The 72,089-nt window shown below is 37.8% G+C and overlaps 1 protein-coding gene across 3 annotated transcripts; it reads left to right on the top strand.

Moving 5' to 3' along the window:
- The first annotated feature begins 15,364 nt into the window (after window positions 1-15,364).
- On the top strand, window positions 15,365-63,825 carry LOC149846817 (uncharacterized). 3 transcript variants are annotated; one of them, XM_089998158.1, is made up of 16 exons: window positions 15,365-15,493; window positions 20,810-21,247; window positions 21,397-21,622; window positions 21,737-21,988; window positions 22,122-22,237; window positions 22,602-22,697; window positions 22,779-22,866; window positions 23,035-23,258; window positions 42,075-42,259; window positions 42,469-42,668; window positions 50,774-51,106; window positions 51,649-51,750; window positions 54,295-54,592; window positions 62,939-63,087; window positions 63,151-63,435; window positions 63,541-63,825. In XM_089998158.1, the coding sequence occupies exons 2-16, from the start codon at window positions 20,946-20,948 to the stop codon at window positions 63,715-63,717; spliced, it is 3,033 nt and encodes a 1,010-aa protein (XP_089854284.1). In that variant the 5' UTR covers window positions 15,365-15,493; window positions 20,810-20,945; the 3' UTR covers window positions 63,718-63,825. The 3 variants fall into 3 exon arrangements, with proteins under 3 accessions (XP_089854284.1, XP_089854285.1, XP_089854286.1); XM_089998159.1 differs by lacking the exon at window positions 22,602-22,697 and having other exon boundaries at window positions 15,396-15,493; XM_089998160.1 differs by lacking the exons at window positions 15,365-15,493; window positions 20,810-21,247 and having other exon boundaries at window positions 21,397-21,654.
- The last annotated feature ends 8,264 nt before the right edge of the window (window positions 63,826-72,089 follow it).

The raw sequence follows: 72,089 nt of genomic DNA, 5'->3' as shown, positions 1-72,089 counted from the left end.
TCTCTTAGGATGACACCTAGGAGGGGGTAAGTCACTCCCTTCCTCCTCCACATGGGTGACAACTAGGAGGGAAAGGGGTGAGTCACCTCCTTCCCCCTCCAGAACTCAACACACAAGGGGTTTGCCCCCTCCCCTTCTTGGCCTATAAATACACCTCTGGGGGTGTTCTTTCCCATCTCACGTCCCTCTCTCTTCTCTCTTCTCTCTCCTCTCTCTAGCCCAATACAACTCCCTCTATCATAAATTTTTAACCCATACCTTGTTATTTCTCTGGTTTGTTTTGCTATAAACCATTATAATCCCTACCCATTGACGATTTTTGTTTGCTTAAGTGAGTACTGGCCAATCAAAATTGACTTTTGAAGCTTCGGTAGCAGAGGTTCTACCCAATTAAAGAGAAGTTTTGATAGTACACCACGAAAGCACTGTCAACATTTCAGTAGAATTAGGTATGTACTCGTAAAACTCATTTGAAACCTTGTATGGATTTATAGGATCTCCTATCTCTCTTCTGAACGCTTAAGATTTTTTTTATGGACTTAAATGTGGTGATTATGCCAAATTTTTTGTCCATTTACACTTCTATATAAGGGAGGTTCTATCAAAATTTTTAAAATAACTTTTAAATTTTTTAGAATAGGCACTGTCTAAATTTTTATAATAATTTTTTTACCATGATCTGAGATAGCATAAGTAATACCCAGGATGCAAGACAAAGTGAGTAGTTCGGTCTTATTTGAATCTGAAGGACTCAATTTGATTTAAAATGAACTATTACTATTTTTAGAGAATTTTAACTGTATGTCATCTATTTAAGGATTTAATTTTAGAATGTAATTTGATATATTGTAGAATATGTGAAATAAAATCATAGGCTTTGAGGTTTTGGCACTATTTTTCATTAAATAATTGAAAATATCTAGTACTCTTATTAACATGGATTACGGGTTCAGAGCTCTAATTTAATTAAATAATTCTATAAGACTTGTATGTAATATGTATGCTAAGATCAAGATATGTACGTAAGATTGTGGTTGAGCTATGAGTGGTAACCTAGGACTCTTGAATTGTTTGGAGATACATTCATGATTGAATGTATGCTTCGTATTGATAATTCATGCTATTTATGTTTAATTACAAGCATAGTAAATATTGTAACTACATGTTGATATATTTTTAATAGCATGAAATGCTTTTATGGGTATCGACCCAAAAATACAACTATTGTGAATTTTTTATCAGGTCGGATTTAATTCATTTTTTTGTTCACATAGTAAAAGAGTCAAAAGAATCATGTTTATGTAGGCATACCATGTAATATTTAATTAAGTTTATATAGATTTTAAGAACTTTTGTTGTTTTACATACAAATATAATGTATGTAATATAGATTTAACCTAAAAAAGTTATTTATATGTTTAAGAATGATGGGTCATGATAATGATGGACATCATAACTCAAGGAGACAAGGTATTCTTGAGTTACTTCTATTCCTAGATATATAATATTTTATTGTCTCTATGGTATTGACAACACAAATTATAAGGGATATGGCAAAAACTGTGCAAGTAATGACACCTCAACCTCCCCCAATTATTATCGTGGCAAGGGAATGAGAGATGTACATGTTGGGTGATCCGCTAGTACAATCTTCTGTTACTAGGAAGAGACGACAACCAAAGCCCGATAGTCGAGAGGCTTGCTAGTTTGGTAACCACGGTGAACAAACTATACAAGGGGGAGTGAATATTGACTAGACGTCGACTAAGAGTAAAATATCATAAAAAGAATGGACCAAATATCTGATGCACTCAGAGGTAGAGTTTGTATGATAAATGTAAGGAGACATCATATGTCTTGTTCAAATTGCAGAGCTGCCATGAACATGCCTAGCCAGATGAATATAGATTCAACTGACAGAGAGGTTTCAACTATAGCCATGGAGGTGCAGCCTAATAGAGGTAGGAAAGCAACCTAAAAAGAAAGTTATAATTGAGGGAGAAAAGTGACTGATAGAGTGAGCAAGCAAAGCGAGTGAGCGGTACTGATTAAACTCAATAGGAGGTTGTCATTCATGTGCCAAAGTGAGATAGTATGGGTGACACCCCTTACTATCTCACCAATACAATACCTTTTAAAAATGGCCTCAATCTCGTATCAACGAATTCTGAAAGAACTACTTGAAAAGGAGGAAGCCCAACACGAAGTAGGAATCGACAACATGAGCTGCAACCACAAGTCAAAATATTAACCATGCCAGTGGTAGTGGTTCAGGACCGGCACAGAAGTAGGCAACCCTATGGAGCTTGTCAGATGACAATGAGGACCTCATCTACATTCCGGCTATGACTACCTACCAACCTTATCATGGTTGGATCAAATAGTTAAATTTATGTCTTGTAAATATCTTTTTGTATAATGTTTTGCTAGTTTCTTGATGCACCGTGTGGCTATATAAATAAGATGAATTATGAATGAGTGTATGCTATGTTTGGCAACATGAGAATTTATGTCAATTATTTGAATTCAGGAAAATGCCAAAACTATCTAAATCATGGGCGAAGCAGGGGGATTTTATAATGAAAGCACTCTATATATTGATGAAGAATATGCAAACCCAACAAGCACAACTTTAGAATCTATCATACGAAAAGTTTTTAAAGTTAGATCATCTTGCCTTTACTGAGAAGGCTGATTCAGAAGTAGCGGAGTCTTGGATCCGTGAGATAGAGTGTATATTCACTATCCTCAATGTACTTGAGGACAAAAAGACATTGTACAGATCCTACCGACTCATGGGTGATGCGAGAAAGTGGTGGGAGACCACTTTTGAAGCACAATTTGAGAGCACATTGAATATTCTCTGGGATGAATTCAAAAAGTTTTACAAGGCCTATTTCCCTATCTTTGCTAAGGATAAAATGATGTAGAAATTTCTATACCTCTTCCAAGGAAATATGACATTGGTAGATTAAACTACCAAATTTTGGCATTTGAAAAGATATTGTCCAAATGTCTTTACCACCGAACATGCTCATGCACAAAAGTACATTCAAGGCTTAAAAGAGGGACTCCAGAGTCAAGTTCTTATGAGGAGGTTGCAGACACGTAATGATATCATTAAAGCAACTACCACCGTAGACGAGAATTTATGCAAAACTAGGGAGGCTTGAATGCATTCCGAGTTGTCTGAATCAAGGAAGGACAAAAAGAGGTCTTTTTTAAGGAATAAGGAAAAGGCACCTCTAGTTAAGAGGTCACGTCTATTTTATGGAGGGCCACCACAAAGTTTGCCTACAATAAAGATTTGCTCGAAATAGAGGTGGGCAATGGGCCGGGCAGCCCGCAGGCCAGCCCAACCCACCCGCCATGGGTCGAGCTTGGGCCAATATAATTGGCTCTGGATCAGCCCGAACCGGGCCTCTGGCTCGACACGGTCCATTCTGCTTTTATATATATTATATATATAACATAATATATTATATAATAGGCTCGACCGACCTGATTAGGGCCATGGGCTAATGGGCAGGCCGTGGGATAGGGTTTTCCCAACAAGCCAACCCATCATTGATGGGTCACACCATTGACCAGGCCAACCTGATCAACAACCCCGTCTACCCGATCCATTAGTGGGTCAGGTCGATGCTCACCCCCAGTCTAAAATGTTAGAAAAGTCACTTAGGACATCCTTGTCCTCGTGACTTTAATACTTACAATTATTGCAAGGAAGTGAGATATTTTATCATAAATTGCCTAAGGTTGGCAGTACAATCCCAACCACGACACCAATAGGAAAAGTACATGATGCGACCTCCACTGCAACAATACTTACCTTTGTCTCCACAACAACGACAACAACCCCAATCAAACCTACCACAGAGGTGGAATATTGGCCAAGGAAGTAGGTCTGAGCCACAAGGTCATCAAAGGTATAATTTCTATAGTTGATCACTCTGCTTGAGTGCTTCTCATTCTTTTGTATCATTGAATTTTGCAAAACTCTTTAGTCTTCCAACAAGTGAGTTAAATATAGGTCTTGAAGTAGTTAATCCTCTGAGAACGAGGAAGGTTTGTGTCAAATACCTTCATAATAAAGAGATGTCTATTAATGAACCCAAATTTTCAGCTAATCTTATTTTGTTAGAAATGACATACTATAATGACATACAGGGAATGGATTGGCTGCACGGGCACTTTGCCAATCTAAAGTGTCACAGAAGAAGGGTCTTGTTTAAATGATCTAATTGTCTGACTATTGAGTTCAGTTTTGTATACCATTTTGAAAAATAGTAAATGATCTTTGCACTAAAGGCATATAAATTCAATTTTCCTAACTAATGTTACATTTTAAAATGGTTATGAAATAAACATTAAAGATTTGAAAATCATACAGGAATTCAAGGATGTCTTTCTTGAAGAATTATCAAGTCTACCACCTATGAGGGAGATAGATTTTTTTATTGATTTAATGTTTAGAACCACCCCCAATTTCGAAAGCACCATATCGAATGTCTTCAGCTGAATTGGTAAAGCTAAAGAAGCAACTACAGGAGCTAATGAATATTAGACCCAATGTGTTACCATGGGATGCACTAGTCCTGTTCGTAAAGAAGAAAGATGGTTTGATGCGATTATGTGTTAACTACCACATGTTGAACCAAGTAACGGTAAAAAACAAGTATCATTTACCTAAAATTAAGGACTTGTTTGATCAACTAAGGTTAGCAAAGGTGTTTTCGAAGATTGGCTTAAGATCAGACTATCATCAGATATGCATCAAGGTTGATGATGCTCAGAAGACAACCTTTATGATCAGATGTGGCCATTATGAGTTCCTGGTAATGCAATTTGGACTCATAAATGTACCAACAACCTTCTTAGATCTAATGAATCACATTTTTAAAAACTTCTTGGATTAGTTTATTATAGTTTTTATTGATGGCATACTAATCGATTCTGAAAATGAGGAACAATACAAAATCTATCTTTGGACTGTGCTAGAAACACTAAGAGAACATCAATTATATCTCAAGTTCCTGAAGTGTGAATTTTGGTTAGATCATGTCATGTTTCTAGGACACGTTATCTCAGGCAATAGTGTAAAAGTCGATCCAGACAAAGTTGAAGCAGCATTATCATAGGAGCACTATTATCAAAATTCATAATTTCTTGGGATTAGTCAAGTATTACCGCTGGTTCATCCAAGATTTTTTAAGAATAATAACTCCAATAACTAAATTGTTCAGAAAGGGAGTCAAGTTCATCTGGACTCCTCAGTGCGAGGAAGGCTTCCAGGAGCTAAAAAGGAAGTTGACCACTACACCAGTGTTAGCATTACTGTCTGGATTAGGAGCTTTTGTCATCTATAGTGATGCCTCCGGTGTTGGGCTAGGTTGTGAATTGATGCATCATAGAAAAGCCATCACCTATGCCTCTAGATAATTGAAAATTTATGAGCAAAATTATCGTACCCACAACTTGGAGCTAGCAAATGTGGTATTTGCTCTTATGATTTGGCATAATTACCTTTATGGTGAGAAGTTTGAGGTATTTTTTGAACATAAAAGCTTCAATTATGTATTTTCTCATAAAGATTTAAATTTGAGAAAGAAAAGATGATTGAAATTTTTGAAGGATTATGATTTGTCCATCACATATCATCCAGGAAAAGCAAACATTGTTGCATATGCTTTGAGCAGAAAAACTTTAGCCTCCTGTTTAATTGGTCACATTGGAAATTTTTAGAGGATTTTATAGCATGGCAACCATTCTTGGAGGAATCAGGGAGAATTCAACGTGCAAGCCTAAGTGCACAACCTGAAATTTTTGATAAAATCACCTACTGCATAAATCAGACCCAAAATTTAAAAAATTTATGATCACCACCCAATAACATGAGTCCTAATTTATTTGTGATGAGGATGGGACTATTAAATTTATGGGTAGGTGGTGAATTTTGAATGATCAAGTCTTGTGAAAGAAGCTATTAGCAACGGCTCACAAATCCAAGTACTCTATCCATATAGGAAGTACCAAGATGCTCAAGGATCGACAACAAACTTTTTGGTGGAATGAAATGAATCAGGACATCGTGGAATTCATATGAAGATGTCTTACCTACAAAAAAGTAAAAATAAAAGATCAGAAATCAGGTGGTTTGTTGTAACCTTTGAAGATTTCAGAGTGAAAGTGGGATGACATTACCATCAATTTTATAGTCAGGTTACTTCAAACCCACAGACAATATGATTCAATTTAGGTAATCGTAGACCATCTCACTAGGTTGACGCACTTTTTGTCCATCAAAATAAATCAAACTCTGAAAAACCTCACAAATTTGTATGTCAAAGAGATTGTTTGACTACATGGAGTACCATTATCCATCATATCTTATCGTGATCTATGATTTACATAACGATTATAACAACAATTGCAGAAGGTTTTGGGAACAAAGTTACAATATAGCACAACCTTCCATTCACAAACTCATGGACAATTAGAAAGGACCATCCAAACCCTCAAAGATATGCTAAGGGCTTTTACCTTGGATTGGTCTAGCGAAAAAGATCGACATATACAACTGACAGAGTTTGCGCATAATAATAGTTACCATGCCAACATTGGGATGGAAGAACTTGTCGATTGTCAACATGTTGGAGTGACATTGGAAATAGAACTCTTGAATCTCCAATAGCTATGCAAATGAAAGATGTCATGAACTAAAATTCGATGTTGGAGACCATGTATTTATAAAAATATCACCAACCCGAAGCATTTTTAGATTTGGTAAGAAGGATAAACTTAGCCCTAGATACATTGGTCTTTTTGAGATACTTGAGAAGATAGGCGCAGTAGCATATCGAGTAGCTCTACCATTACAATATGCGCATGTACATAATGTACTTTAAATATTGATGCTAAGAAAGTATATCATAGATCTCTCATGTTATTCCGCATGAGAACTTAGAGGGGTATGATGACTTGACAATGGAAGAGCAACTAGTGCAAATAATAGATCACAGAGAAAAAATACTAAGAAACAAGACAGTCTCACTAATCAAGGTTCAATGGTAGTACCATGACATCAAAGAGTGTACCTGGGAACCGGAAATATAGATGCAAGAAAAATATCCCCATCTATTCGATTGAGTGCAGTGTTGTGAAAAGCGTTGAGGCGTAGCGAGGCGCTCCACCAAAATCTGAGGCAAGGCATATGCCTCGAGGCGTAAAGCGTAAGCCTCAAAGTTTTTTTTAAAACTTAAAAAAACTATAAAAATATCTAAAATTATAAATAAATAAAAAAATCTTTATTGATGAAGCAACAACCAACAGGAAATAAAAAATCTCAAATAAATACTGAAAAAAATATGAGAAAAACAAACGAATTATTCTGCGCATGAACTGCAGCATAGAATATCAGTAAGCATCCTTGTGGACAAAAAACAAACAAATTATTCTTTTCTAAAAAGAATCAAAACTGCCCTAGAACTTAACACATAGATCACTTTCTGTCAATGTGCTTAATACAAAATTCAAAATTGTCATTAGGCTTAATACATCTATATCCTGCTATAGAACTTAACATAAATAAATTTTTGTCAATATCCTTAATACAAAAATTCATCAAAACCAAAAACATGCGAAGTAGGGATTTCTACATAATTATTCTTTTTGTCAAACACACATATCAGATTATTAAGCCTATAAATTTTTTTTTAATGCTAGAAAGGCATATAAAATAGACTTGGAATCTATGTCACATGGGTGCGAGTGCGGGTGCGACACGGATGCAACGCAATTTCAAAAATTTCAGACACGGGGACACGACTATATATATATATATAATAATATATCCAGTGTGTGCATATATATGGATATTGTCCTCTAAAGTTTGGCACCAGCATGAGTGTTTTTACAAACTTTGCAAATTGTACTTTTGCCCTTGCAGAAAGGGGGGTCCGGGGGCTCCCCCGGTGCGAATCCCGCTGCGCGGTCAGCGGGAGGGGGTTCAGGGGGGCAGCGCCCTCAGGATTTTTTTTAGTGGGGGCTTATGTTTGAAATCTAAAAAATTTATCAAACCTTCGCATATTCCTTGTGTATTGATGCACACCATTGGAATAGTCAACTATCAAGAGTGAGTTAAAGTCACTCTCCACACCAACAGTTCAAAGTTTGTGGGGGGTGAATACTCGAGCAACCTCTTCAATCTCCCTCCAAAAAAGTTCTTTACGAGCACTTATGCATTGTTCATAGACTGCCGTTAAGATGAATGACAAGGGATCACCATTCAGGAAAAGAATAAAAATTGCGAAATCTCCCAAATTCACCACAGACTAACCAAATCCTCGTGCCAGACCATTATAACTCCCTTTGCCCTACCTATTGCTGGATGCACCGCATAATTGCAGTTCCTCCATATTTCGTCCATGAGAGCCTTATCCAATGAACCAATTTTGAACTTTTGAATACCCACTTGGCAATGCTGGGCCAGACATTGGGTCGTGCTCCATATCATTGAGAATCGGCTCCAACGTTCCAACGTTCAAACCGTTACAGAGGTTAACGATCTTGGAAGTATGTTGGCCTGCAACGATTGTGAAATGCAACGTGTTTCGCCCTTATTGCTATGGAGATACATGGAGATATCACTAATATGGAAGCCTTTAAGCCTTTCCCTTGAAAATGGTGTGTGATAAGGTTTTGGAAGCCAAATAAATCGAGGCGTGTGCGCCTCAGTCTGAGGCATGCCTCGCCTCAAGGCGTGTGCCTCAAGGCCTATGAGGCGCACGCCTCAGGGGTATTGCGCTTTATATTTGTGCCTCAAGGCACAAAGGCCCTCGCCTTGAGGTGAGGCACATTTTTTGCACCTTGAGGCGCATTTTTAATAACATTGATTGAGTGTAAAGTTAATTTTGAGAACAATTTTTTTTAGAAAGTAGGAATATAATAGCTGCAATTTTTAAACGTTAAATAAATTCATTATATGAAATTGAACCTTGTGAATCTTAAACCAAATCTAGACATTATTCGAAGTCCAGAAGATCGATCCAAATAATATTCGGATTTAGATCTTTTACCAGATCTAGATACTGATTTGAACCCATATCTAAAAATAAAATGTATCCTTTAATATATCTGAATATTATCTAAATAGATATTTTAGTGGATTTGAATATTTATTCAGATCCATATTTCAAGGACATACCTGTAAGTATTTAAAATTTTCAAGGATAAAATAATAATTTCATACCAAAAAGGTATATTATGGTAAATAGTTAAAATAATAAAGGGTATAAATGTAATAAATAAGATGATTTTTTTTAAAATTTTTGAAAAATGTAAAGACTTATTTTAAAATTTGTGTTTCTAAACCAGTAGGGGGCTGACACCCAATCACCCTTTTTCTTTCTCTCTTAGGATGACACCTATGAGAGGAAGAGGGGGTGAGTCACTCCCTTCCTCCTCTACATGGGTAACAACTAGGAAGGAAAGGGGTGAGTCACCTCCTTCTCCCTCCAAAACTTGACACAGAGGGGGTGCCCCCCCTCCTTGGCCTACAAATACCCCCCTGTGGGGTGTTCTCTCCCATCTCACTTCCCTCTCTCTTCTCTCTCTAGCCCTATCCAACTCCCTCTCTCTTAGTTTTTTAGTGCAAACTCTGTTATTTTCTTAGTTTATTCTACTAGAAACCATCATGGTCCTTACCCATTGACATTTTTTGTTTGCTTGAGTGAGTACTGGCTGATCAAAATCAGCCTTTGGAGCTCCGATACCAAAGGTTCTGCCCAATTAAAGAGAAGTTTTGATAGTACACCGCAAAAGCATTGTCAAAATTTTAGTAGAATCAAGTATGTACCAGTGGCGGAGCCAGAGGTGGGCATGGGTGGGCAGTCGCCCACCCCAGAATTTGAAACCGAAAAAAAAATATTGTGCCTCCAGCGATATTTCGTAAAGAAACAAAGAATCTGATTTTAACTCTTGTATGCTAATGCCTACCGCTATGTGTGTTTTAATTTGTCTGGTGTGTGACAAACAGAAATTAAGTGTATGTTTACTTTTAATCCAGCAATCTGTTCGAGGATCAATAACGCATGCTTGGAATTGAAAAATTGTTAGTGTTGGACTTGACCTCTTCTGGATATTATCGTCCGTGGTGTGTTGTCATTTAGATGCAGTTTGTTTTAGGTGGCGAGCACTCGCCCAGGACAACGATCAGCAAGTGGTGCAGACACGTTTATGTCTTCCCGTGGCAGCGGTATCACATACACCCTAAGCTTCCACCTAATCTGGACCAGCGTCAGTCACTCTCCGAGTTCGAATCTGCATTCAACCGGGTTCTGGATTGTGTGTTTTAAGCTTTAGAAACTGCTTTCAGAAAGCAGCGTAATGTTCTGGTTCCTTGCTGTTTATTTGAGCTTAATGTATGCAAGACAGATCTCAAATGATTTGAGTATATTGTGATAAATATTTCTGATTTTTTTTACATTGATAACCAATAGATTTCAATATAGTTCAAAGGCTTATTTAAGTTTTATCTCTTAACGAACAACTGTGCCTTCAACGATTTTTTTTTTGGCTCCGCCATTGATCCGAATAAATGGATCGTCCTTCAAGACCATAGCATTGTCTCCGAGACCCAAAGTCTGCCCACCCAACGAAAAACTCCTGGCTCCGCCACTGGTATGTACCCATCGAACTTATTTGGGCCCTCATGTGAATTTATAGGATCTCCTAGCTCTCTCCTGAACCCTTAGGATTTCCTTTATGGACTAAAATGTAGTGACTATGTCAACATTTCTACCATTTACACTTCTATATAGGGAAGGTTCTGTCCAATTTTTTAGAATAACTTTTATATTTTTTAGGAGAGACACTATCCAAATTTTTATAATAATTTTTTTATCATAATATGAGATAAGGTAAGTATTACCCATGATGCAAGACTGAGTAAATAGTTTTGTCTCATTTGAATATGAAAGGCTCAAATTGATTTAAAAGAAACTATTACTATTTTTAGAGAATTTTAATTGTATGTCATATGTTTAAGGATTTAATATTAGAATTTAATTTGATATATTGTGGAGGATGCAAAACAAAATCGTAGAGGTTTGGGCATTATTTTTTTTAAGATAATTGAAAACATCTGGCACTCTTATTTATAGGGATTACGGGTTCAGAGTCCTAATTTAGTTAAATAATTTTGAGACTTGTATGTAATGTATACTAAGATCAACATACATATGTAAGATTGTGGTTGAGCCATGAGTGTTGACCTAGGACTCTGAAATTGTTTGAAGATCCATTCATGATTGAATGCATGCTTTATATTGATAATTCATGTTATTTATGTTTAATTGCAATTGTAGTAAACATTGTAACTGCATAACATGAAAAGTTTTTATGGGTATTGACCCAAAAGTGCAACTATTGTGAATTTTTGAGCATGTTGTATTTATCAATGTTTTAAAACCCAGCGACTCATCACTCGGCTCATTCTTGAGTGACTTATGACTCAGTCGAGTCAACACGATGACTCAACTGGGTCAACTCAATGACTTGATCAGATCATGTTAACTTTATATTTATATAAAATATATAAATATAAATATATATAATCTATATTTTATAGTATTTTACCAATATATTATATATAATATACATTATATGATATTTTTTAAATATATTTTATTAATACATATATAATCATATTTTTATATAATATACATAATATTTATATTATATTTTATATAATATATGTAATTATATATAAAATATATTATATACATATATATGCATGACTCGCTCATGACTCGGCTGAGTTTTGTTAAAGTCGAGTTAAACCTGGTTTTTGACCCAATGACTGGGCAATCTGGGTCGAGTCAACCGAGTCACCGGGTAAACCCGATGTGTTTTTAAACTATGGTATTTATTTTAAAAATAATATTCATTGAGAATATAATCTCAAAAGGATAAAAAAGTTGCACAAATGATTTGGAGCTCATCACATGTAAAAGATTGTGAACAAATGAGTTGGTCAAATGTGAACTGACATCAACACCAATCTCATAGAATTTTCAGTAGTCTCTGTGAGGGATAATTCTCAATACCAGGTAGTTTGGACACTTAAAAGTTAAAAGAGGCCTTTGTCCCTCAACCACGACTGATTAGGGGGACAAACTCGACTGACAGAGTTGGACAGTCCAACTATGTACATGTGTGTTAACAGTTGCACTGTGATTTACCAGTGATGTGGTTCCTTGACATAGGAATTACGAACACTTGGTGTTGGCACATGGGTAAAATATGAAAATGAAATGTTTGAATAAACATCTCTTGAAAGTTTGAAAGGTTGCAGTTTTGACCGAGCTAGTAATGCATCGACTTATTAAATTAGGATTGTCGCTTAATTTTGTGAAATGTTTACTAGCACGACATTTAATGCAAAAGCAATTTAATTTGAAAGATATTAATATTATTCATGCATATAAGATAAGCACCTAGATACATAATTATTTGTTTAATTAATTGCTTAAATTGATTGTTATAATCATAAAAAATATGATGTGTAAATAATTCTTTATGATTATTTAGATTAAATTATTTTGGTTATATACATAATCATAAGAGATTGTGAGATGAAAGTAATTCCTTATAATCATTCAATTAATCACAAGTAATTAGATTCAATTTAGTTAAAAAGATTGCTATGTGAAATGAAATAAGAATACATATTAATAAATGCATAGTTCAATTGTGATTGCGAAAAAGCACATAAAGGAGATGTGTCTTATGTATGCGTATTATATTGTATAATGTCACATATTTTTGTGTACGTGATTATGTACATGCTAGAGACCCGACTAGTAGACACTGTGACATTAAGTTGTCTCACTTATTTTATTTAAAAAATTTCAGGTTTACATAAATGAACGGACGAATGCTACAATGCTTGAAGACTTGACTAAAATTTTGGTATATATTAGGTTGATTTGAATTATCTCTTAGTCATTGTGTTTTTAACTTATATAAACTCTGATATTCATTCAATGAAATGAAATATTTTTGAAATAATTATTGTGGTTTGTTTTTATTTTTCAACCTGCAATGGGCCCAAGGATTAAAGTAGATTTCTATTTTAAAAATGTCTTTCATTGTGTTAAAAAAAATTGAAATGAAAATTTTAAGTTTAAATTTTTAGGGCATTACACTTTTTTCAAAAATTTTGGCACATTGTAGGGAATGATGTAACTTCTTATAATCAGAGAAACTCTTAAAGATGATCAACTACACCCACATGGTCCTTATTCCTAAAATGGGAGGAGCTTGTAAACTGAGCCAATTTAGACATATTGGATTGTGTAATTTTGTGTAAAAAGTCATCGCCAAAATAATCATGAATAGATGAGGGGAAGCCTAGAATGTAAAAAGTCGCACCGGACTGCCTTAGTTGGACTCCATCTATCACCTTCTCCAAAGCAGTTTGGGAGGTGGCCAAGGTGCGTGCTCAGAAGGATATGATCTTCAAAATGATCTGGGCCAAGAAGGTTTTTCTCCTAGGGATCTTTTAATCTCAGATTGGCTATCGAGGACCGGCTTCTCATGCAAGAGAGGTTGCAAAAGCTGGGTCATCATATTCCAAACCGTTGTGCTCTCTGTGAAACAGATACAGAAAGCTCGTTGCACCTCTTCCTCTGCTGCCCTACCATTGTTGGTTTATGAATAAGGGCGGTAAACCTCTATAGCATCCGCTAGTGGCTCACATGACAGATCTCTAGAGACCTCCTCTCACCTCTCGTTCCTTTTTTTTAGATCCACTGGAGTTAAAGGGAGGATCTTGTGGCCAAAATCAACTATTTTTTAGATGGTAAGCTTCCCTCAACCTCTCGTTCCTTTGGATATATGTTTGACAGATTTTGTATAAAGAAAATGACATATATGACTAAGTCGATAGAAAGATACTTAGCCAAATTGGCAAAAAATTGGAAAGGGGGTGTTCAAAAATCATGGAAAGACCACTCCTAGGGATGGCAGTGGAACTAAGGGAAATGGAGCCCCGACCCGTCTCGCTTAGTTTGGACCAGGGATGGAGGACATGAAACGGGGATTCACTTACGCTTTCCCCTGCCCCGCCCCATCCCCAATTCTTCTTTAGAGATGGCAATGGACCGAGAGAAAATGGAGCCCCGCCTCGCCTCACCCCGTTTGGACTGGGGATGGTGGACATGAAACAGGGATGAAGGTGGGATGGAGGTTAAAATTCAAACCCGTGCGGGGATGGAAGTCCGGATTTTGAGATGGGGCAGGGGTGAAGACCTTGTGCCCCTCCCCCACCCCGGTCCACTGCCATCCCTAACCACCCCCCTCATTGGTTCCCTTCAAGGGGCGATACATAGAGAGCTGTAGTGGAGTTTTTTTTTTTTGTAATACAATCTGGTAGGGGTCTGCCTAACCCTAGCTTGCCTTTCAAAAAAAGAACATTCGTGTCTAAAATTTTTATGCTCAAAGTAATAAGGTTTGTACTCTAAACTAATTGAGCCTAGCTCATGCTAACACATTAAAAATTAAAGAAATACATTGTTTCAAATTGCAAGCAATAGCTTCCACTATTTATTTTTATACTACATTATGTCATATGAAATATATCTACATATATTTATTATGGATTAAGAAACATGTATGAGTTAATCTAAGCTGAAATTGCGAGCAATAGAATAAACAGTTCCACTATTTATTTTACACTCCTTTATGTCATATGAAATATATCTACATATATTTATTATTGATTAACAAGCATGTATGAGTTAAGCTAAGCTGAGTCAAATATCTATGTTCATCTTGCTGAACTTATTTTACAAGTTCAAACAAGCTCTTTACGAGCCGAACATCTGACCTGTCTACATCCTTAACCTATGTCACAAGGTATTCCACCGGGCGGGTCATCCGCATGACCGGTGGACAGTTGTGAAGGTGTCCAGTTGAAAATGCCGGATCAAACTCTACTGGTGCACGAGTGTGTTCGTCGTAGTTTTCAGAGGTAGGCCAAGTAAGAAAGGTGATCGTGGGTCTCCACATGGGGTTTTCTCTTGCTTGGGTGTTGGTTATTATTAGTCATCAAGAAAAATAAAAAGATACTCCAACTTACCTTCTACCCGAATTCTTTTATTTAGTATCCTTACTGAAATAATCGCACAAGAATAACGTGTCACGTGTCTTATTGTCGTATCCATGTGACATTAACCCTAATATGACCGCTCATCGAAAAAAAATGCTCGCTTCTTTGACTAAGAGAGAGAGAGAGAGCAGATCAGGTGATCTGTCAAATCACTTTTCTAAAAGTGATTTTTCAGATCACTTGAGAGAGAGAGAAGAAAAGGAAGAATATGACTTTGGAGTTCCCTCCCAACCAGAGATGCTCAAGTCGGTCCTATAATATTTCCTCCTTAGAAAATTACGAATGCTCTCTCTCTCTCTCTCTCTCTCTCCTGCGGTTCAGGTGAGCACCCAACTCTTTCTTTTGCTTCTTTCCTTCTCTTCTGTAAGTCCTTGTTCATGTGCATGGTTCAGTATCTCTGAATTCTTGTTTGATGGATGTAATTTGAGGGGTAAAATTATGGGGAATAAAGATTAGATGAGGTGAGAATATATTCCAATCTTTGTTGTCTTTAAAAGGGTGTATTGGGTTTTTCCGTTGAAAATTCCGCGTTTTATTGCAAGAACGCAGTCGAGTGATTTTGGACTCTTGTTCGGAGACGTTAGTGCCTCAAACAGTGGATGCTAATTTGGGTAATTCCTTTTCCCCTCCACTCTGGTTTCGGAGTGCTTATCAGTGTAGGGAAGAGGATGGAAGAGGTTCTGTTTGGATGGACTCGAGGATCATGTTTTTGTTGTGTTTGATTTGAGGGTTGTGTTTTATCCTCGCGGCAATCATAGTTTCTTTGTTTTGGGTTTAGGCACTTCTTGTCGTGGGATGATTATTGTGCCATTAGCTTTTCTTTTCTTCTTCCTTTTTTTAGTGCTCTTGGTGTCTGCGCGATTGAAAGAATTCGATGAACTCAAGGTTTTGCTTACCCAATGGGGGGTTTGTGTCAGGTAGGTCAGAAGTCTCCATTAGTAAACTCCAAGATGTTGTTGGTCATTCTGCTGCATAAATTTTCTGAAATGCATATTTTGAAATGTTGGTATTTGCGAGGTTGATTCGTTCTTCTTCTGGTTGGACGTGTATGGCTTTTAGTGCTCCCGTTTCGTGCTGTGTGTTATAGATAAAAAGTATCCGTATGTTTTTTGCAATGAAAATCAGACGGACGTGAAAGAAGAGTTTCTTCTTATCTGAAAAAGTTCATAGGTCATTTTACGTGTTAAGCCTAGTTGGTTGTAAGTGGTGAAATCTACTGCACAAGCTTGGAGGTGAAGCCACCACTTGTATGTTACGAAATCTGAGCATATGATGCACTAAATTGTTTTGTAGCTTGAGCACATTAATTACTACGAGTTCTGTTGTTGGTAATCTGCATCTTCTTCACTGATGAAATTTTTTCCTTCATGTCATTTCTAAATGGAGAATTTATATTTATTTCATATTCATGAGACTGGGTAGCTCATGCTCAATTGTCCCAGTATTCGACTTAAGATCGATTGAATTGTGGACCTGTTGTATAGTGGTTGTGAGGTTGTGACCTGCAATAGGAAACCCAGTATTATGCTGTTCTTTATGTTTGAAGTATATGTTTGTAATGGCCATTAGATCACATTTTATATGTTCTGTTTTTATACTTCTTCAAACTTGATATTTCACAAATTGAAGCAACCTGCATATTTAAGAAAAGAATGTTCTGAAATTGGGTGAATTTTTTAGTCTTGCAGTGTCAAACATTAAGTGGCTTTACTGGGGCACATGTGGGATCTGAATAGGAAATGACCATAAGGTGTTCATTGTGTGAGAATATTGTCCTTTTGCAATAGTAGGATAATGATACTAAGCTTACAATTACTTGGTTGAACGAGGAGGTGGAAAGGAAGCAACCTGTTCTACTTTCATCGTTGGAATTATTTAGGTTGTTGAACTGTTCTATGCAAGCAAATAGTAAAGTTATGTGGATCTTAGTGAAGTTCATCAATGCTTGGTAAACAGCAATGAGAAGTATACCACATGGGAGCATTTTGTATCATGTACAGGAACTGTTAACTGGGTGAACATATTTGAAGCTTATGTTGTGCTTGGACTTGGTGATGCAGACTAAAATAAATTAGATCCCCACATTGTAAAGGTAGAGCCTTGTTGGATATCAAATTAACTTCTTGTTTCTTTCATCCTGTGAGACTTTGAAAGATGATTAGGATCATGAAATTGATGGATTTTATTAAGGATCTTGATAATTCCACTTGTGACTTTTAATAGAATGTACATAGAGTTGCCCAGGTCATGTATATCATGACATGTCCATTAGATGTATTTACATGTAAGACTTGATAATATGTCATTGTCATGCAATGGAGCAATTTTAGTGGAAATATTTTTGCTTGATCATCTTAGTACAAATAATTGGTGATGTTGCACAAGGTTATCTTTTGGAACACTGTTGGTTAGTTAATGAACCTATTATTGTTAAGCCTCATAGAGGCAAATATATGCTGGATACTTTGGGGTTTCAGTATCCCATTTGTAATCTTTGAGATCATCCTTCCTGCCCTTTTGTCTATTTGCACACAAGTTAACTATATGCTTCTGTGCTGATGGATGGACTCATCAAACCACAGGTTAGATCAAGTCTATGTCACATGGATACAAATGCGAGAGCGGACATGATGTGGATACACTTAGTATGATACAATAATTTTTAAAACAGATGTATGTATAAAACAGCAATTTTAAATCACTACATTTAGGAACATCAAATTATGAAACTAAGTTGAAATTGAAATGTAATGTAGTTGATGACAAATTTTAAAAGAAAAATAACCCAAGTAAATATGGAATAAGTAAATAAGATCATAAAAGAAAATAGATAAAGTTAATGACACAATGTTGATTGTGCTTGAAACTCGTTTGACTGTGCCGATGAAGTGTCATATCATTTCGATATGGGATACGCATGCAAGGTGTCCATGTGACATAGGATCAAGTACAACTAGAGGACATTTTATGATACAAATATGATCTTTAAAAACATCTTTTGGCCTTTCAAGCATGCCATGCTCTTGGGACCCAGCTCGGTCTGGTCTGGGCTTAGACCTGATGTTTCCACCTGTCAACAGACTGCATAAGCCCATTGCCCACCCCTAATGGCTGTACTATCTAACTAGAAATCAGAGATGCAAGGTTTATCTTGAATTATATATATTATATATATATACATATAGTCACAAATATCGTTCTCAATAATTTCTCGTCAAGTGAATATCTCAGGAGATTTAAAAATTTGTATGTTTTTCAGGAAAAATCTCGGTTTATTACAATATATTCTAAATACATATATAATAATAAGAGAATATTATATTCTTTTTAGGGTAATAAGAGGAATAGATACATTATACAAAATATTATATGTTAAAAGTTTCAAATATAGCATGCTTAATAAGTGATGAGCATTTAATAATTAAGTTCAGTGGGCAAGACTTAACCAAGAGCATACATTGAATAATAGGTAAAGGGAATTAGTCCCATATCGACAAGGAGTAGAGGAAAGGTCCCCTCAGCTATGTCACAGGGATTCTGCTAGCAGGGTGCCGCACCCGCATCGACGCGATGCGACGCCGGTGCGGTCAATGCACCCAGGGTCATTTTGGTCCATTTTTTCAGACTTAAAAAAAAATTGCCAAGATTTTTTTTTTTGCCCTATATGTCACAGGGATTCTCCAACTAGGTGCCGCACCCGCACCCGATGCGGTCAACCTGACCCTGGGTGCAGTCAACACACCCAGGGTCATTTATGTCAAACTTTTGGACTTTATATATATATATATATATATATATATATATATATATATATATATATATATAATTTTTTATATTTTTGCCGCACCCCCGCACCCGGGTTTTTTGGAAGTGCCACATCCCCGCACCCGCACCCATGTGACATAAACCCTCAGGTTATTGAAGAGAAACCCTACCATTTACTTTTTGCATTGGGGAGGATGAGTGCTGTAGGCATCTTTTTTTCAATTTTTTTTTTTAGTTTCCCTTTTTGGCCTTGGGAATACACAAGGCTTGCTGCAGAAGAAAGGTTGCCAGGTGGGCACCTTTTTCTTAAAGTCTTTTTTATGGGTTAAAGAGATTTGAATGAGGGCAAAGGTACGGAACTGCCTTTGCATAAAGTTTCTTCTGCATTCAATACTGCGATAATATTGCGAGATATTAAAAAATACCAAGATTTTGAAAATCTCACGAATGTCGGGAAAAATATGTTTTCTCAATTTATCACGAAAATATCATGAGATTTTCAAAATCTGGGCAATATTTGTGACTATGATATATATATATATATATATATATATATATATATATATATGTGTGTGTGTGTGTGTGTGTGTGTGTGTGTGTGTGTGTGTGTGTGTGTGTGTGTGTGTGTGTGTGTGCGCGCGTAAAATTTGCTGAAGTGCATCTTGGATCTATCCATTATGTTATGTTCAGATTCCCACTCCCAGTGACCTGACTGAATTGGGAGAAGCAGCAGTTTTTTGTGGATCAATCCATTGGAGAACTAGGTGCTCAACTAACATTAAGAACCTTTCATACCAATGTAATATTCATAGATGGTACTCCTGAATGTGTTACATGCTCTTCTAGTGGAATATATGTATGTGTATCTTGTATGTATATAATTTTACTTGGTGTTACTGGTGAAACATTCTTTGTCATTCCTTTACTAACTTTTCTTCAAATGTTGATTTTTGCAGCCTTGTCTTCCTCTTTTGTTAATGATTGTAGCTTCAAAAGACAAACTAAAACATGGGAAAAAGGAGAAATTCTCCAAAACTATCTCCTTTGTGCATAGAATTATCGCATGCATATGATGCAACAAAATAACGTGCACAGACAAAGGTCAAGTTCTGTTTTGGGTGAAAACTTGGGTAAAGCTTGTCCTTCATTGGCCTTGAGTCCTTGACCCTTGAGTGTCACATTGGTTTACTTTGTTAATTCTTGATACCATCACTATGTATTTCATTCACTTCATTTAAAAGAAAACGTGAGAAAAGAAGAAATTGTCCAAAACTATTTTCTGTGAGATTGAATTATCATATACATATGATGTAACAATACAATATGCAACAGTAAAAGGTTCGAGTTCTGTTTTGGGTGCAAACTTAGGTAGAGCTTGTCTTTGGTTGGCCTTGACCTTTGAGTGTCACATGGATTTATTTTCTTAATTCTCGATAGGATCATTCTTTATTTCATCCACTGTGTTTAAAAGGAAAATGGGAATCGGGTGTCAACTCTGGGGAGCTTCTGTACCTACTGGATTGTTGTTGTGGATTTGCAGTGAGTTCCCTTATGTACTTGTTCTCTTTTGGTGACAGTGTTTTTTATGGCTATTTCATGCTTGCTTATATGCTCAGTCTGACTTGTTTTATTATCTACTTGAAGCTGCACATACAGAGACACGGAAATATTTTCTCCTTTTTGTACCATATGTAGAACCTCACTTTTTGTGCTTTCATGGGTGTTGGTGCCATTCCTATAATGTTGAGTGGTTGGTTTTTAGATACTAGGATGTGAATACACAGCCATGCCATCTCAAGTGATTATGGCTAATGATATGTTTATTTGGATTCACATTGAATTTTAAACAGAAAACGTCTTTTGTTCTTGCAGATTCTTTATTCAGAAACAAGCACACTGTTTGGAACAGTTACTTTATGCTGGATGATCTGCCTTTCAAGTTTCAAGAATATTGTCTTCACAAATACTTTCAGGGCTGAAGTTATATGAGCTAATTCAAGTATTGAAAATGGATTCCACGAAGCAACCAATGGCTCCCTTCTTGGATACCCTCAGAATGGAGCGTGTTCGAACAATTTTGAGATATAAATATCCTTATCCACATGAGCATTCACAGCATGCGATGATTGCTGTGTTTGTGGGCTGTCTGTTCTTTATCTCCTCAGATAACATGCATACGCTCATCCAGAAGTTGGACAACAACATCAAATGGTGGTCAATATATGCATGTTTAATTGGATTTTTTTATTTTTTTTCATCCCCATTTGTCAGGAAAACTATTAAGCCAAGCTATTCCAATTTCAGCCGTTGGTATGTATCAAGTCTGCACTGTTTTTCTCCATAGTCCCATGGTCAATTGCTGCATCTGCTTGCTGACGGAACCTAATGTTTATTGAAGGTTGGGGTTTTGTTTGCATTAGGTACAAGTAATTTTTAATTGTGAACACACTATTTTGCAGGTATGTTGCGTGGATATTTATTGCTGCTTTGTACCACCTCCCTAGTTTTCAATCAATGGGAGTCGATATGAGGATGAATCTCTCTCTCTTTTTGACATTATACTTCTCATCTGTATTGTTTCTTATTATTTTTCACATCATTTTTCTGGGGCTATGGTATGTTGGACTTATGGCTCGTGTTGCTGGAAAACGGCCAGAAATCTTGACAATCATCCAGAACTGTGCGGTAAGCACTCTGGAGCATGCTCAAATTAGGAGGTAAAATATATGTATTTTCATTCATCCATTAGTGTTGCATGTCCTCTGAAGATGTGATGAACTTCTTATTTCTTGCATGCAGGTTCTAAGCATAGCGTGTTGTGTATTTTATAGTCATTGTGGTAATCGTGCTATTTTACGGGAAAAATCATTGGGAAGGAGGAATTCTGGCTGGTTTTCTTTTCCATTTTGGAAGACTGAAGAAAAACGAACTTGGTTATCCAAATTCCTTCATATGCATGAATTGAAGGATCGAGTTTGCTCATCCTGGTTTGCACCTGTTGGGTCTGCCAGCGATTATCCTCTTTTCTCTAAATGGGCCATCTATGGGGAGGTATGGATGCTTTCCCCCTTCATATAATGTGCCACCATAAATGCTACACAACTCCTTATTTATGTGGTAGTGGTGCTTTCTGGTTTAAATTCTTATCTCTGTCTGTTTTTAACAACTTCCATATATGTTTCAGTTGGTCTGCAGTGGTTCCTGCACTGGTCCATCAGATGAGATTTCCCCCATTTATTCATTGTGGGCTACATTCATAGGATTGTACATTGCCAATTATGTAGTGGAGAGGTCAACTGGGTGGGTGATGATTTTAATTCTTAGTTTGCTGCTTTCCGCTTGTTGCATTTTATATATTTTTGGATGGAACAAAAACATTGTTTCCATGGAAGAAGACCATAGATGTGCTTCCTTCAGGCTGCATGCTATTCATTTTGTATGGCTATATTACCAGATTTAAGGATTTCTATTTGTCTCAAGTTAATCTATTGCGAACTGGATTTCTGATTGATGGTTAACACGTAATTGCTGAGCTCTAGGGTCTTAGATATTATGATTTTGTGCTTTAGGTTGCAGGCTTTTCATCAAAATATTGTTCTGCTTTCTACCATCTTCATTTTATTTTTTTTTTTATTTTTTTTTTATATTGTGGGTGCAATTTCAGCTGGACATTAACTCATCCTGTGTCACTATCTGAGTATGAAAACTTGAAGAAACAAATGAAACCTGATTTCTTGGATATGGTTCCTTGGTACTCTGGGTATGTCTGGGTTTATTATTTATGATTTTATGGTAAGCTAACTTTCCAAGGCCTTTATGATATCATGACTTAATTTTATAGGACATCTACTGATCTATTCAAGACGGTTTTTGATCTCCTGGTATCTGTAACACTTTTTGTTGGACGTTTTGATATGCGGATGATGCAGGTACCTCCCTGTCTTGACCTTATATGCAACACATTGCTAAAATTTCCTGTCAGCTACCACATTCTGAAATTTCATTTTTCAGTCATCTTCTTCTGCAGATTTGTGTATAAGTAAATCTGTTGTTTCAAATTTCATATGCATTTCTTGTTTTCTGACTCACTTAACCAGGCTGCGATGAGTAAGGTCAATGACCAAAAAGAAGACTTTTTCTATGATCACTTCAAGGAAAAAGAGGACCTGTGGTTTGATTTCATGGCCGATACTGGGGATGGTGGTAATTCCTCATATGCTGTGGCTCGGCTACTTGCACAGCCTTCAATTAAAATTAAAGGCGAGGGTTTTAAGCGTTTCCTACCACGTGGGGACTTGCTTCTTATTGGAGGTGATCTTGCGTAAGTTCACATTCTTCTTCAATCACTGACAATTAAAAGATATAGTTATGGAATCCAAAACCATTCTCTCCAATGTTTGTCAAACTTTTCATGTGGCTAAGTAAACCTTTTTATTTTCAACATTAGTCATGTGGATCACTAATCTTTGCCACGCTGAGGTATATGTCAAAAACTTCTCACCTCATCAGTAAGGTGTCATGATAGCTGATAAAATAAATAGTTGGTTTAATAACCAGTGTTCAAGGTGGATACAGCGTTGCAGCTTTGTATGTGTTTAATATGGAGTGGAGAATTTGAAACATTTTTTGTATATCCTAAATTATGAACTGTTCCTATAAGAAGTATTAGCAAATTATTTGTCATTTGTTTAATTCTAGTTCTATTTTCATTGTGGTTGTTGGAGGTCCCCATTACATCTACTATTTTGTTTACTGTGCTGGGCTATGTCACACAGACTCGGCTAAGGAGGTGCCGCACCCGAGTCGACACGCCCCGACACGGGTGCGGACTCGGGTGCGGCTTCGGACTCGGCCCGTACTGGGTCAACGCCGAGTCGGACTCGGTCAACGAGTCCAGGCCGAGTCCGTCCACATTTTGGACTCGGTCAACTTTGACCGAGTCCAAAAATGTCCCTAAAAAACCAATTTTTTATATTTTTTATTTAAAAAAATATATATAAAAAGAGTGACAGTGCTGCAGTCACAGACTGTGCACAGTCTGTGCAGTGTGCACAGTCTGTGACTGTGTGACTGTGACTGTGCACAGTCACACGGACTGTGCTGTGGCATTTTAAAAATAAAATAAAATTATATATATATATATATATATATATATTTTATTTTTTGCCGAGTCCCCGTGTCCAAAAATTTTAAAATTGTGCCGCACCCGTGTCGCACCCGCACCCGCACCCGCACCCGCACCCGCACCCGCACCCGCACCCGCACCCGCACCCTCACCCATGTGACATAGGTGCTGGGCAATGTTGTGAAAAGCGTTGAGGCGTAGCAAGGCACTCCACCAAAAACTGAGGTAAGCCTCAAATTTTTTTTGAAAACTTAAAAAAAAAATTATAAAAAAATATCTAAAAATACAAATAAATAAAAAATGCTTTATTGATGAAGCAACAACCAATAAAAATTAGAAAATCTCAAATAAATACTAAAAAATATGAGATTAACATGTAAAAGTAACTTAAAAACTGATAATATAACTGAAAAACTGATTATACAATTGAGAAACTAATTATATAACTTAGAAACAAATTATATAGCTGTGAAAAAAACTACACAGCATAACAGGATTAAAAAAACTATAAAAAGTAACTGAGAAACCAATTATATAATTGAGAAATTAATTATATAACTTAGAAACAAATTATATAGCTTTGAAAAAAACTACATAGCATAACAGGATTAACGGCAAAATATAATGTCCTAACGTGTATGTATGTATGTATGTATATCTGTTGTCTATTTTCTACACAAATACACACAGATTTATAGAATTAATTAAATATATAACATATATAACTTCTTCTTAAAACGACACCCATAATGGGTATAATTAATATATATATCAAGGTTGTCATGATAGCTGATAAAATAAATATTAGTTGGTTTAATAACCAGAGTTCAAGGTGGATATAGCATTGCAGCTTTGTATGTGTTTAATACTATGTCACATGGGTGCGGGTGCGGGTGCGGGTGCGGGTGCGGGGATTCGGCACTTCCAAAAAACCCGGGTGCGGGGGTGCGGCAGGGGAAAAAATGTAAAAAATAATATATATATATATATATATATATATATATATATATATATATATATATATATATATATATATATATATATATATATATATATATATATATATATATATATATATATATATATATAAAGGGGGTCGGGGGTTCTCCGACGCTGGTTTTTTTGCCAGCAGCTGACAGACAGCTCTGCTGTCAGCAGAATTTTTTTTTAAAAAAATTTGCAGCCCTGACAGACAGCTGCTGTCAGCAGCTGACAGACAGTTGTGTCAGCAGAAACTTTTTAAAAAAAAAATTCGCAGCCCTGACAGGCAGCTGCTGTCTGCAGCTGACAGACAGCTGCTGTCAGCAGATTTTTTTTTTAAAAAAAATTTTGCAGCCCTGACAGACAGCTGTTGTCAGAAGATTTTTTTTTAAAAAAAAATCGCAGCCCATTTCATAGGGCAATTTTTTTTTTAAAAAAAAAATCCAAAAAAAAATGGACCTAAATGATCCTGGGTGCGGTCAACGCACCCAGGATCGGGTTGACTGCACCCGGTGCCGCACCCACTCCCGCACCCGCGTCGAGTCGCGTCGACGCGGGTGCGGCACCCTGCTAGCCGAATCCCTGTGACATAGGTTTAATATGAATTTGAAACATTTTTTGTATATCTTAAATTATGGACTGTTCCTATAAGAGGTATTATCAAATTATTTGTCATTTATTTAATTCTAGTTCTATTTTCATTGTGGTTGTTGTATTATGATGACCCCATTACATCGACTATTTTGTTTACTGTGCTGGGTAATGTTGTCAAATACGTTGAGGCGTAGCGAGACACTCCACTAAAAACTAAGGAGGCATAAAGCGTAAGCCTCAAAATTCTTTTTGAAAACTTTAAAAAATTATATAAAAATATTTAAAACTACAAATAAATAAATAAAATACTTTATTGATGAAGCAACAACCAATAATAAATAGAAAATCTCAAATAAATACTAAAAAATATGAGATTAACATGTAAAAGTAACTGTGAAACTGATTATATAATTGAGAAACTATTTATATAACTTAGAAACAAATTATATAGCTGTGAAAAAAACTGCACAGCATAACAGGATTAAAAAAATTGATTAAAAATCCTATAAAAAGGTAACTAAGAAATTGATATTATAGTTGAGAAACTAATTATATAATTGAGAAACTATTTATATAACTTAGAAACAATTTATGTAGCTTTGAAAAAAACTACATAGCATAACAGGATTAACAGCAAAATATAATGTCCTAACGTGTATGTATATTTGTTATCTATTTTCTACACAAATACACACAGATTTATATAATTAATTAAATATATAACATATATAACTTCTTCTTCTTAAAATGACACTCATAATAGGTATAATCTATGTTACATGGGTGCGGGTGTGGGGATTCAGCACTTCCAAAAAACCCGGGTGCGGAGGTGCGACAGGGGCAAAAATGTAATATATATAAGGTGGGTCCGGGGGTTCCCCCAATACGGGTCCCGCTGCGCGGTCAGCGGGCGGGTGTCAGGGGGGTTTAAATCCTCAACTTGGCCTCAACTTTCACTAGTCCCCAATGGGTCTAAATCCAAATTCAACTTTAAGGTCATGGTATCAAGGTCTGACTGGGCATACTATAGGAAAAACCATACTGGGTCCCTATAGGAAAAACCATCTTAGGATCAAAGTCTAGTCTCGCTAGCTTTGCCTGTTGTACTTAGGGTCACTGTCTTGGCAGTGTAAAACTCTATGGGTTTACATTAAAAATCGTAGATTTCAATTGAAACTCGGATCAGACATGAGTTTGGTATGAAATTTAGTATATCAAAATTGGCTCCATAAATTAATAGGATCTAATATGATCTGATCTAAATTCTGATTTGGACCTATTTATTTATTAACAAACCCGAATCTTATCGGATAGGTACGGGTCGAGATCAGGTCAGATCCGACCTGGTTCATCAGTAATCACGCGTCAGTTGAGGGAAGGGGTTAAACAAAAATATTTTGTGAGATGGGGAGTGACGGAGGATTTTGCAGTAAAAGAAGGACAAAACAAAAACTTCCCCCTTGGTCATTTTTTCCATTTTATTCCCCACTCTCTCCTTCGCTCTTCATTCCCTGTGCGCCCTTCGCTTCAGATCTCTCCTACGATTTCCTGCGGAGTTCTCCGAAATCTATGAGAGAGTCCCGGAAATTTGATGATCGTAAAGGTAACTTCCCGATCTACAATTTCCTTCGTTTCCTTCCCGTCGATCTGTAGTTGCGGTGGTGGTTCAGAAAACTAAGGTTTTCGTATCAGATCTGCGGCCTTCCCGGTAGGATTTCGATAATTGGGGTTAGGGTTTTGCAGGAAAAGATGGAGAAATCGTGCAGCCTTCTCGTCCACTTCGACAAGGGCACTCCCGCCCTCGCGAACGAGATCAAAACCGCCCTCGAGGGCACCGACGTCTCCGCGAAAATCGATGCCCTGAAGAATTCGATCATGCTTTTGCTCAACGGCGAGACCCTGCCCCAGCTCTTCATCACGATCGTCCGGTACGTCCGGTACGTCCTGCCGTCGGAGGATCACACGGTGCAGAAGCTCCTGCTTCTGCACCGTGTGATCCTCCGACGGCAGACCGACACCAAAGGGAAGATTTTTTTTTTTAAATTCTGCAGCCCATTTCATAGGTCAATTTTTTTAAAAAAAAAAATCCAAAAAATGGACCGAAATGACCCTGGGTGAGGTCAACGCACCCAGGGTCAGGTTGACCGCACCCGGTGCCACACCCGCACCCGCGTCGATGCGGGTGCGGCACCCTGCTAGCCGAATCCCTGTGACATAGGGTATCATTAATATATATCAAGGTTGTCATGATAGCTGATAAAATAAATATTAGTTGGTTTAATAATCAGTGTTCAAGGTGGATATAGTGGATATAGCATTGCAGCTTTGTATGTGTTTAATATGGAGTGGAGAATTTGAAACATTTTTTGTATATCCTAAATTATGAACTGTTCTTATAAGAGGTATTAGCAAATTATTCATCATTTGTTTAATTCTAGTTCTATCTTCATTGTGGTTGTTGTATTATGATGTCCCCATTACATCTACTATTTTGTTTACTGTGTTGGGCAATGTTGTCAAATGCGTTGAGGCGTAGCGGGCACTTCACTAAAAATTAAAATGAGGCGTAAAGCATAAGCCTTAAATTTTTTTTTGAAAACTTGAAAAAAATTATAAAAAATATCTAAAAATACAAATAAATAAATAAAATGCTTTATTGATGAAGCAACAACCAATAAGAAATAAAAAATCTCAAATAAATACTAAAAAATATGAGATTAATATGTGAAAGTAACTGAGAAACTGATTATATAACTGAGAAACTGATTATATAATTGAGAAACTAATTATATAACTTAGAAACAAATTATATAGCTGTGAAAAAAACTACAAAGCATAACAGGATTAAAAAAATTGATTAAAAAAACTTTTAAAAAGTAACTAAGAAATTGATTATATAACTGAGAAACTAATATGTAATTGAGAAACTAATTATATAACTTAGAAACAATTTATATAGCTTTGAAAAAAACTATATAGCATAACAGGATTAACAACAAAACATAATTCCCTAACCTGTATGTATATCTGTTTTTTATACAAATCCATACTGATTTATATAATTAATTAAATATATAGCATATATCTTCTTCTTCTTTATGCCAAATAGTTGTCTAGAGCCACTTTTAATGGCCTCTAGACAAATGGAGAAGTTGGCCCTCAAAAAGTATTTAAAACCAAAAAAAAAAAAAACTTTCAGTACGATATACCCTATATCGTACAATACTACACGATATAGGGATGATACACACTCGTATCACTCGCAAAGCTCAAAAGTAACGATATGTACCATATCGTATTCGTACGATATGGTACCATACTTACAACACTGATATATACATATTTATATACACACATATATATATATATTCATATTATATAGGTATATATATACACCTATATATACATTCTAACGCTTCCCTTCAAACTTACAATGTAATTACCAAAAGTTTATTAAGAAATGAAAATAGGGAGAAGGAAATGCCTTTGTGAAGAAGTTAGCGAACTAAAATTCTGATGCTACATATGGTCGGATAATAGTTTTCTTAAGATACTCTTCACAAACATAATGACAATCCATATCGATATGTTTGGCCCATTCATGAAATGTGTGATTGCCAGCGATGTTGATGACGCTTTTGTTATCACAACATAATCTTGAGGGTAGCATGTATCCTCATGTCTTCTAAAAATCTCTCAACAACACAATTTCAGAGGTCGTGGTGGTCATGGTGCGATACTCAACTTCGATTGATGACAAAGATACTTTTTGTTGTTTCTTGCATTTTCAAGACACCAACGAGTCACCTACAAACACACAAAAACCCGTACTTGAGCGTCTATCATTAGGATTCCCTCCCTAGTCAAAGTTAGTATAGGTAATTAAGTCAAGTGGGGAGGATGAAGATAATAAAATTCCTTTAAAAACAAATTTTTGTAAATATCTAATAATGCGTATAACAATATTCATGTGCACAATTGTAGGAAAATGCTGGAATTGACTAGCACTGCATGAGAAATGTCAGATCTGGTAATTGTTAAATAAGGGCCCCAATCCTTTAGCAATAAGGAGTAGGGTTGTCTATGGGTGTGCCATCATTTATCTTCATTTTTGTGTTAATCACTTTAGGGGTGTCCACCATTTTTTCATCTATAATGCCAGACCTGTCAATGATATCAGCAACAAACTTAGATTGGGTTAGTAAATAACCATGGGCCAAGTATGCAACCTCAATCCCTAAAACGTACCTAAAAAACCTAGATTGGTCATTTCAAAACTTTGTTTTAATTTTTTTTAATATAATTAATTCATTGTTTATCCCCTCCATTGATGATCATGTCGTCAACTTAGAGAAGGAAAATAACAACACACGCATTAGATTTGTTAACAAACATAGTAGTGTCAATATAGCAAGATTTAAAATCAAGTTTAATCATAACAAAACTAAATCTATCGTACCAAACTTTAGGAGCCTTTTTTAAACCATACACGGCTTTACGTAAATGAAGAACTTTTTCTGCTGAAATTTCATATTTTGGTGGAGGATCCATGTATACTTCTTTTTTTAATTCACCATTTAAAAATGCATTTTTGATATCCATCTGATAGATTTAGCAGCTATAGATATAAGGGTTCTGACAAAGGTCATTCTAGATATTGGTGCAAATGTTTCATCGTAGTCTATATCATATTATTGGGAATAACTCTTAGCAACTAACATAGCCTTATATCGTTCAAAGGAGCCATCTCTCTTGGTTTTAACTTTGTACACTCATCTATAACTTATGGACTTTTTTCCTTTAGGTAAATTTGCCACTTGCCATGTGTTAGATTTTTCTAAAACATCAACTTTTATGTTCATGGCTTCTATCAATTCTGGGTGGGTTATGACTTGTTTATAAGAATTGGGTTCAAAATAAGATTTTTTTTTTACTAGGCATGCTCTATATTGAGGGGGAAACCATTCATAGGATACAAATCTATCCATAAGTCTAGATTCTCTAGTGGTTCTCCTAAGGGTACTAGATTCTTGTGACTCAAGGCTAGAATATTTGTTTAAGGCATTAGGCCGACTATCATTGCCCTATCTGCTATATTGAAAAATGGGATGGTTACTTTTATCTACATCATGGTTCATATTATCAGGAGTATTTAGTTGAGGTTCTTCATTCAAAATATCAATACTTGAAGAATCTTCCTTATCTTTAGGAAGCATTTCAAACAAGAAAGAGTAATTGCTAACCTTTTAGGCACATTTTGATAAAAAAAAACTTTTTTTTTCTCCAAAAGCATTACATGTTTAGAGATATAAAGTCTATCATTGTGAAGATCATAACATCTAAATCCTTTTTTGGGTTTCTCCGTATTCGAAGAAAACACATGTAATTGCTCGAGGGGATAATTTATTATTTTTGTTGGTAAGAACAAAATATTTGCATCCAAAACTTCTCAATCTAGAATAAGTTTTATAAAGTTTTTCAAAAGGTGTAATGTTTTGAAGCTTGACAAAAGGAATTCTATTATTAAGATAAACAACAGTAAGGGCGACATCGACACAAAATTCCTTTGGGATATTTTTTGAAACGAGAAAGGTTCTAGTAGTTTCTATGATATGCCTATGTTTTCTCTCGGCCAAGCCAATTTGTTAAGGGGTATAAGCACAAGATTTTTGGTGTACAATTTTATTTAGAGACTAAGTTGTGAAAGAATTTAAAATTTTCAAATACTTTATTTTTGTGCCTAAGAAAATAAGTTCATGTGTATCGAGAATAATCATATCAATAAAGATTACATAATCAGCATAACCACCTTTAGATATAATTGGTGTCAGACCCCATGCATCTGAATGTATTAATTCAAGTGGTTTAGTAGCAAAAAAGGTTCTCTCTTGAAAGGGAATGACCTTCATTTTTTCAAGAATACAATTGGTGCAATCAAATTTTTCATTACAAAATTTGATTGAATGAGGTACATTTGATAATTTAGATATGCTAGAATGGCTTAGCCTTTGATGCTGCAGAACAATATTCAAATCTTATACATTGTAACAAAAAGTAATCTATGTAGTAAAGATCTCCCTCTCTATGGCCTTCTCCGATCTGTATCCCGGACTGTAAAACCTGCACCAAACATTGGTCCGATGAAAAGGAGATTCTACAACCATGATAGGCTATTTAAGAAATGAAAAAAAAATTTAAATCAAGTTTTGGAACAAATCTAATTTTTGATATAGAAAAAATTGAAGAATTTTTAAAAACACCAATCCCTTTTATGGCAAGAGAGGAGCCATCGACAATGAAAACATTAGATATACTTGAATTACTTCTATATTTACTTCTATATTTGGAAAGTAAATAATTATGAGGGGTCATATGGAAGGAAGCACCAGAGTCCAAGAGCCAAGGAACTTTGACTTGAAAGAGAAGAAGATGAGACTGCGACACCCGTTACGGAAGAAGATGAACATTTGAGAAGCGGTTGTAGGGTCTCCACTAGTTGGGACAATGGCATGGTTGTAATGGATTTGAAATATCCATTGGTTTTACTCTTATCCTCTATGCTTCCTGTAATGCGCTCATCCTTTCCTTTAAATTTGGGGCAATATGGCTTAATGTGCCTCAGTTTTTCACAATTGTAGCATATAATCTTCTTCCTTCATCATTACGTTGCTTTCCAAAGTTGAATCTTGTGAAGTGAAGAGACTTATAGCTATTAGTGTTGGCATTGGGTTTATCCTTAGGTTCCTTGGGCTCGGTCATGGTCTTAAATCTAGCTTCTTTCCTACATACTTCGGCCAACATTTTGTGAAGGGGTTGTGGCTCATTTTTCTCACGTGACCCTCACATGTTCAAACTCAAGTCTAAGGCCTTGTATAAATTGAAAAAATTGCTCTTCTAAGATTTGTTTTTTTCTTAGACGAGCATCATTGGGTGTGTCCCAAATAGGCTCTAACTTCGCCATTTGATCCCAAAGTCTTTTTAAATATCCATAGTATTCTCGCACACTTTTGTCACCTTGTGTATACTTATGAATCTTGTTACGTATTTCTCACTTATAAGCGGCATCTCTTTGGGTATACGTTTGCTTGATAAAATTTCAAGCCTCATCCGCTCTTTCAAATTCTAAAATATTCTCACATGGCTCCTCACACATGCTTTCCATGAAGAGAGAGAGAGCACTTTATCATGGCCTACTTTCTATGCCTTAATAGGTATTTTTATAATCCAAGAGAGCTTTATCTCTCTCATTTCTTTTGAGGGTCTCTTCTTTAGTTGTACCATCTTCTCCCACAACAACCTTGGTAATAATAGACTGAGATTTCAGAGTAGAACCATCAACCAAGTGCCACAATTCTTTCTCCACTAAGATTGTCTTTACCGTGGTGGCCCGCATGTTGCAGTTGGTCCCGTCAAATTTGATGAAAAAACGGTTACAACTTCCTTGTCGGACATGGATGCAAAGAGAAAAGAAGAGCGAAAAGGAGTTGAAGATGGTTAATGGCATGCTTCCCGAAGCAACAAACCAACATTTATTTGGTTTTCACGGTCCACCATGCTATCTTCAAATACAAATTACAATCAAAGAGCACCAAGACTCTTATACTATGTAATGAAAGAAGGAAAAACAATACAAAAGAGTGCCTCTTATGGGCTTACAAGAACACAAGGACCACTTATGGGTCAATACAAGAACACCGGCACATAAGCTACTTAGGGGCCAAGAACACAAGTAAAAAATATAAAATTTATTAGGAACCAAAGTGCTTGAGAAAGCATACATTACAAGAAGGGGTTCAACTCCTTTATATAGACAAACCTTTATATAGACAAGAGAGAGCCAAGAGGCCATTGGGAGCACCCCCAATAACTCTAATAGCTAGGGCATTACAAAGACTATAATGCCCTTAGCCAAAAAGAAAAAGACATAAATCAAGAAATAATAAAAAAGTCAAAAGTGCCCTTAATGGACACTACTTGTTACATTATGTGAAATGACAAAAATACCCCTAATGGGTATTACCTATTACAAGTACAAGAATATATATATATATATATATATATATATATATATATATATATATATATATATATATATATATATATATATATATATATATATATATATACATATGCAATCATATTATATAATTATATATAGCTATTATATATAAGCCTATATATACATCCTAACAGGGTAATGGTTGCTAGGAGGCATAAGCTCATCTGCAGAAATCCCAGTGTAGCATCTGTTATAGATAATGCACATGAAACATGTAATAGTAGAGTATGTCATAATTTTCATGATTGCATTGAGTCCATAATTTACAAGTGTGCATACAGAAATAATGAGAAAAACATAGCTATGTGGATATATCCAGACGTACAAACAATATAATTGATGCAGGGCAGGACTCGATTGGGCCCATCGTGCCACCCGATCCGCCACAAAGGACAGATGAGCGACCTCGCATGTATGACCCACTTGCAGGGACGGAGCCACGACGCAGGGAGGTACCCCTGCACACCTACTCCAGGCGTGGTGGAGTTCGCACGTCCCAGAACCAGCAACAGATGGAAGTTGACTCGGATCGCGGTTCGGATCTAAGTCTGGACCCGCGACCCGGGTCCAGTAAACAGCCTGTAAAAGGCTCACGCCTAGGGTTGCGTGGAGGAGGATTTTGGAAAAGCTTCATCCGTCACTTTTCTTTTCTGCGTTCGTGTTTCTTCATTTATTCTTTGCATTCTGTTTTTCCTTCATTTCTTTACTGTTGATTGTTTCAACATTGATTATTGAACCTTATTGAGATTAATAAAGAGTTGGAGCCACACCAATTCACGGTGGGCTGCTGTTTTCACTCTTTCTCTTGTTTTCACTCTTTCTCTAATGTGGCCTGCATCAAAGTGGTATCAGAGCCGGCGTTCCACCTTCATTAGCGAGATGGCTCTTGAGGCGGGACCGATCCGGTACAAGGCGAAGCGCGTGAGGAGGCGAGCAACGAAGATCCAATGCTGCGCGTAATGGATGTGTTGACGAAAATACAGGAGAACATGCTGCGCATGAGTCGGGATGTCGCCGGCCTGTCGAAACGGCTGGATGGGTTGGATAATCGCATGACAGCCTTTGAGTCGTGCAAGGGACCGTGCGCAGTACCAGATGCAGGCTTCACTGATGGTGCGTCTGCAAATTTGAGTCCCCAGGCTGCCGAATCATATCAGCCGACACCCATACAACAAGGACATATCACTGCCTTCCCACCAGTTCCAGCGTCCATGCCTGACCCGGACACCTTTCAACAGCACCAGGGGATCTCAGCGAACAACGACTCCCTGGTAAGGGTACCTCATCCCCGACAGCGAGTACCTGCGTCAGTATCGCAGGTGGGTCCGAGCCTGCAGGGCCCCAGCAGTACGTTGGGTCCACCTGCAGGCCAGGGTTCGTGGCCAGGTGTAACGGCGACTGCGCAGCAGGTCAACCCGAACCTGCAAGGCCCCAGCATTGCGCTGGGTCCACCTGTAGGCCCCGGATCGTGGCAGGGCTTCGCGCGGGCTGCGTCGTAGGTTGAGTTGAGTCGGCAGGGGCCCATTGTCACGCTGGACCCTGCTGCAGGCCCGGTCTTGTCAGCCCGGCTCGGGAGTGACTTACCTTTCCCTCCCGACCCTACACGGGGAGGCTCTGTAGTCGCATCCCTATGGGCTGGAGTTGGCGAGCCCCTTTTGATTGGGCCAGACCCAAGATGAATCAATCCAGTTTTTGATACAACAAGACACATGCCTGTTTCGCTGGGACCAACCATTGGGTCTCAGGGAGCGGGTTTGGGCCTAGACACCCCTTACCCAACCTACCTAGTTGGTTCCGGTTCGCGGGCAGCCCCAAACCAGAACCAACCCATTAATTCCGACCCTCAAAATAGACCCCATGCCGACCCTAACCCATATCGCACCCGAACAGAGCTCCAATTTGGATTTGAGCCGGGTCAAAACCAGACCCATAATCTTATGGATCGGGGATCGAGTTCAAACCAAGCCTATTATCCCCACAACTCGAACCCCGATCCAGCCCATCCATATCTGTGTCCGACGAGTAGTGTAGGAATGGGCCCGATCCATATCCCATCGGGCGAGTCAACCCATCAATATACCCACCAGGCCCCAAACCCAAACCCAAACCCACCTGTCTACCCAACCCTGGCCCAGAACCCAATACAACATCCGACCCAACACCATACTCCTAACCCACAACCATATTATACCAACTCTACCCGCCCAGAACCCGAACCCTCCACCCTACCTTGGACTTCCCGTCATTCCAGTACCACAATACCGGCCGCAGATGGTGCCCGCCCACGGGAAAATCAGACCGAGGCAATGTCAGCAGGAACCGCCGCGCCCTGACCGCCGACCCTCCATCGGTAGAGTTCGACAGCACCAGCATCCCGACGAGCAATACCGCACTACGGACAATGAAGCAGTATGGGACGACGATATTTTCTGGAACGAGCATCCTACAGGAATGGTGGAGCCGCGACAACAGAGAGCACCAGACCACTCCTCCACTTATGGGGTGAAACTGGATCTTCCAGAGTTTGCGGGGCGATTCGACGCAGAGCAGTTCTTCGATTGGTCTTATGTCGTGCAATTCTTCTTCGACTATCACACCGTCGCTGAACATCGTCGTGTCTCTCTAGCGTCTACTCGATTGAGAGGCCTAGCACAGACATGGTGGGTGGAGCTACAACGATCGAGAGAGCGACAGGGATTAGAGCGCGTACAGTCATGGGAAGAAATGCAAAGATTGATGCAGTCAAAATTCGTGCCTTCGGATCACGCCGAGTGAGCCTACAAGAAATACCTGACCCTGCGTCAAGGCTCCCGAATTGTAGCAGAATACACTGCGGAGTTCCATCGTCTTTCCCTGCGTGTGCAGATCGAGGAAACTGCTCGTCAGCAGGTCACGAGGTATATTTCGGGTCTCCGTCTTGCTATCTCTGATGATTTTAGTTGTGTCACAGTTGAGACATTAGATCAGGCCAGCAGTTACGCCATGAACATCGAGGACAAGCTGAAGCAGAGGCAAGAATATAGGACTTCCCGTAGTGAACCCATCAGTCGACCTAAGTCGGGTTTCCCAACCAGGGGAGCAAGCTCCCCTAGTGATTCAAAAACCTAGAGCAGACCTTAGCAAACATGACCAGTCAGGCCCAACTTTCCACACCCGGTCCAAAGCCAAACCTAGTGAGTCGACCCTTCGTTGTTTTAGATGTCAGGAGTTAGGGCATGTCGCGTCCAAGTGTCCCACCGTGAGCAGGAACACCCATCTTGTTGAAGGAATTGTAGAGTCTGCATCCACAAGTGAGAGTGATAGTGACGATAAGTCATTAGTTGAAGACGAGGATGAGAGGGGAGTTATAGAGTTCGACGGTAACGTCGAAAGTTTGTTGTCCATCCGTCATGTGTTGATCACACCCCGAGAATTGGCCCCATCGAAATGGTTAAGGAATAACATTTTTAGGACCCGGTGCAACTGTGAGGGTCACGCTTGTGATGTCATCATTGACACCGGAGCATGCGAGAACATGGTGTCTGAGAGTGTGGTTTCTGCCTTGAAACTCAACACCGAGAAGTTGTCCCAACCCTATAAGATGGCCTGGTTCAAGAAAGGAAACGAGGTTCCAATCACTCAGCGATGCCTAGTCCGGTTTTCCATGGGGGAACACTACCACGATGAGGTGTGGTGTGATGTAGCCCCTATGCACGCGTGTCACATTCTTTTGGGACGTCCCTGGCAGTTTGATCGCCAGACAACTCACGATGGCCGCAAGAACACATACTCTTTTATCTTTAATGGCCATAAGATAGTCCTTCTACCTATCAAGGAGACCGGCTTTCCCACCGTGGACAAACCTGAGCGAGTGCTCCGACTAGCAGGCCTTTCGTACCGGCTTTTCTTGAACCATTGTCAGGAAGATGGCTATTGTTATGCCCTGGTGGCAAAGCCCGTGATGAGTTCGTCAGTGTCCATTCCCGCGGACGTTGCCCCTCTTCTAGAGGAGTTCCGCGACATTATGCCGGATGCCCTACCTGATGGATTACCTTCGACAAGAGTAGTTCAGCATGCCATTGACTTTGTGCCAGGGTCGAGTCTACCCAACCTTCCCGCATATCGCATGAACCCCTTCGAGCACACCGAGTTATTAAGACAGGTTTAGGAATTACTGCAAAAGGGTTTCATTCGCGAGAGTGTTAGCTCTTGTGTAGTACCCGCCTTACTCCTAAGAAAGATGGGTCCATGCGCATGTGTGTCGATAGCCGCGCGATCAATCGCATCACAGTCAAATACCGTTTTCCCATTCTTCGTTTGGATGATATGTTTGATATGTTATCTGGTGCCTCCATTTTCTCTAAAATAGATTTAAAAAGTGGGTATCACCATATTCGTATACGAGAAGGGGATGAGTGGAAAACGACATTCAAGACACATGATGGATTGTACGAGTAGTTAGTCATGCCGTTTGGGTTATCTAATGCCCCAAGTACCTTCATGAACATGATGACCCAAGTCTTGCGTCCGTGTATTGGGAAGTTTGTTGTTGTCTACTTTGACGATATTTTGATTTATAGTTCGTCATTGTCCGATCATTTGAGTCACCTGCGTCAAGTCTTAGGTATTTTGAGGAAGGAGAAATTGTATGCCAATGCAAAAAAGTGTGAGTTTATGACGTCCAGTGTCGTGTTCTTAGGTTTTATTGTGTCATCTGATGGTGTCAAGGCCGACCCCGCAAAAGTCTGCGCGATTGTCGATTGGCCTACCCCAAAGACTATAGGAGAGATCCGTAGCTTCCACGGGTTAGCCACTTTTTACCGACGTTTCGTGAGAAATTTTAGCACCCTCATGGCCCCCATCACGGAGTTCCTAAAAGGTACTAGTTTTCATTGGACGCTCGCGGCTGGAAAAGCCTTTACGATCATCAAAGAAAAAATGTACAATGCTCCTGTCTTAGCTCTCCCTGATTTTAGTGCAGTCTTTGAGGTTGAGTGTGATGCCTCCAAAGTGGGGATTGGCACTGTCTTGAGTCAGAATCGTAGACCTGTTGCCTTCTTCTGTGAGAAGCTGACTCAGGCCAGGTGCCAATACTCCACTTACGATGTTGAGTTTTATGCCGTGGTACAAGCCCTTCGTTATTGGAAACATTATCTCATTTATAAGGAATTTGTCTTGTACACGGACCATGAGGCTTTGAAGTATCTGAATAGTCAAAAGAAGTTGAGTGCTCGTCATGCCAAGTGGGTCAGCTTCTTGCAAGAGTACACCTTTTCGCTTCACCATCAATTTGGTACCCTGAACAAGGTGGCTGACGCTCTTAGTAGGAAGAACAACCTTCTGATGACTATGTCAGTGCAGGTCATTGGCTTCGAACAATGCAAGGAATTATACCCCACGGACCCTGATTTTCACCAAGTCTGGGAAGGGTGCATCCCTTCAGATCGCACCCTCGACCCCTGTTTTTGTATTCATAATGGTTACCTTTTCCGTGGGAACAAATTATGTGTGCCCGATTTCTTCCTTAGGCTTCAGTTGATTTCTGAATTACATGAAGGAGGGTTAGCAGGGCATTTCGGACATGATAAGACGTTCGCTCTCTTAGATGAACGATACTTTTGGCCCAAAATGCGCAAAGATGTTGTCAAGTTCATCCAAGGGTGTCATGTGTGTTAGGTGTCCAAGGGTCATCGTCAGAATAGTGGTCTGTATACTCCGTTACCCATTCCTGAACGGCCATGGGAGCACGTATCCATGGATTTTATCGTGGGCCTTCCCCGCACACCACGTCGTTTTGATTCAATTTTAGTAGTTGTTGACCGGTTCTCCAAAATGGCTATCTTTGTCCCGTGTAAGCGAACCACCGATGCCTCTTTAGTCGCCTCATATTATTTTAAGGACGTTGCCCGTTTCCATGGTCTACCTCACACAATCACTTCTGATCGTGGCACGCGTTTTATGAGTCACTTTTGGAAATCGTTATGGGCCTTGTTGAAGACTAAGCTTCAGTTCAGTAGTGCATATCACCCCCAGACTGATGGCCAAACCGAAGTTGTGAACCACACCTTAGGAAATTTGTTACGGAGCCTAGTGGGGGAAAATGTCAAAACTTGGGACCTCGTTTTGCCCCAAGCCGAGTTCGCATATAACAACTCCATTAACCGTTCTACTGGTAAATCTCCGTTCCAAGTAGTGTATGGTCGGTCACCCACCCATGTCGTTGACCTAGCCCCTGTGTCAGATCTCTCAGCTCCAGCTCCGGATGCCTTTGATGCCGTCGAATATATGCGTGACATTCACAGACAAGTCCGTGCCAAACTTGTTGAAAGCTACGAGACCTACAAAGCTTTCGTAGATCAGGGTCGTCGTGATGTCCACTTCCAGGTCGGTCAACTCGTCTGGGTGTATCTACGTCCAGAGCGTTTTCCTGTAGGCACCTATAGCAAATTAAGTCCTAAGAAGTATGGCCCTTTTAGGATCCTTCACCGATTGGGTTCGAATGCCTACCTCCTTGAGCTGCCCGATGATTGGCATATTTTCCCTATTTTCAACGTGGCTGATCTATATGCTTAGTGTGGCAACAACAAGTCGTCAGAGCCGACTTCTTCCCAACTAGGGGAGAATGATGCAGGGCAGGACTCGATTGGGCCCATCGTGCCACCCGATCCGCCACAAAGGACAGATGAGCGACCTCGTGTGTATGACCCACTTGCAGGGACGGAGCCACGACGCAGGGAGGTACCCCTGCGCACCTACTCCAGGCGTGGTGGAGTTCCCACGTCCCAGAACCAGCAGCAGATGGAAGTTGACCCGGATCGTGGTTCGGATCCAAGTCTGGACCCGCGACCCGGGACGCCTAGGGTTGCGTGGAGGAGGATTTTGGAAAAGCTTCAGCCGTCACTTTTCTTTTCTGCATTCTTGTTTCTTCATTTATTCTTTGCATTCTGTTTTTCCTTCATTTCTTTACTGTTGATTGTTTTCCCATTGATTATTGAACCTTATTGAGATTAATAAAGAGTTGGAGCCACACCAATTCACGGTGGGCTGCTGTTTTCACTCCTCCAACGTGGCCTGCATCAATAATGTATTACCAACTATGTCACACGTACTCTTCTAACAGGGCACCGCACCCGCGTCGCACTCACACCCAGGCGGGTGCAACACTTGGACACAACTTCCTTTGTGTTAGCTGAAGTCAACCACACTCAGGTCCATTTCTATCCAAAAGTAGATTCAGTTAACCCTAATCAAGTTCATTTTTATCTATATTATATATATAAATACATAAATGCACACAAATACAAGTAGTGCTAACTTAAAACTGTTTATATATATATATATATATATATATATATATATATATATATATATATATATATATATATATATATATATATATATATATATATATATATATATATATATATATATATATATATATATACAACAACAAACAACAACAACTACGCCTTCATCCCAAAACAATTGGGGTCAGCGATATGAACCAAAAAAGAAATTCATTTTGGGTCTTCCACATGAATCCTTTTCCTCCAATCATTTCTATCCAACGCCATGTCCTCGGTGAGGTTCAAAGCATTCATATCCTTTCCTATCATCTCCATCCAAGTCTTCCTAGGCCTACCCCGACCTCTTTTAACTAATATATTTTCCCATTTCTCCAACCTTCTAACTGGAGCATCATTAGGCCTTCGCCGAATATGTCTAACTGGAGCATCATTAGGCCTTCGCCGAATATATATATATTTCCCGCACCCCCGCACCCAAGTTTTTTTGAAGCATCTGCATCTGCATCTGCATCTGCACCTATGTGACATAGATTACCAACTTGTCTATTCAAAAGCAAATTGACATTGCTATGTCATGATCAATGTGTGAGTGCCAGCGTGCATGTAATATATATATATATATATATATATAGATATATATAGTAACTTGTCCATCCTAACCAAGTTGGGGATGGATTGGATTTTATTGCATGTTTTGTGTCAGCCATACAAATGTGATGTATATAGTTTATTTAGTGGAAAACATTTATTAGACAAGGTATTTATCATGTTTAGACAGGTTTTCAAAGAAATCTGAAAACAACAGTCGGATTGCACTGGAGCTTTGGAATAAGAAAATTCTTCTCGATTTTTGTTAAAAATTTTGCCAAAGCATGTTCTCGTAAGCAATCAATAATTGGCGCATGCATTGGTTTTGGATGAAGCAAAACACATGCAAGTATGACTTTTTGAACTGGTCCACGAGCAACTTGGTTGGGGCATATATGTATGTATGTAATTCTGATGCTAAAATTTGAAGATGAGGTGATCCTTTTTCCATATGTATTTTTGACAGGAGATGTAATCCTTGTATGATATGTGCTTTCTGTGTAGGTACCCAAATCCATCTTCTTTTTCATATGAGAGACGCTTATTTTGTCCATTTGAGTATGCTTTGCAACCTCCACATTGGTATAAGCCTGAACACATAGCTGTGGACAAACCAGAGATTCCTTGTGGCTTATCAGATCTGAAGCAATATGATGGCCCTCAGTGCTTTATTATCCCTGGAAACCATGGTCTGCTACTCTTTATTGTTCACACTAGTGTAGTGAGAAATCTTTTGTTGTGAATGTGGTTTAATGAGGACTTTCATTTTCTCCATAAATATATAGAAGATTTCTAAGTTATATGTTTTTCCTTTATGTTAACTAGTTCTTTCTTATCTGTAGTTTACAGCCCAGTCATTGTTTTCATTGAAATTTTAAAGTTGGCTTTTGTCTGACAGATTGGTTCGATGGACTGCATACTTTTATGAGGTATATATGCCACAAAAGCTGGCTAGGTGGGTGGTTTCTACCACAGAGAAAGAGTTACTTTGCACTGCAACTTCCTAAGGGATGGTGGATCTTTGGCCTCGATCATGCTCTCCATTGCGATATTGATGTGTACCAGTTCAAGTTTTTTGCAGAATTGATAAAGAAGGAGGTTTGTCACATAAATCTTCTGTGTATTTTGATTGCATTGTTCACTTCTGTAATGAGATATAAAGAGATTCAAATGTCACTTATGGACATAGACAACCCCAATAATCACTTATAGATCAATCACGTAAACCATACAAATCAGCCACTTATGGGCATACACCACAAGTAAAAATATTAAATGTTATTGAAGAAAAGCTCTAAGCAAAAGCCTTACAAGGTGTGGGGTTTGAACCCCTATATATACACAAAGCAACTATGTCACAGGGACTCTTCTAACAGGGCACCGCACCCGCACCCAGGCCGGTGCAATACTTGGACACAACTTCCTTTGTGTTAGGTGAAGTCAACCACAATGAGGTCCATTTTTATCTAAAAGTAGATTCAGGTAACCCTAATCAAGTCCATTTTTATCTATATTATATATACATAAATGCACACAAATACCCATAGTGTTAACTTAAAACTGTTAAAAATTATATATATATATACTCGCCGCACCCAAGTTTTTTTTAAAGTGCCACATTGCCGCATCTGCACACGTACCCGCACCCACACCTATGTGACATAGCAAACCAACCAAGGTGTAGCCATTGGGGATCTCCCCAACGACGATGGGAGATCCCAACAGCTCTATGGTCAAATGACCATTAAGCCTTATCCTAATTCTAGGATTTACAAAGATTAAAAATAAGAAGAAAACAAAAATATGTAAAATGACTACAATACCCTTATATGTATAAAAAGACTAAAATACCCTTATGTCTATACATTAACATACATTGACACTTCCCCTCAAACTTCCGGTGTGACCACCAAAAGTTTGCTTAACAAGAAATGAAACCTAGGAGAAAAAATATGACATGTGGCAGCATAATCATTTTCTTAAAAAAATCTTCTATGACATAACGGCAGTCCATCTCAATGTGCTTAGTGCGCTGATGAAAGATATGATTCCCAACAATGTATATGGCAGTTTTGTTATCACAACATAACCTGGATGGTGTTGTTGATGGTACTCTCATGTCTGCCAGCAAGCTCATCGACCAAACAATTTCGGATGTTGGGGTGGCCATATCCCGATACTCAGCTTTTGTGGATGACACTATTTTTTTATATTTTAAATATGTTTTTTTTCTTTCTTTTACATATTTTACTCATTTCTTTTGTTATTTATGTACTTTTTTGTCTAAACAAGAAATTTTCTTACTTATTTTTATTATTATTTTATTTTTTAAGTCCTGAGATTTTTCTCGAGATTTATCACCAAACCGATAATATCACGTAAAATAGCCTCGTTGAGATATAACTGATACCAATATTTGTGACTATAATATATATAGCAATATTTGAAATTATATATCAATAAAATAAGACAAAGGGACTAAGGGCTATGTCACACAAACTCTTCTAACATGGCACCGCACTCGCACCTAGGCGAGTGCGACACTTGAACACAATTTCCTTTGTGTTAGGTGAAATCAACCACACTGAGGTCCATTTTTATCTAAAAGTAGATTCAGTTAACCTTAATCAAGTACATTTTGTAACGCCCCAAAATTTTAACTTGTGATTTCGAAAAACATTGATGAAAAACCTTTCAAAGTTTAGAATTTTGACTTTTAAAATCGTCAGCGGAAGCAATTTAGAAATGAGCACAAGACAAATTATGGGCACGTTAACTTTAAAATCATCATCATCCATAAAACCGTTACTCAAGGGAAGTGAGGAGCAAAACCATAGATTATTAATATAACTTGCAGTTTATTACAAAAATGAGCATTTCTCCCACAATCTAAAATATAAAGAAAACCCAAAACACAGAGCCAGGACGCCAGCAGAAAGAAGAAAATCTCGAGCCAAGTTGCATCGCTCTATCAACTATCTGTAAGCTCCTACTCGTCACGAATAAATAACGAAAAATAAATAATGTAGGACATTCATAAAATAAGCTCCTATTGTCCATAAAATATGTCAGTTTTATAACAAACTGGTAGGTGCACGAATAAATAACGAAAAATAAATAATGTAGGACATTCATAAAATAAGCAATTTATTTCATTAAAAGCAATAATTAAAATGCGTAATTGAAATGCGAGAAAGTAAATTTATTCTAGCATGAACAATATATGTAAAAAACTACTGTACTGAAAGAGATATTCATCACAAGATATAAGCAACATCGTAAGCAGTATGAATCTCATTAATCTATAACTATTATGAACAAAATATTCTTTAAGTTCTGATATTAACTAACCTGTGGGTACATACAGACACGAAATGAAGAAGCAACCGAGACCGATTCAGGAGTTTATTATGTCAAGTATTTTCCATTAACTCAGATGGCTGACTGAGTCTGCTCTTAAGGAGACGGTCATTGACCTAGAGAGTAAATCTCCAAAGGCATTTGTGGCTCATGGATGCATCCAACTTCTGCAGAAATACTTGGGAGCTACCACCTAGGATAATTTATGGTAGTCTCGTTTTCCCAATTCTGATAACTGGGGAAGTCAAGTCTTTTGCCCATAAGGTGGTTGTTAACAACCTGTTCATCGGAGTTTTGTATCATCCATCATCTCTTTTGATGAACTATGAGAGTCGAATGGGCATGACGAGGGTTTCTTAACTGTCGCCCCATTCTACATGCTCTGGTCTGCTAGACCCACTTGAGCATCTTGACTGTGAAGGTGAGTTATCACTATTTATGTGATCTTAGCATTGTGCTATATGCACATATCGAGGTTGCCACAACCTCATCATCTAAACATCATAACACCAACGTGACGTACTTGTCCAAAAGTACAACCATACCTGTCTAAAGCTACGACTACGATGAGAGGGTAACATTTAATATGTTGCAATTCATTTGGTTCAAACTTGACATGCATTGCTTTTTGAGCGTTTGGCCTATGGAGGCGAACATCATTATCTTTATTTATTTCAACAGAGTGCTCGTTGCACAGTTCGAGGTGCTCAGCGACCACTCATACTACTCATCGTAGTATATATACCGTAGATGTCTAAAGGTTCGGCTATGATGGTATATCATGGGTTTCTCGAAGGATAACCCTATATTGTGCTCCGTAGGATATAGTATACGTGATTTCAGTTAGCAAGCTTAGTTTCTTCGAAACAAGAACACAAGTCTCAGGATCGCTGTGGATCCGAATATCTCTCCCGAGTAACCGACTCAGGATGCAACAACTTACAAACACTAGCTTTAAAAGTAGGCTTTTGTGTTCAAGAAGTTGAGCCTTGCACAAAGAAGACCCTATTATCGACACTACAATGCATGTACTCTATTTCGCACTCCATTTGAAAGGTGTGAAATGTTGTACGCGCACCTGCACACTTTGCGAGGCTTGCCTGAAGATGGCAAAAGAACCAACATGTACTAGCAAAACTAAGTAACTACGGTGCGACGTCAACAAAAAGCAGTACCATGAATTTACTATAGAGCAAGCCTATGCATATAGAATACAGGAAAACATGTAAACTTCAGGAAAATAAAGACAAGCAGTCACAAGTCATATTTATCTACATGTACACGTGCATGAAATATCAATTATTCTATCTCAAAATCCTAATACTTTATTTAATCCATCAAAAGTCTTCGTGCAACTTTCTCCTACCTCGGGAGGTTGCGTCGTTGCGAGTGCCTATGAGTGTAAGTGATATAGGACTCGAGCCGCGGGGCACGAGCAGGATCCGTCGTGCGAACTGCAAAAGTGTGAACACTTAGAAAGCTATAGCCATAATAAAGAACAGAAAGGGGCAGGGGTACAATCCCTGCCGCCCATTAATAATTAGCGAAGGGGCAGGGGCGCAACCCCTGCCCGCCACTCTGCTGGTCACCCTAAGGAGGGGGCAGTGGCAGGGGCTTGGCCCTTGCTGAAAAATGAAAAAGAAAAGTGGCAAGGGCGGAGGACCCCCCGGCCTGACGGACTATGCAGAGGCCTTGCCCCCCGCAAGATGGAAGACCAGGGGGCAGGGGCGGAACCCCCTGTCTGCCGCAAAGATTCAGAGGCAGGGGGCTCTGCCCCCTGTCAGTCAAAATCTACAAAGGCAGGCGGCTCCGCCACCTGTCCGTGAAAGCCCCCTGCCGATCGGAAGATCGAGGAAGGGGGAGAGCATTGTAAAATTGTCTATGAAGAGACAATACGCATACAAGCATAAACACTTTATAAAAGAAGTGCACGAAAGCACTCTCACAACACTTGAACAAATTACACAACAGGCGTAAAAATAATAAACATGCAATAATGCATGTATTTCATAAAAGAAAGGAAATGCTTGAGACTCTCAAGCTTAGAGAATACAAGGGGGAAACACCCCTATTTATACAAGAAGAGGGAGGTGCAAAGGGGGGCTCCCAAAGGAGTCGTTGGGGAGCCCCCAAACGTAATTATATGTATACATATCTCTATGTATATAAGTATATATATTTATACTTACAACACAGATTTTGGAGATACATTTTAACAAGCACGACAGGGGGCCACCGGCCTCCTGCCGGCTCTTCGACAACCATAAAGAGAGAGGGAGGGCACGACAGGGGCTGCCGGCCCTTCGATGAACACAGAAAGAGAGGGGGAAGGCGCGGCAGGGGGTCGTCGGCCTTTCGGCGAACATAGAGAGCGAGGGGGAGGGCACGATAGGGAGCCGCCAGCATCTTGCCGGCCCTCCGACAAACAAAAGAAGAAGAAGATGACAGTACGTGAGGGAGGAAACGACGGGGGGCTATCGGCCTCCTGCCGGCCCTCCATACTTGGTCCATTCTCTGTTTCATGTCCTCCATCCCCGGTCCAAACGGGGTGAGGCCCCATTTCCCCGGTCCTTCTGTCACTGCCACCTTCCGCTGTTAGATGAAGGAGAGGAGAGAAATGGGAACTCGCATGACTCATTAGAGGAAGGAGAGGGGAGAGATTCGAGAAAGGGTTTTATGTTAGGGTTATATATATATATATATATTATAATAAGGGTATAATAGTAATTTTCTTAAAGGGGATCGAGAACGGGGCAGGGCGAGGCGGGGTGAGGGCAAAAGTAAGTGCATCCCTACCTCCATCCCGCATGGGTTTTGATTTTAACCTCCATTCCCGGTCCATTCCCCATCTCATGTCCTCCATCCCCAGTCCAAACGGGGAGAGGCGGGGCGGGGCCCGTTTCCCCCTGGTCCACTGCCATCCCTATATATTAGTGGCATTTTGAGTTATAGTTTTAAAATCTTCATTTCTAAGACTAGCAAGTCATGTAAAAGGTATGTGCAAACCTCTCTCTCTCTCTCAATTTTCTAAGACAGTTGACCATGTCTGTGCGGACAACCCATGTGGACCATGCATGACATGCGACTGTGTCAGATCATATGTGGTGTCCAACGTCGTGTTGGGTCATGTGGTTCATGTCTCCATGGCATAGCTTATCATGTACATCCCTTTTTGACATGACATAAAATTGGTTGTGTTATGGCATTTCATGTTCATAGTAAAACCTATGTCATACATGATCAATACTGTGCCCCCCAACTCCATTCTTTTCTTAATGATTTTGATATTTTATTTAGTACTTATGTTTTCTTTCTTGTTTTTTACCATTTCTTCTTGTCTATACAAAATTTTCTTAACTTGGATGTGTTATTTACTGTTTACTAATTAAGTAATGCTAATGGCCTAGAATTGCCATTCAAGAATTTGAACTTAAGATGACGTTTTATTCTTTTTTATTTTAAATTAAGAATTTTGAATATGTACACAGACACGTGTGTATATGTATGTGTAAAATGTGCAGCCATGTCCCTATTCCCTGGTGTTAACAAAATTTCCATGTTGTCTGTGTGTCCTTGTAACCCATATCCTTGTCAGTGTTTATGTGACAGGCTGAAGCCAAGGACATTTTACCAAGTTATATCTGATGTTAAGTATAAAGGTGGGTTTACATCATATGAATTTGCAGCCTTTTGTGAACATTTCATGCACCAATAAAGTGAATTGGATTTGATGTGAAATAGCATTTCATCTTGGGAGCCATATGAATCTATGATTTTTGTGCACCTGTAAGCTTGTCAAATACTTGTGGAGGGTGCCCGATTCCTCGAATTCTTGAGAAACAGGATGTGTCTTTTGCTTTGTAGTTTATAGAAGTGCTATGTGGTGACTTTTGTTATCAGAATGTAAAATTGAATGAGTTTCTAAACCATATGAACACGTCCTTCAGATACCTTGTCCACTATATCCTGTCAGAAAATGTTTATCATTAATGACAATTATTTTGGTAATAATCACTCTTTTCCAAAACATGAATAAAGAAGATGGTTAAACTTGAAATTATCTCAGAAGATGTGTCAGGTCACCAGGATGTGGTAGCTCTAGTAGAATAACATGAATAGGTTTTGCTTCTCTTGAACTGGTCTGACTTCAATTCACATGCCTTGGCATGTTCAAGATCTCTCATCTCTGACCTGCATAACATTGAGAGTCTCAATATTCAATCCAGATTTCTGATGTGTGGTTCATGTTGTACATTGGCATTCAACATTAGCTGCTCAATGGAAGGAGCTCCTACATAAAGCACTCAGACTTCGAAAATGGTTTGACTTGTAATGAAGGTTTATTTATAGTTTTATATCTTTTAAAGATTGCATGTCAGAAATTCAAGCAAGGAAAGTATCACTGATTGATAAATAAACTGAATGAGCAGATATCATTAGGTATTGATGCCAGCAATAGTATACATTATTTCTTCACCCATTAAGTTTTGAAGTAGATGTTGAAAAGAATGCTACTGTTGCCTTTCCTTCAAAACACTGTAATCTGCAATAGATCTTCATGGAAACCATTTTACCTTTGGCCTTTTATGCTTTTATTCTGACTTGCTTCTTGTTGTAGTCATCAAGCTGTGATTACATTTTTTGACAGATAAAGCTCACAGCAAGAGTACATAGTGAATGTATCAACGTTTGGTTAATTTATATATGAAATATGTTTTGGAATTGATAAAGATTGAGTTGGTTGGGGTGGGGGTCCACGATGTGAGTGCCACTCCAGACCCCGAAAATAATGCTAACCATGGTAGAAAGCAGAAATCTTATGTAAGGTAAAAAATGTAGGTTTTCTCTCTAATACTACCATCTATCCAAAAGAGCGAAACAACAAGAAAAAGAAATGGAGTTAGAAAGCTGTATGATAGGTGGTAGCTATCTTGTACAGTTTGGGGGGTAATTGGTGTACGTGTACTCTATTCTGGGGTGAGTCCGGATTGAATATTTTGCTTTATCGAACAGGGAATTGGAAGTATCATTCCAACAATGTCAAGTCATGGACCTGTTCCTTTAGCCCTTTTGCTATGTGGTTGTGTTCTGTATGGACAACATACGACGTGACTTGTTAGATATTACGGGGGTTCAGTGAGCACCATGCCGAATCCCCCTACCATTTCCTTATCTTCCAGTTTGGTCGATATGAGTTCACCTGGTACTAGCAGCTTTATCGGGGAATTTCCCATGGAGCTTTCCAAAGAAATAGCTTAGTAGCCACATTAGCAGCAATTGAGATGAATTTGAAATCGGATGTGCCCAATGTTGTGAAAAGTGTTGAGGCGAAGTGAGGCACTCCACCAAAAACTGAGGCAAGGCGTAAAGCGTAAGCCTCAAAAAAAAAATTTAACTTAAAAAAAAAACTATAAAAAATATCTAAAGTTACAAATAAATAAAAAATGCTTCTTCTTCCTCTTCCTCTTCCTCTTCTTCTTATTCTTATTATATTATTATTATTATTATCATTATTATTATTATTATTATTATTATTACTATCACGCCTTAGGCTGACGCCTTGAGGCGCAGAGGGCCTCGCCTCAAGGCAAGGTGTGCTTTTAACAACACTGGATCTGCCAATGCCATTCTTCTTAAAGGTGCTCTTAAAAGTATAGGAGCTCAAGTTATTTTTAAGCATGTAATAGTTTCTTCAGAAGCAATATTGATATCTCTATGTCATTCTCTTTGTTTGATTAATCTAGTCTATTGCATGATTAAAATTTTTGTTATATAGTGGTTTCAATAAAAAAAGATGATTAATTTATATGAAATATACCCATTTGATTTGAATTTGCTTGCAGGTTGGGAATAACGATTCTGTGATTGTTATCACACATGAACCAAATTGGATCCTTGATTGGTACTGGAGTGAGACCAGTGGCAAGAATGTGTCTCACTTAATATGTGACTATTTGAAGGGAAGATGTAAGCTTCGAATGGCTGGGGACTTACACCACTACATGAGGCATTCTTTTGTTCCAGGTGATAACCCAGTGAACATTCAACATTTGCTTGTCAATGGTTGTGGTGGTGCTTTTTTGCATCCCACCCATGTATTTTCAAATTTCAAGAAATATTGTGGAACCACCTACGAGATCAAGGCTGCTTATCCTTCTTATGAAGATTCAAGTAGGGTAAGTATTTTATTTTGGTTTAACATCATCAAACTGTTGCAAGTGCTTTACAATTGGTATTTATTGTTCTCTTATCTGGACCATAGTCACAAATATTGGTCTCATCTATATCTCGGCAATGCAATTTCTAGCCATAATATAGGTTTAGTTGATAAATCTTAAGAAAATCTCAGGAAAAATCGGTGTTTTGTTTTTTTAATATAAAAATAGTATAAAAAATAAAAAAACAACATGTTTAGATAATAAATTACACATATAATGAAAGAAATAAGAAAAACATATAAAAAGAAGAAGAAAAACGTAGTTAAGATATAGAAAAGAAGTAAAAAAGTGAAAGGTAACTCATGATATCATGATATTATGACGATAATATTGCCATATATAAATTTCTGAGATTTTCAGAATATCATGATATTTTGCCTTTAATATTGTTTTATGAATTTACAGCTAAATTATCGCTATATTTTTTAAATATCTCTTATATCTGTCACTATGATCTGGACTAAATATGTTGATTTGGCTCATTGGTTTTTCTTTTCCAGATTGCATTGGGTAACATATTGAAATTCCGGAAAAAGAACTGGCAGTTCGACGTCATTGGTGGCATTATTTATTTTGTATTAGTGTTTTCTATGTTCCCACAGGTAATTTTTTTCTTACTTTAATTTTTTCTTTTTTTCTCTTTTTTATTTTTGCTTTACTTTTTTGTTTTTTTCCTTTTTGCTTTAATTGTTGTCAGAATAGAAGAACAAGAAGTATGTGTGAAGTAGGTCCTTAAGAGAAGTCCTGATGCATGAAACATTTAGGGACTATTTGGGAAGCAATGTGGAAGAACTGGTGAAAGCAAGTAGCAAGTAATGTTGAAAGCAGTAATTGGGAGTGAGTGAGCAGCATTAAGAGACATAGGAAAAAAAGAAACGTAAATAAAATTTAGAATAATCGTTATGAGTATTTTCTATTTCTACTGAAATCCCACTCAAGTAAGCACATTTCATGAGAAGCATGATTCCTTTATCCCAGGAATTAGGAAGCCATATCAGGAAAGCTAGCTTCACCAATGGCATTGGAAGTGCATTAGTTTATGCATTTGGGGAATGCTTCTGGTAACTACAACTTTATTTTATGTAGGAGTAAAACTGCTGTTGTGGGAATTGTTGAATGCTTTATATTTAAGTGTCATAATTATGTTTAACTTTCCAAATTTTAATTACAAATTTACGAATATGATTTTCTATTTTTTTGCCATTGTTGTCATGCTTTTGCCTTGTTTCCTTTGCTCAATAAGTCATGACCATTTGGAAGAAAGGCTTTCCTTATATATTGTGCCTACAATATAGTTGGAATGTTACGATGCAAGTTGTCTTGACTCAATCCAACCTTGTAGATGTGTTCAGCATGGTTGATTTAGTGGGCTTCAATTCTCAGATCATGTTTTTTGATGGAAAAAATAGGTTTTTTTTAGTCAGGAAAAATTAATTTATTTATAGCTACCGAATTTTGCATTCCCAGAACAACTTGTATGCATGTCAGATTCCACTGACATGTAGATCACATCCATGGGTCACTTTGACACCCCAAAAAAAGGAAAAAAAATGGAGTTTGCAAGTTCAATGCAAGTTGAACTCTTTTGCAAACACCCAAAAAGTTAATGCAAGTTGAACTCTTTGCGCCGCTGATCGCATGTGCGATCAGCAGCACAAAAAAGACTCTTTAGTGGTGGTCATGACTGCCATTAAAGGGGTGTTTTTTTAACACAGTGCGCGATGGCGTGTCCAATCATTCAAGCGCCATTGCTGTTCGATGTTTCCCTTTTTCATATGGAAAACTCCAGACACTGCTTCCCAACTGACAAAACCCCAAAACTATACATATTCTACAATTGGCCGTGATGTTCTGGACAATGCTCATCCTTGATGTGCAGAAATATGCTTAAGATGCTTCAATTGCTCTGAATGATTGAGATGCCTGTGTATGGAGCCCATTGCTTAAAATTCGGCAGAAAATTCATCAAGAGAGCTATCCTAGTCACTTTGGCTGATTGAATTTTATTTTAGCTATTATTTCTAAAATAGTTAAGTTTTGTAGGTCTGTACATGGAATTTTAAAATTGAGGTTGACAATACAGTGTTTCATGTAAGAAAAAGGCAAAAATTGGGTTCCCTTATCCACATTCTCCAGGAACTTGCCTGCTTCATGTAGTTGCTAAAAAAAGGTTCATCCTTGGTCCATATGCTAGGAACTGACTTTTGGATCATATGTTTTTCAATGAGGTAATATTTGGTCATGTCAACCTGACTATCCGAATGAACTAGAAATCATAGGTGTGAGTCGTGTTGACATATTTGGACCTCATAGATGGATTCAGCATGGTCCAAATGCTAGGAACCAGCTTTTGGATTGTATTTTTTCTATGAAAAACATGATTTTATGAATCAAGAAAATATTGCACATTGTAGGGCATTGATTTTTGAAGGTGTGCCTACTTATCGTAATTGGACAATCCAAGGGCCAATTCCTACTGACCAAACCATGTAGATCACATCTATAAGGTTATGTTTATGAAAAACAACCACAAAATGAACAAAATGAAAAAGAAATCTCATTTATACATAACGGCTACCTGACCAAATGTTAACCCATCTGTATGTCATCATCATCATTTATGATGGTCTTTTACATGAGCATTTGTGATCATTTTCCCTATTTCCCCATGGTTAATGAAGGACCAAGTAAATTGATGCTTGTGAATTTACCAAGAAGCTTTACCAAGTCCATTTCTAGAAAATTTGGTAAATGGTGCTAGTACATTGAAAATCTTGTTGGCAACTGCTTTGCTGATATTGGACTACTTATGTACCTTTTGCTGTCTGCATTATACTTACTGTTTTAAAGAGTATTTGTCTTTTTCCACCTTTCATATATTTGCCAGTTGTGTAATTTATCAGTTAATAAGAAACATTCTTCTGCATGTTTCAGTCTACTCTTAAGTCTGCATAAGTTACCAGATTAAATCGTTTTGGGCTTTCAGTTCATATTGTGTATTTATGTGTGTGTGTATTTATGTGTGTGCTAATATACCTCATATTATTGATTTTGGATGTTTTGTTTTCTCTGTGGCTTTTCTAATGATTATTGAGTGAAAATTTCATCTTGTTTCCAGATCTGATGCATATATTGTACACTTCCAGTGCAATCTGGATCACATTTTGCAGGATGATACTTGGGTGGGTCACCTGAAGAACTTCTTCGGTACAATGTGGCAGGCAGTTATATACATGCTGGAGTACTCATATGTGTCATCAATGGGAATTCTGGCATTGTTGATAGTCTCCTTTTTGTTTGTCCCTTCCAAAATGTCAAAAAAGCGGCGTGCTATTATTGGGATTCTTCATGTTTCTGCCCATTTGACTGCAGCAGTCCTTCTCATGTTACTGTTGGAACTTGGTATTGAGACCTGTATCCGCCACAGGCTACTTGGAACTGCAGGTATGAACTTGCTTTTTCTGTTGCATATGGTCTGTGTCTTTCTGGTGTTTATAGCCTTAAGTTTCAGCTAAGTTTATAAAGAAATAGTCACATTTTCTTCCCAACTGTTATTGAGTCACTGAGATTCAGTCTATTACATGTATGTCATGCCAGAAGCTGACTGGCATCCACGTTACAATTTTTGCAAACATTTTTTTATTTTTTTTAGATTATTGTTTGAGTTCTTATAGAAAAAGGGACTGCAATGGAAAATAAATCAATCGTCCACTATGCTTATATGATTAAAACCTATTTCACATGGGTTCACACGTGGGTGTGTGCTCAAACACAGGTATGGCTGATCCAAGATGGCTGTTTTTCAAAAGAAGGCATGGGTGTCTGGTCTTATCTATATATTTTCAGTTTGTGACATTTTAGAGTTTTTTTAATAGAAAGCCTTTCAAACATAAAAGGCTAAAAAATGTCAATTTTTTAAACTTTTAAGCACACATCTAAAATATTTTACACTCCATAATACAAGCCTTGGCTGTTTTCAATAGAACAAGATTGGCTGGAGTGGTGCTGGCCAAAAGAATGAGTACTGTTTAGTGAAACTAGGTCTAAATTGACTCATTTTTGGTACAAGGGCAGTTGGCATAAAAGTGCATGCTACTTCAGGCTTCCAGCTGCAGCAGAGCCAGACATTGTAGAATGAAACCCTTTCAGTTGGTGCCAAATTCACTTGTTTCCTACATCACCATCACCAGAAACTGTTAGTCTATAATTCGTCCTATACATTTGTGCATACCTACTACAATGAATGTTTACATGTATTTCTGAAAACGGGTCAGAAGTGAGCTGGATTGGTTGAGTTACACTGTGTGAGCTGCATGGCCAAAAACCACAAATTCAATCTTCATATTAATTGTTGAAATTTTGTGACTTGAGAAGTAGGGATGCAAGTGGGTTGGATCCAGGATGAAGGTTTTGCAATTTTTTGGCTGTTTTGGATTCAACTCCGTTCTGAATCCCCATGTATTTAGCTGTTGCGGATCCGAACCTCTTGCATCCCTATTGAGGAGAAAAAATTATATTTAATGTTGTGGTGGATGTGACAAACTATTGTATTTATAAAAAAAGAACTGCAATTAATAGTCTTATTATGACTTGAAAAGAGAATCAGATTTCAAAAATCGTTATGGCGTTGACTAGATATTGAATGAACAAAATTGTATATTCACTTAATAGTATTCTTTTGACTTTAGAAGAGAAATCCAGCTTAATTAGGAAATTACTAAATGTTGAATGGGGAAGAAGTGCAGTTTTACTAATAGTGAACACCCAGAGACGCTGCTTAAAAGCTCAAGCATCTGCTGCTGAACTGATGCATTATTTATGCCTATGGAGAACTCCAGACACTGCTACCCAACTGACAAAACCCCAAAACTATACATATTCTACAACTGGCCATGATGTTCTGAAAAAATACAAGTAGGTGCCTCTTATGGGCTTACAAGAACACAATGACTACTTATGGGTCAATACAAAAGCAAATACACATAAGCCACTTATGGGCTGAATCACAAGTAAAAATATTGAATATTATTGAGATAGAGGGTGCTTGAGAAAGCAATACCCTTCTAAGGGGGAAGCACCCCTTTATATACACATACAAAGCCCTATAGAACTGCTGGGAGCATCCCAACCGCTATAAATATAACTATTGGGAGCTCCCAAGGACTATACATGGCATTTGGCAAAAATGCCCAATACAAAAATGTAAATTAAAAATCCAGAAAAATAGAGAAAAAGAAAAATACAAAGTGACGAATGTGCCCCTAATGGTCACAACCTATTACATATCAATGAAAATACCAAAATACCCCTAATGGGTATTTACCTATTACATTAATATAAAGTATATATATACATAATAGATAAGTATATATAATTATATATATTTATATTACATCTTAACACTCCCCCTCAAACTTACGGTGTGATCACTGAAAGTTTGTCAAGAAAATGAAACTGGGGAGACAGAAGCTTTTTTGTAAATAAATCAGCTAGTTGGAACTCTTATGCTACATAAGGCAGGATAATAGTCTTCTTAAGGTATTCTTCACGAACAAAGTGACAATCTATCTCGATATGCTTGGTACGTTAATGAAATGTGTGATTGTCGGCTATGTAGATGGTGTTTTTGTTGTCACAACATAACCTTGAGGGTGATTGCATATGCACCTCCATTTCCTCCAGCAATCTTCTCAACCATGTGATTTCAGATGTCATGGTAGTCATGGCACGGTGCTCAACTCTTGTTGACGATAGAGGCTTTCAAATGTTTCATGCATTTTCAGTTTACTAGTGAATCACCTATAAACACACAAAAACTTTTAGTTGAACGTCTATCATTAGAATCTCCTCCCCAATTAGAGTCAATATATGCAATTAATTCAAGTGGGGAAGAGAAAAACAATAAAATTTCTTGAGACAAAATTTTGTAAATATGAATATCTAATAATGTGTATAACAATCAGGTGCATAGTTGTAGGTGAGTGTTGAAACTATCTAGTTGTATGCATTACATGAGAAATGTCAGGTCGGGTAATAGTCAAATAAGTAAGCCCCCAATCATCTTCCTTTTAGGAGTAGGGTGTTCTATCATCGATCTTCATCTTTGTGTTAATAACTTCGAGAGTATCTATCATCTTTTCATTTGTAATATCGAACTTATCAATAATCTCAATGAAAAATTTGGATTGAGTTAGAAAATAACCACGTGCAGAATATGCTACCTCAATCCCTAATAAATATTTAAGGAAACCTAAATCAGTCATTTCAAAATTTTGCTTTAAAATATTTTTTATATAACTACATGTTTATCTCCTTCTGTAATGTGATATCAACATAGAGAAGAAAGATAACGACACCTGCATTAGATTTCTTATCAAATATAGCAGTGTCAGTGTAACAAAATTTAAAGCTAAGTTTAACTATAAAAGAACTAAATCTATTATATCAAGCCTTAGGAGCCTCTTTCAAACCATGCAAAGTCTTTTTTAAGTAAAGAGCGTTTCTTGTTGGAATTTCATATCTTGGTGGAGGATTCATGTAAACATCTTTTTTCAATTTCCCATTTAAGAAAACATTTTTAACATCAATTTGACAAATATGTTAGTTCCTAATAGCAGCTATAGCTATGAAGGTTCTAACTGAAGTCATTCTAGTTATTGGTGCAAAGGTTTCATCATAATCAATTCTATATTCCTGCCAGTAACATTTGGCTATTAACCTATCCTTATATCGTTCTAAGGAGCAATCACATTTGGTTTTTACCTTATATACTCATCTATAACCTATGGGTTTTTCCCCTTTAGTAAGATCTTCTATTGTCCATGTATTGGATTTTTCTAAAGCTTCAAGCTTAATGTTTATAGAATTTATCCATTCGAAATGATCTTTGGCTTGTTTACACGTATTGGGTTTGAAGTAAGAAATTTTTTTGCTAGACATGCTTATATTGAGGGAAAAATGACTCATATAACACAAATCTATAAAAAATGACTCATAGGTAGATCTATCTGGAGGTCTAGATTCTCTAGTGGATCTTTCAAAGGAACTAGATTCCTGAGACTCAAGGCTAAAATATTTTTTTAAAGCACTAGGCCCATTATCAATGCCTCTTTTCATGTTTGTCTACTACGTAGTTCTCATTATCAAGAGTATTTAATTGAGGCTCTTTATCCATAATATCAATACACAAAAAATCTTATCTTTAGGAAGCAAATTCAAATAGAAAGGAGTAATTACTAGTTTTTTTAGGCACATTTTGATAAAAAAATATTTTTTTTTCAAAAAAATCACATTTCTAGAGATATAGAGTTTATCAATTTTGAGATTATAACATCTAAAACCTTTTTGTGTTTCTTCATAACGGAGGAAGGCACAAAATTGCTCTAGGAGATAATTGTCATTTTTGTGGTAAGAACAAATCATTTGCAACCAAAGGTTCTCAATCTATAGTAATCAGATTGAATTTTGTAAAGGTTTTCAATAGGTGAGATGTTTTGAAGCTTGACAAATGACATTCTATTTATGAGATAAACAACGATAAATGCAGCTTCGACCCATAATTATTTAGAAACATTTTTCGAAATAAGGAAAGTTCTAGTAGTTTTTATAATATGTCTATGTTTTCATTCTGCTCATCCATTTTTTTAGGGGTGTAAGTACATGATCTTTGATGTATGATGTCATTTTTATCCAAATGTTTTTTGAAATCATTTGATATAAATTCTTCTCTTTAATCGGAGAGGAAAATAGCAATATTAGTTTTAAATAAATTTTGGACTAAATTGTGAAAAGTTTTAAAATTTTCAAACACTTCATTTTTGTGGCTAAGAAAATAAATCTAAGTATAACGAGAATAATCATCAACGAATATCACATAATAAGCATAACCACCTTTAGATATAATTGGTGTTTGGCCCCTTAGATCCAAATGTATTAAATTCAAGTGATTAGAAGCAAAAAAAAGTTATTTTTTCAAAGGGAATGTCCTTCACTTTACCAAGAATGCAATCCGTGCAATGAAAATTTACAGTGCAAAATTTTCTCAAACATGGTACATTGGATAATTTTAATATGCTAAGATAACCTAATTTTTGATGCCACAAAAAAATATTCAAATCTTGTACATTGCAACAAAATCAACTGATCCATGTAGTAAAAATATCCTTCTCTATGGTCTTTGCCAATCTACACCCCATGGCTTTTGCCAATCTACACCCCATACTGGAGATCCTGCACCAAACATTGGTTTGATAAAAAGAAGATTTTACAACCATGATCGACTATTTGAGAAATAAAAAAGAGATTTAAATTGAGTTTTAAAACAAATCTAATTTTAGATATAGAAAAATTTAAAATTTTTTCACACCAATCCCTTTGGTATCAAAAGAGTAAAAGCATTGGATCTACTTGAATTATTTTTACATTCTAAGAGTAAAGAAATATTGGAAGTCATATGGAAGGAAGCATCAGAGTCCAAGAGCTAAGAAATCTTACCTAAAGAAAAACAGGAGACTGTGACACTCGAGATTGAGGATGATAAACCCCTGAGAAGCGGTTGTAAGGCCTCCCCTAGTTAAGACAATGATATGTAATGGATTTTTGTTATCTATTGGTCTCATTTTTATTCCCTTGTGATGCATCTAGACTCGCTGCTCTTCACCTCATCCCTTTGAATTTGGGGCAATAAGGCTTAATGTGCTCTGGTTTTCCACAATTATAACAAACAATATTTTTCCTCCTTTTATCATTATGTTTCCTCTCAAAATTGGACTTGGTGAAATGAGGAGGCTTATAGGTGTTGGTGTTGGCTCCGGGTCTTGATACGACTAACATATTGTCTTTGGGTTCCTTAAGCTTCGACATGGACTTCAATCTAGTTTTCTCCATACATACTTCGACCAATATTTCATGAAGAGGTGGAGGCTCTTCCTTCTCACGATGAGTAATGGCGACCCTTACATTTTCGAATTCGGGTCTAAGATCTTGCATAAATTGAAAAAAATGTTCTTCCAAGATTTGTTTCTTCCTTCTATGAGCATCATTAGGCGTGTTAGAAATAAGTTCAAATTTAGCTATTTGGTCTCAAAGTCTTTTTAAAGATCCATAATACTCCTGCACACTTTTATCACCTTGTGTATACTTATGGATTTTGTTACGTATTTTTCATTTATGAGCAGTATCTTTTTTAGTATACTTTTGCATGATAAAAGTCCAAGTCTCATCCTTCCTTTCAAATTCTAAGATATTCTCACATGGTTCCATCCCATACAAAAAAAAGCACTTTAGCATAGCCTACTTCCCATGCCTTATAGGTATTTTTGTAATCAAAGAGAAAGTTATCTTTTTTTCTTTGAGTGTCTCCTCTTTAGTTACTTGAGGTTTCAGAGCGGAACCATCAACCAAGTGCCATAATTCTTTTCCTACTAAAATTCTCTTTACCGCGGTGCTCCACATGTTGTAGTTGATCCCATCAAATTTGATGAGAACAACGATTACAACCTCCTTGTCGGCCATGAAAGCAAAGAGAAAAGAAGAGTAGAGGAAAAAGATGAAGTTGAATGATGACATGCTTCACGAAACAACGAACCAATGCTCCCCTGATCTCATAGTTCACCACGCAGTCTTCAATTACAAATTACAATCAAGAAACTCTAAGACTTTGATACCATGTAATGAAAGAGAAAAAATACAAGTAGATGAGCTTACAAGAACACAATGGCCACTTATGGGTCAATACAAAAGCACATATACGTAAGCCACTTAACAAGTAAAAAATATTGAATATTATTGAGAGAGAGGATACTTGAGAAACTATGTCACACGGACTCAGCTAGGGAGGCGCCGCACCCGAGTTGACACGCCCCGACACGAGTGCGGACACGGGTGCGGCCTCGGACACGGCCCGGACTCTATCAATGCCGAGTCGGACTCGGTCAACGAGTCGAGGCCGAGTCCGTCCTTGTTTTGGACTCGGTCAACGTTGATTGAGTCCAAAAATGTTCATTTTTAGGGTAAAAAAATGATCTTTATATATATATATTTAATATATATATATATATATATATTTAATATATATATATATATATATATATATATATATATATATATATATATATATATATATATATATATATATATATATATATATATATATATATATAGCATGAGTCTCAAACATAAGCCCCAGAAAAAAAATTTATTCTTAAATATTATCATTTAATTCTCTCTCTTTCAATCTTAAAAGCTAATAAATTCTCATCCACTAGTACCAACACTTTTCATCCACCAAGTTCTCTCTCTTATAAAAGCTAATAAATTCTCATCCACAAGTAGTAACACTTTCTCATCCACCAAGATCTCTCTCTCTCTCTCTCTCTTTCAAATCTAGCTTTGAAAAATTAAAAGCTTTTAATGCTTTTAATTAATGTTATGAATTTTAGCAAAACTGCAAAAGATGTTTAATGCATTTACCAGAACATGCTTTTAGTTAATGCTTTTAATTAATACCTTGATGATGTTTTATTCCCATGGTAGCTAAGACTCGACCGAGTCAATGATAAACTCAGCCGAGTTTGGTTCTAACTCAGTTATACTACTATTTTAACTCGGTTAGTTCAGGATCTGAGACAACTCGGAAGAGTCACGAGCCGAGTCTCCGTGTCCAAAATTTATATAGATAGCCGAGTCCCCGTGTTCAAAATTTTTTAAATTGTGCCGCACCCATGTCGCACCCGCACCCATGTGACATAGTTGAAAAAGCAATAGCCTTCTAAGGGGAAGCACCCCTTTGTATACACATACACAACCCTATAGAGCCGTACTATACATGACATTTGACAAAATGCCCAATGCAAAAATGTAAATTACAAAACCAGAAAAATAAAGAAAAAGAAAAATATGAAGTGACCAATATGCCCCTAATGGGCACAGCCTACTACATATCAGTTCAAAAACCAAAATACCCCTAATGGGTATTTACCTATTACATCAATATATATATATATATATATTAACACTTCCTTACCGTGCAGAAATATGCTTAAGATGCTTCAATTGCTCTGAATGATTGAGATGCCTGTGTATGGAGCCCATCGCTTAAAATTCGTCAGAAAATCCATCAAGAGAACTATCCTAGTCACTTTGGTAGATTGAATTTTATTTTAGCTATTATTTCTAAAATCAAGTTTTGTAGGTATGTACACGGTAATATTCCTTTATATGGAATTTTAAAATTCAGGTTGACAGAACTGTGTTTCATATAAGAAAAAGGGCAAAAATAAGGTTCCCTCATCTACGTTCGCCAGGGACTTGCCTGCTTCATGTAGTTCCTTAAAATAAAAGCCTCCTCTTTGCAGCTATGCTTTTGTGTTCAAGCAAAATTATTTAAGCAAACCTTTCTAAGTTAATTGGTTGATACCTGAATTTGCATCACTACTGAAAGAGAAGGCCAGGCCTTTGATCTGGTGCAGATTAGGAATTTGATCCATATGCATGTCCTTGAATTGCCTTGCAGCATACAAAAATTGGCTCACGCCCACTAGTTGTACGGGATTAAGAATTGGTTACATAGAATAAATTTGATCGATTATTGCATAAAGCTGAAGATATAATCTTCTTGCATATTCTCTGTATCAATCCTTACATCCCTTGCAACTGGTGGATTCCAAAAGAGATCCAACTGAAAAGGAAAATCAATGATCCAAGTTGAAATTATCTCAAAATCCAACTCTTTCTCCCCAATGTAAATGGCCTTATGGATTCTCAGGGAAAGTTTAATTGGTTGTATTTCAGGCTATCATACACTATATGAATGGTACCGTTCTGTGGAAAGTGAACACTTTCCTGACCCTACCGGGCTTAGGCAGCGGATGGAACAATGGACTTTCGGTTTCTACCCTGCCTGCATAAAGTATCTCATGTCTGCCTTCGATGTGCCAGAGGTAAACCATACAGTTTTTCTCAAGTTCATTTTGCATAAAATTTGAAGTTAATAAACCTTACAGGTTATGGCAGTCACCAGAAATAGCATCTGCAAGGCAGGGATGGAGTCCATATCCAGAGGTCAGGCAATTATATATTATGCTTCTCTCTTCCTCTACTTTTGGGTCTTCTCAACCCCTGTAGTTTCACTTGTATTTGGGAGCTACTTGTATGTATGCATCAATTGGCTGCATATCCATTTTGATGAGGCTTTCTCATCACTCCGGATCGCAAATTACAAGGCCTTCACTCGCTTCCACATCACCCAAGAGGGTGATCTTGAGGTCTACACGCTTGCCATTGACAAGGTAAAACTGCCATTTTGCCTCTCATCTTTTATTTGATCCATGAGCAAACTTGTGTCTTTTTTTTTCATCATGTAAGTCGTATATTACCATTCATCACATAAACAGGTTCCAAAAGAATGGAAGTTGGACCCCCAGTGGGATAGTGAACCCAAACAAACATTGGCTCATCAAAGAAAGTTCCCAAGCAAATGGTGTGCAGTTGCAGCTAAGCAGGATCCAGTTAAGACCATCCGCGTTGTAGACCATTTTGTGATAAAACGAACATGTTCGGAACCTAGCTGAGGCAAGTCTATTAGGCCTAACATTCTGTATATTGCAAGCTGGTAGTTCTTGTACAACAATGTAACAGGTTCGCTCTCTGCTAATAGAGTAAGGAAATTTGAGCCCAAAGCTTCTGTTTCTGAAGTTGCATTGTTCTGATTGATCAAGTGTTAACAAATGGTTTGCATTCCCAAGTTTTCTAAAAGAAATTTGAGAGAATTAAACAATGAATCGTGATAGAAAGAATTAGAGTTAGTGCCTTGTGGTAGCCAAAGCTTTCATTGCATGATATTACAGAATGAATGAAATTTGTTGGAGAATAGGCTCTTGGTGAAAGAACAAAAGGTGGTTATGTACACTCATTTCACTCTTCAAGAAAACCTTGGTAACGAGTCCCCTTCAGAGTGTTGTACACGTTGTTCCAATTCCCTACCTGTTCAGACAGGGGTCTGGTATGAATCTTGACCTGACGGCTCACAAGGTTCATCACAGGCACTCCAAGGAATTCCTGCACATCGATCAACTTCTGTGGAAACAACAATTCTGCTTTTATTATGAAGATGCAGTTAAATAGATCACTAAAAAAATGCAGGGAAAGCGAGTGATTACCGTTCTGTTGTTGACGATGTCCTCATAATACAGGATAATGTGGCGGGTACTTTTAAAGTACTCTATTGCGTCTGCAGCCATCTGCTCTGTCTGCTGTAGATTTGTCAATAGGATGGTTGAATTGATACTGGGCTTATATTGTGCCAGAAGATCTGCCTGCAATGCTCTTTCTTAAGAATGTGACTTTTTGCTTACCTGTGTGTGTACGCATGCGCGCACAGGAGTGCTGTGCATAGCAAAATGGGTACTGTGGATAATCTGGTGAACTGGTTCTCACCTCACCTGTGCATGTTCAAGACTGGCAATATAGGAGGCCTGTTTTGCTCTCTAACCGCTTCAGGGTTCAGGGGCAATCTGGGTACTATGGGTGCAGTTTGGGCATCAAAGAAATCCTACCCTTTTCCGACTCCAGCCATTCGTAGTTTCTTATGTATATTGGAGTGAAAAGGAAAGATGGGATTGCTCCCCTACCCTCTTTTGATATTTATTGAGGGAAAACCCCAGTTCAGGTAGTGGGGCTTGCGAGAGATTAGTGCTCTGGCGTATGGCCCACCCCAAGGTAATTAAAACCCCTCAGCCACCCCCCTTCCCCGCCAGGCTACCCTGCTCTTATTACCAGTGCTTTAAGAAATCAGCAACCATGAGAAGGTGCAGATGCAAATGTACTTATAGTCAGGTGTAAAAAAAAACTTTTTGAATTGAAGAAATGGATTGTCTGGGATGTTAATACTGCAATCAATCTGTAAAAAGTGAAATTCGCAGGTGACAATCTGTCTTAAGCTACCTGATTAGTTAGTGGATATTTGAGAGAGAATATTTACCTCTATCCGTGAATGTACATGGGATTTGTGGGTGCCGTTGATCTGCTTTGCCCCCTGATCAAAAGTATTTGCAAGCACAGATATCATTCTACGCAGAAGGTTTTTCCGGAAGAGGAATATCACAGAAACCTTTCTTCTCTTGAAGTATGAAACTATTTCTTTGTGATGATTCATAACACCCTGCGTACATGTGCACAACTTCATATCCAGAAGAGGGGAACCAATGAAGATTCTAATGAAAATTAGAAATTGATAACATCCTTTCATAAAAATGCACCACCAATCAAATTCTAGCAGTGGGTTTGTTGGCAAGTGCTGTTGGATGCACTTAGCCATGAAACTCACTGTTAACAGATGTTGCTATTATGATAGAGAAGCCATGGAGACAACTAAAACATTCCTACATAAACCAGTAGCACAACTTGCAATCGAGCACTAGCATTCAATGGGGGAAATGCATATTTTGTTACGCATCATACAACCACTGCATCATGAAGTGAAGGTACGAAACTTTATATTTCCCATGACCGCACAACTCTGAGGATCAGTGAAAACCAAATAATGCAATGGTTATAGCTGCCACTCACCACATGTGCAGAGCCAAAGGCTCTGTCAAGGTTTGCACTCATGGATAACATCTTTTGCCTTGAGGCTTACACCTGTTTACTGGAGGCAATAGCATCGATTGGTTATTGATTCCTTTTTTGTCAAATTCAGTAAAAAAAAAAGAAAAAATAAAACCCAGCCACCACATTCTGAATAACAATCTGGGGATCTGAGCAAACCAACTCCCCCAACAGACCTGTAACGAAAAAAATGGAGCTAAAATTTTCTGAGCTTTTTCTCCAATTTTTTTCCTTTCATTAATCCATTTTCTTTGCTCACTTATAAATACTGTTTGCTGTTGGATTTTCTTTCTTAATAGGTAAGCTAACTCTTGTGGAATTCAAACCTGAGAGATCCCTCAGATATGATACTACAACCTAAGCATCGCCATCTCGTTCAAACCCTTGGACTTGGTTTGTTATGGTTGTTCTGTGCCATTTTCTCCTGCTAGTAAGAAAAATGATTTTAATTAGTGGTTCCAATATTACCTCCATGAAAATCAGACAAACTGACATGACCATCTCAAGAAATTTTATTTGAAGTTTGAAGAATCCACTTCCACCCTGTCTTATAGGTTTCCATCTGTTCTCCTCACCTACTGATCTAAAACCTTTGACGAATCTAAATGTGCATTAGAATCATATCCATTATTTTCTTTGGGAAGAAGATTTGAACAAGCCAAAAATTCCAGCCGTTGGAGTAAATATTTCAATAAGCTAAAAATTTTAGTCCCAAAATTTGACTTTCCAACTATCACCTGAATCAGAGGTTATTATGCTCAGAGAGCCAAGTATGTAAAACTGACACTTTTTGTCAAATATATTTCTCCCAGAGAGAAGAATCAAGATGCAAATAATTTCTCGAGGAAAGAATCAAGATACATTTGCATTCCTTTCCTTTTTAGCACAGTAATGAAACCATTGCTTAGAGAACAACCTCACTCTCCAATCATATGAAATATGTTCTGACAAAGCATGCATGAATTGGTACTTTCAGTTTAGATGAACAACATGAACCAGAAATATTATGGCTAGACCATGTTTACATAACATTACCCAATAAATTTGAACCGTCTTTATTTTTCTGGAGCACCAAAAGCAAGTATGATGCCATTATGAACAGCATCCAAAGCTACAAAGCCCCAAGAACACAACCAGCCAATTTAAATGAGATATGAAAGCCTCATTTTTCTGTAGATTATAAGCCCAATCAAGATGTGTGTCTGCGCGTGCTAAAAATTAACACTTTCTTAAACTAGTATGTCTTAGCATGTTCTGTCACCATAAAGTAACTTCAGTTTAGAACTGAAGTGGTTCAACCTGAATCCCTGATTACTTGAAGATTTCCACCTGAATGAAGAATCCACTTCTTTTCATAAGAAAACATGGAACATACAAAATGCATATACCAAAAGAGAGTTACAACCAAGGTTTCCAAACTAGGAAGCGGAAGCGAGAAACGATAACGGGAAGCGGAAGCAAGAAGCGATGCATTTTAAAATATATAGGAAGCGGAAAGCGAGGAATAAAAAAAACAATATAAGAATTGAATGGGAATCAAAATAGAACACAAATAAAAACTAAAATAATAGTGATTATTCTTAGGTGTAAGAATTAAATTTTTAACAAAATTTAAAAATGATAACTTTCAATTTAGAAAAATCACATGGAAGTGAGTAAGAATGGTGAGAGGAAACATACAAAAAAAATGAAAAGTAGAATGATAGAAGACATAAGAAGAATAGATGAAGCATGTGGAACACATAGGAGAAGCGTGGGAGAATCGAGATTCTCATCAAGTTTCAGAAGTGAGGAGTATCGCGCTTCCAAAGCGAGTTTTCAGGAAGCGGGCTTCCCAGCTATCTGAGAATCTTCCGGTAACTCTGGTTACAACCTCTTTTTAAGAACCCACTGATATCAGAAGAAACTAAATTTAATTTTAGGAAATAGCAGAGGAGGGAAAAAAGAGGATACCTACAAGCAAACTCATTATGATAAAAAAAATTTGGCATCTGCATGGCAAAGTTGTTGGTCAACTCCACAATTCTATTTCCACTGATGTTTAATTACCAGTAAAGTATAGAACTGTTACCTGATTAAGCATCCACTTGAGCCCGACTGCAGCTGAGCATGAGTTCTTGGATGCGCTGCTATACCAGTCGAGATTGTAAACCATATCTAATGTCCTCAAAACTGATGAAACATTGTTACGCCTTGGTAATGAAGAAAAGATCTCCCCATTGGAACTAACATTGAGATGGCTATTCAATAAAGTTTCAAACCATCCACTTCCAGACCTCTGCATTGACAAAATTGCAAAGAACCGCACAGGATTGCAAAAGCATTCATCCCTGTTCAAGCATAAAAAAGTCATGTATGGTAGAAACATGATATTTGTGCAAACCAATGTCAAACAATATTAGAACAACCTGCTGAATGTTTTTGGTTTTGGATAGTGCAAATACACTATTTCCTGGGGTTTAACTCCAGAAAGGTCACAGGGATGTCTCCCAAACACCTGAACTTTCGTCCGAACATAACCAGGCTTCGCAGGAGAACCTATTTGCTTTAGACAAATAAAGCATATATAAAATCCAAATGTAAAAGCGAAGATAAGAAGTGTCCTCAACACGAACTGCGACTTCTTAAAAGTTCTCAAGCCAAATACATCCTGGAAACCAAAGGCACCAAATGTCATATCAGTCCAAGTATATCAACAAGTAGCAAGCAAGCACACGCAGAGGACTCACAAAACTTTCAGTAAAACTAACATGGTAAATTTGGCAGCAGATGTTCTGGTGTCTATTTAGTGTTTTATAAGAGTTTAGCTCCATAACAATAAAAATTCTACACTTTCCTTTTTGCAATCCTGATTTTTGGCAGGTTGACTGAAAGAATCTCATGAATTATTGTTCTGTACGAAATGCTACAGTACTTCCTGATCTGGTGAATAACTAGGAAATGCAGCCAAGCATTTCTTCAATTCCTTGTTTACCACGACATCCTAGACTTGATTCTCGTCCTCATTATAATTTGCCTAATTTACAATGACAATCTTCTCATTTGCATAAACCAACATTGAGAAAGGTCAATATCTTAAGAAAGGCTTTGTGTGTGTGCTCGCACGTGCACACATGTGTTCTAACTTGTCAGTCACCGTTCACCAATATTGCTATCAGCAGCATTCTTAATTGAAAAATAGTCACTCTTTTCCAAAGATCCTGTAAAAATTTTGGCAAAGAAAATTTAAAGAGAAATAGCTTTTGTCTGAAGTACAATGCATCAACAGCACAAAACATTTTTTAAAAAGAAGTAAAAACCACACACAAAATAGATACATGATACAAACTACTAAATATGCAATTTGGGTACAAACTGGATATTTCCTATGCTACTTTCACAAATCTGACCGCACATACTTGTTCCACATAGCACATTTTCTAGGAACCAACACATTCCAGACGAAGAAATATAACTTTTTGAGGCTTGCATATTAATGAAAGTTCTAGGCCACTTATTTTCAAACGCTAAAAAATCTGGCTCGCATGTTGTAATTATACGATCCAAGAGCCCATTTCTAGAAAATCAAGCATGGAGGACACATTTGTACAGTCAGATTCTCTACCTAGAATTTCATCAACTGGAATCTTAGACATAATGACCAATCAGTGAATTGAGCACGTGTTACCTATATGATGCGAATTCACATGTTTCCTTAATTATCACAAGATTCAGGATCAATCAACCAGGGTTAACTGTTACAACCATCAGTTACAGATCCTAAATTTGATGAGAAACCCACAAAAGAGAAAATTTCCCTTTCCTTGTCTTAAGTGTATATGCACTCACGTACCCGGAAAATAGGGATAAGTTGGGTTATGCCATTATGTTCAATGCAATATCCCGACTTATCCCAGTTTTCCGGATAAGTGGGTTTGGAGAGAGAGAGAGAGAGAGAGAGAGAGAGAGAGAGAGCCTTATAAAGAGCACATCCGTCGTCCATCATGTTGTGAGAAGCTCACAGCTCCTACTCAGAGGTCGGAAACGGCTTTCTTATTCTTTCGTAGTTCTGGAATATTGCGTGGAAACATCCCTCAAGAGAGAAAGCAGATGATCTCAAATAGAAACACAAGAAGAAGAAGAAGAGTAGTGAATCAAAACTTGGTGGGTGATTGAAGGAGGAGGAGGGGGGGTAGAACTTAGAAACAATGGTTGGTGGTGACGTGGGGAGCGTCCGAGCGGTGATGAAGGGCGTGAACTCTCGTGTCCCTCCGCGCTCAAACACATCATCGCCATCATCATCATTAAATCTCATTTTCTTCATTCTCTCTTCTCCTCTCTGCTTCCGACGGTCTTATTTCTTCCCCGCCTTTTTCGAATTCGCATACACGTTTCGAGTTTTGACTTTGATCCGACCCGTCTCTCTCTCTCTCTCTAACTTACCATCTCGAGATGGGCAATAAACCATCAAAATAGATACACATTAACAACACGAAGCCAATCATCTGATCCATTCTTCTAGGGTAGCCAATGAGCAATTACAAATTTACAATTGCAAAATGAGTCTCACGTTGGTCCAATTGACATTGACGTGATTTGTTAAATAGAAAATAAAGTTTTGAATCGTGTGATTATGACATCTAAACAAAAATTTTGAAGAGCTTAGAAAACACCTACTTGCAATGTGCTAATGTTATGTTGTAGAACGAGAGTTTACCCATTTGGTGGAAACGTTGTCAACTTGCCTTGACAATGGCCGTACAAGGGAATGACATTGAAGAGGTAGTTTATTGCATTTGAAAAAAGTGGTGAGACCATCTTTCTTTCGTATTAGATTGGCAACTTCCACATCCCTACACCCGAAGAATTGGCGCAGTTGGAACAAGACTTGGCTCATATCCGAGCAGTTGGGGTTCGATTCTCGATGGCGTTATGGCTTCTTAGGGTCAAAGGGTGCGCTCATGTTTACACCCCTCTGAGATAGCTTTCCCATCCTTCATGAAAAAAAAAAAAAACTTATACCTCCTTGAGATGGTAGGTGCCAAATGGCCATAACCACTTTTCTACATGCATAAACTCTCTCCAACAACTAGTTCTCAAACAGATTCAAAAAGTCATGTTCCTAATTCATAAAAAAACAGGATGCAAGATTCAATTGGTTGCTAACAAACCATCCTCAACACATTTATACGGTTAAATTGAATCGATGCAGCTTGCATCTATGATTTCTAGCTCAGTAGTTTCGTATTTTTATCAGTACTCGAGCTTGATGTGACTAACAACACACGAAATATGTCTAGGGGTGCCAAAATTAAGCCCATATATATAAAGCATAAACCCGAGGTTGATGTGGCTGATAACATACAGAATATGCACCCAATTTGGTTAGATATATAGTGTGGTATGATAGGCCTCACTTTCATCCCTTTGGTTCTTTTTTAAGCAAATTGCACCTTCATTGCCCCAAGGGGGGTTGTCGCAGTGAAGTGGGTTGGCCACTAGATGGGTGGTTAAGATTCGATTACCATGGGTGTCACCCCTCTGCACAAGACAGCGCCCAGCATAGGCCCTGCCGCCTGGGGACTGAGAGATCTTAGTCTCAGAGTTTTATTCTGTCAGCATGACGACCATAGGTATATCAAGCTGAGCCAGCGTGACCAGGTCTTCGTGCTGGGTACAGTTTCTTTGGGTTATAAATAAAAAAAAAATTGCACCTTCATTATTGACAAAACCCAAGTTTAATCCTCCTAAAGTTTGGGGGGACCAACCTTGCCTGTAGGGTAGTCAATTAGTTGGGTTTATCTTGGATACTGACCCAACCTGAATTCAAATATTCGAGTATGGGCATAAAACATACCAACCTGAATGTTATTCGGGTTAATCCAAAATTGACTTGAATAGCATGTGGATCGGGTTTGGGCTATTTTTTTAGCTGAATATCTGATCCAATCTGGCCTGACCTAGGTGTTTTCTTATATTTTATGTAAAAATTTTAAATACCTTGTAAATATGGGTTAGGCTTGCGATTCCATCTTCTTGACTTGTCATAACCTGAACCAGGTGCTTGTTATTTGGATGGGTTTGGGTGCACCCTGATGGGTTGGATACCCAACCAGTTGAAAGCCCTAATTTCCTGTGAAAGGCTGCCAACTTTTTAACTTAATTGAATACTTGGTTCTGGTCAATTCCCTTTTGTCATTTCCCCATCTAAAGCCTTTGCAAGTTAGTACTAATAAACATATTCCACAGTATCCAACAAGGGAACTGTACACTTTGGCTAGGTGGGTCGATTTAAGGTGTTCAAATTGAAGGATGTTGTGAGTTTTATAACTTAAAGAGTGTGCCCTTGCTATAGGGC

Source organism: Nuphar pumila, chromosome 2, assembly GCF_984573655.1.
Source record: "Nuphar pumila chromosome 2, dmNupPumi1.hap1.1, whole genome shotgun sequence".
Lineage (NCBI taxonomy): Eukaryota > Viridiplantae > Streptophyta > Magnoliopsida > Nymphaeales > Nymphaeaceae > Nuphar > Nuphar pumila.
This window is presented reverse-complemented; position numbering and strand designations above follow the sequence as displayed.

Bases quoted from the DNA above. Each gene is read 5' to 3' on its own strand.
- LOC149846817 (XM_089998158.1), top strand. From the start codon at position 20,946: ATGGATTCCACGAAGCAACCAATGGCTCCCTTCTTGGATACCCTCAGA. The intron at 21,623-21,736 runs GTAAGCACTCTG...TCTTGCATGCAG, and splicing joins CAATCATCCAGAACTGTGCG to GTTCTAAGCATAGCGTGTTG. The intron at 63,436-63,540 runs GTAAAACTGCCA...TCACATAAACAG, and splicing joins ACACGCTTGCCATTGACAAG to GTTCCAAAAGAATGGAAGTT.